General features: G+C 36.7%; 1 protein-coding gene across 1 annotated transcript; it reads right to left on the bottom strand.

Annotated features, from left to right (window-relative positions):
- Positions 1 to 306: 306 nt before the first annotated feature.
- CSRP2 (cysteine and glycine rich protein 2) lies at positions 307 to 19,729 on the bottom strand. The gene is made up of 6 exons (XM_081310644.1): positions 19,492 to 19,729; positions 7,202 to 7,314; positions 5,238 to 5,406; positions 2,614 to 2,743; positions 1,081 to 1,174; positions 307 to 622 (listed from the first exon to the last, which is right to left on the bottom strand). Exons 2-6 carry the CDS (start codon positions 7,311 to 7,313, stop codon positions 546 to 548), a joined length of 582 nt encoding a protein of 193 aa, XP_081166770.1. The 5' UTR covers position 7,314; positions 19,492 to 19,729; the 3' UTR covers positions 307 to 545.
- Positions 19,730 to 72,089: the final 52,360 nt, after the last annotated feature.

Here is a 72,089-nt window from a genome sequence, read left to right on the forward strand (position 1 = left end):
AAGCTACACTTGGGGAAATTGCTCCAAAAGAGAAGTTCTAGGCTCTGATGAGGCACAAAGAAAAGATCTGTACTCCTCAATGCCAGCTCTGAGGAGCTGAAATGGTGAAACCACCTGCCTGACAACACTCCTAAGGCACATCCCCCAGATTAAAAGAAATGCTTTTCAACACCTGTGTCTCAAACATGAGCCTAGTGAGTCAGCTAGATAGGTTGTCTTTAACAAAATAGATGTAGGGTCCCAAATGATTTAAAATTAACAGAAATCAAAACAGCTCCTCCAAAAGATTAATTAGAAGACAAGGAACACATATGAAACTGAAGTTTTATTTAAAATATAAAATAATTGGTTCCTGAAAATGCAGGTGAATTAAAGTAAAATGATATAGTGCTCTCTTCCTACAAGTTAGCCAGCCTATACAAGTACAGGGTAATACACAGCACTTCATGCTGGCAGAATTTCACAGTAGTGTAGTGTTACAAGATTATATGTGTAGATTATGAAGAGATTCTCAGTGTGTGATGCTTAGTTCTGGGTTAACACTTTTACTGAGCATGAACAAGGGCTCCTGCTCCTTGGCCATAGCCAAATCCTTTGGGGCCAAAGTTTTTGGCATAACATCCTACAAAAGAAAATGGAGAATTAGTGCCAAGTCCATTGTGTTTTGCTAGCATTACTTAAGAAACTCCCATAAGTTAAAAAAACCAAACTGTTGACTATACCAAAATCAATTTATTTCAGATGCAAAATGTGCCTTGTAGTAATTATCTTCAAGCTGTGAAGTTATATCCAACATTCTGGTTCCTTTGAGTTCAGCTCATGTTGACTTAACAAGCATGGCAGTCAGATCAGCTAAGTTGTCTGTTACCCTCATACTTGCACACTTTGAACAGGAACTTAATATTGTGATTCTCTCGTCATCTGTAAGCATCTCTGGATGTTGTATTTTCAGATAGCTAGCAACACTGCTTTTCTGTTTTCAGAGTACTTTGGCTTTTTTAGTACTGGTGATACTTCATGAAATAATAGCTATGGAATACTGGAATACTCATATTGATAACAGTAGGACATTAGTTTTACCTTTGCAATAGATTTCACCTTCTTTCTCGGTCAGAGTTGTGGATTCAAGACTCTTCCCACATTTGGCACATCGGAAACAGTTTTTGTGCCAGGGCTAGAAGAGACAGATGTGTTAGCATGTTTGAGAGCCATGGTTCCTGCAATATAATTTAGATGTGGCAAGAAGTGTCTCAGGAAGATAAACCCAAAGCAAGCCCCTGGCTGCTGTGGCTCAGCTCAACTAGAAGGCTACATTGGCCCTCCTCTGTATCTGCATTCTTGGCCACCCACAAGAGGGCTGTCTTCAAACTTCATTCAGAGGAGACTGGGAGCTATATTATGGAAGGCTATTTTAAGGGCAATCTTAGGTCTTGCTACAAACCTAGTGTGCTCTTTTTGCTACCTTTTGGTTAAGAACTGGGCATCTTAATGAGGCTAAAATGATAACTTTTAAATCTACACACCTAATTAGCATCCGATGTCCTGACCCTGATTACATGGACTAACCCGAAGATCCCAGGTTGTTTGACAGTCTTGCCCTTTTCATTCATGACCTTTGGGAGTATTCCCTATGAAAACAAATTTTAAACATAGAAGTGACATGTCAAGCTGTAACTCACCTTGATGTTGGGTTTCCAGACCTTGCTGGTGTCCCTCAGTTATGCAAACAACAATAAGTGTTGGTGAGGATGTGGGGAAAAAGGTACACTCATACACTGCTGGTAGGACTGCAAATTGGTACAGCCAATATAGAAAGCAGTATGGAGATTTCTTGGAAAATTGGGAATGGAACCACCATTTGAACCAGCTATCCCTCTCCTCAGTCTATACCCAAAGGATTAAAAACAGCGTACTACAGGGACACTGCCACATTAATGTTTATAGCAGCACAATTCACAATAGCTAAATTGTGGATCCAACCTAGATGCCCTTCAATAGATGAATGGATAAAAAAAGGAGCATATATACACAATGAAATATTACTCAGAAATAAAAGAATAAAATCATGGCGTCTGCAGATAAATGGACAGAGTTAGAGAAGATAATGCTAAGTGTTAAGTTAGCCAATCCAAAAAAAAAAAAAAAAAACAAATGCCGAATGTTTTCTTTGATATAAGGAGGCTGATTCATAGTGGGATAGGGAGCGGGAGCATGGGAGAAATAGATGAACTCTACAGATAGGGCAGAGGGATGGAAGGGAGGGGGCATGGGGTAATTAAAGATGGTGGAATGTGATGATCATTACTATCCAAAGTACATGTATGAAGACATGAATTGGTGTGAATATACTATGTATACAATCAGAGATATGAAAAATTGTGCTCTATATGTGTAATAAGAATTGTAATGCATTCCACTGTCATATATAAATTTTAAAAATTTACATAAAAAAGAAGTGATATGTCAAAAAATTGATTCTGATGGAAATTTGGTTTAGAAAAAGTTTACTTCAAAGCAGAAGACACAGCACTTAACTGAGACATGAAGAGGTTTGGGGCATCAAGGGAGCGGAGAGGAGTCATTTATTGTTATTAATTCAAATTGGCACTTTACCTTTCCAGCTCCAATTATCTTTTCGGCAGCATATACAGAATCCCCACATCTGGAACACTTCTCAGCACCTCCATATTTCTGAGCAAATTTTGAAGTGTTTGGATTTGTTGTAGGCCTGTGAGGTTGAACACTTGTAGAAGAAGGGAAAAAAATGAGGCAAGGTTTCAAAAAAGGCCCTTATAAGTCCAGAAGGCAGGAACTATGGAACTGTGGAACTTAATTGCTATCCTGTCTCAAGGCTGGAGCCTTTGCAGCCAGTATAGGGGAAAGAATAAAGAAATTACTCTCAGGTGCTGGCTGGAGTTGTTTAACCTGTTTTATAGACTCATTACTACAAAAAGACAGCCAAACTCCCATACTCAAATATCTTGTTCCTGAGTCTAAACAATTCATAATCCCCTGTGCTAGCCTCTTCACTAAGTAATTATTTTTATCCCATGTTCACAGTATCAAAATCACTGGAATCATATCTAATTTTGTTCTTCATATGAGACTGAAAAATCAATGTTAAACAATTCTTCAGTTAAATTCTGCAAACTAGCTGGTCTCCGATAAGCAGCTCAAGAAGCTGAGGCAGGAGAATCACTAGTTCAAAACCAGCCTCAGCAATTTAGTGAGGCCCTAAGCAACTCAGTGAGACCCTGACTCTAAATAAAATATTTTAAAAGGTCTAGAGATATGGCTTAATGATTAAGTGCCCCTGGGTTCAATCCCCAATACCAAAAAAATTATTTTTTACAAACTGATCAACTGACTTAAGTAGTTACTAATAAAGTTAAGCATGTTTTACAGATCAGTTTCCCAGTACATCTTGAGCAAGGTAAAGTATGACTAAACTATTTTCTTCATAGGAAAATATTTTAGAAAATTTGGCTATTTCAGTTTAGCTTTATTTTTTTTCTCTAGACAGAATAGTATTTTGTCACTATTTCCAGGTCACCAGGGTAGAACACATCTCAGCAGAAATTGTTTTTCATTGAGTTAAGTAGATATACTAACACGTGCAGAATAGCATCTGGGCTTTGAGGCCCTCCTTGTAGAACCTCGTATGTTAAGCAGATAAAATAGATGACACCACTGAATAAGCAGCGGCTTAAGTGTCAATACTTTCTACTTGGAAAAAAAAATGTTTTCTGGGTTATCTTATTAAGTTATATACATGAAAAAATCAAAATCTTAATTTAGAATATTGCTTTTTAATAAAACAATTTATTCAAATACTTCCTGTGCATCTTCAGTATCTTCATCTTCACTATCTCCATTTTTGGGAATTGTTCATACACTTCTACCCAAGTTGTTTAATATACAACATACTTTGTGGGTGGCCAACGGAAATATTCTAAGCAACAAATACCAATTCAAAGTACTAATTCACTGTATTGGTTTCTCCAGTTGACCCTAATGTAGGTGTATTTTTAAAAAATCTCCATAATCTACTTTTTAGAGTATTCTTTAAAAACTTGTTAACAATGATATCCATCACTTGTAGTTATGAGAGTCCCAAGAAAAATTTCCAAATCTGTCAATTGTGTCAACTTCAGATGGAGTCTTCCATCTGCCTTTTAACAACTTCATAGTGTATGGAATTATTAACTGTATTACAGATGAAGAACTTGGGGCTCAGATATTAAATAACTTAGTGAAGGTCTACAGAATTAGTAAGTTGTGAGCCTGAACTGAAAATGCAGGTTGACCTCCATGAACGTGTTCTTCCCACTTGATGCTGCCCCTAGAGACCAACTCTGTGAAGATGTTCAATCTCCGCAAGTATTCCAATTACCATATGACACAAGGATTTCAGAGTCATTAAGAAGGCTTAGGAACCTTGAGTGTGGAAAGAAAGTATTCTGAAAAAAACAGAGGTGAGACATAATGTAGTACACATTATTATTTAGCCTGAATATAAAATATTAAGTGAATGTTAACAGATTTAGCACCCTGATACTATGGTACTATAACCTTCAAAGTTTCACATTTGTCTCAAAGGATTAAAAACAGAAAATTATTTCATTTTTTTTTAAGTTAGAGAAAAGTAATTTCTTGATGAGAACATTATGACATGGAAGGAGTGACTGAGGGATTTGCACTGACTGCTTAATTGCATGTAAGGAAAACCTGTCATGGTTAAGTACCATGTTTCTCTGATTTCACTTCATGATATATGGTCTCTAAAGTGCTATGAAATCACTTGCTTTTTAGAACACCATGACCCTTTTATACACCATGAAATGCTATAAAACCAATATTAGCAATCACTGGAGGAGTGGGGTTGTGGCTCAGTGGCAGAGCACTTGCCTGGCATGTGTGAGGAACTGGGTTCGATTCTCAGCACTCCATATCAAATAAATAAAGGTCCATTGACAACAATAATAAATAAATAAATATATATTATTGTTTATATATATATATATATAAAATCACGGGAATAGTAAGAACTTCGTTAGGTACAAAACACAATATTTTGAAATTAAAGAATAGTTAGTAATTTACATTAGAAAATCTGAGTCACATTTTGTTCACTTAAAATTAAAGTAAAAATCCAGAAACTTCCAGATTCCTGACCATTAAGCAATGTTAACTGTTGTAACTCACTTCTGAAGATAACAAACATCCTCCTATCTTACCTCTCTGGCTTGATGCCCAGCCTCTCGCCGCGGTCCATGTTGAGCGTGCCCGCGCCCTGGCCATAACCATAGCCTTTTGGCCCATACTTTTTTCCATAGCAGGATTTGCAATAGATCTCCTCATCATGAATTGCCACTGTTGTGCTGTCTAAATTTTTCCTGCAAACCACTAAGGGGGAAAAAGTTATGATTTTAAACATGTTCCAACAAATACCCTTTTCCTTAGAACCATGAGGTCCACAAATGGTAATGGCAGAGGCTCTCATTCATAACCTCTCCTGTGGTTCCCAAAGTCACAAGACAGCAACTAGACTGGTAAAGTTACAGATGAAAATTATTGGCCTTCCTCCATGATATGCTTTAGAAAGTATTGGAATTTTAACGTGCAGAAGCTTCAAACTTTGACGATCTGCCTTTCTGACAGGAGGGAAACAAGTTTCAGAGATGGCTCCGATCACATGCACAAAAGGAATAAAACTAACAATGCCTAAAATCTTAAAACCTTTGCTACCAACTTTTAAGACTTAACCCTTCTTGGCTTTTTCATACCAAGTGTTGGCACATCACAATCTGACAAAAAGGGTAGTGAGTGCCTTATGGGGCTGCCTTTGTAGGTCTCTCCTCTATAAAAACACCCTCAGGGATAAAAAGTTTTAAATCCACAATTCTAGCTGTGTTCCCTAGAACAGGAGAAAGTGCCCTCCTTTCTTCCTTACTCCTAGCTTCTCCAGCAATGAATGTGTGTCTGAAAACTAGCAAGTGGTTTAAAGCCTGAATTTGTTTTCTCTTGTGTCTCAAAGGAGAATACATTCTTTCTTGATGGATTTCTTGCCACAAAACATTTCCACATATCCCACTTCATAAAATTGCCACATGTCATCATGTTTTACCCAGACATTATTTCACTTTCTGAAACTTCAATTAAGCTTGAGAAAAAGTATATTGTGAGAGAACTCACTGATAGCACAATTGGGCAGCTGGAAATCAAACAGTGCAGCAGAAAAGGGGAAGGAGGACAAAAGTAAGGACAGGAGGAAAGATGACTAAGCTGGCTGGTTGAAAGTTATATTGTGAAGTTTCTATTATTTTACACTGAAGACTTTCTAGTGGAATAAAGTGACATCTATTCTGGCAACAAACTACCAAGAACTTGATGTTTTCTCAATGCTGACTTTATTATGTGTAGACATTATGGCTTAACCTTAGATGAAATTGTGAACAATTTCTAAAGTATTTGCATTTCTCTTTGTCTCTATACTTTCTTGCTTACAAATTTGATGAAAACTTGATTACTTAAAAGAAACAAGAAAGTCACTAACTTCCTCCCCAAAATGGTTAAACCAAATCTTCTGAGAAACTGTAGCTATTATACAGATGTACACAGCAAACACTGATCTGGAAAACTTTTTTTTTAATAACCGCAACTCTTTTTTATTTCTCGTCATCTGCAAAGCACTCTCACTATAAAGAAGTCCAGGTACCTTGAATGTTGCTTTCTATGGAAATCGGACAATTCAAATTTCAAATATATTTTTCCTGAAGATTATTTCTTATAGTAAGCAAATTTATTTTCAACAAATGGTTTCTTACCGTAAGTTTCACTATATAATATATAAGGCAAATATCTATATAGGTGGGATCCTTAGATGTGATAAATCCATCATTGAAGAAAATTTATTTGACTCACATGATCAATGAATGGCTTTCTTAAACTGATATTCAACTATTTTAAAATTGAAGACAGTTGTCATTAGAGGGGATTTGTGTGTGGGGTTCTCTTTAGTTCTATTTCTTTCATTATCAAGTATTTGCTATCTCACAATGTCTTTGACAACAGGCAGATAAAACCCACCAGTGCTTCTAAAATCATCTTCCTTAGCAAAACCAATTTTCTTCTTAAGAAGATAAATGGAAGCATTTTGCATGTAAACTTTGTCAAAGGTGGGGCATAGGGGGATACTTACTACACAGAAAGCAGCAGCGGTGGAAGCTCCTCCCATCACACTGCACCTCTTCAGCATGGTACACCGTCCTCCCGCAGGCCCCACACTTGTTTCCACCTCCCCAGACAGGCATTCTGTAGGAACAAAGGATTCATCAGAATGTCCCCTGTGCTTGTCTTACATGCTCCCTAGAGGGCTGTTTAAACCCAGGAGACAGCTGCAGATCTTGTTGCTTTATGAACCACTCAAACCACATCTTTGAAAGGCCTGCGTTCCTCCAAAATAACCTCATCTCTTCTCCCAAATTGCAGCTCTTTCATTAGGAAACTCTGGCTTGTCATGCAATTTTTTTTTTTCCTACAAGACAAAGGACCTGTATTCAATAGAATGGTACAAGTCACCAGGCACAAAACAAACTATGCACTAGAATCCACAGGAGTTAAGAAAGAAGCTGGGGAGTGGAAATGCAAACATTGCCCTGAGAGAACACCCCAGTCTTTAAAGAGCTTTAAAAAAAAACCCAGCTGAACAGCTAACACTTGGGTGGAGGTTTTTACTACATGTTTAATTCACTGTAACTGTACTAAATTCTTAATATTCAACATATATAAGCCATAAACAATTCCTAGGGAGGAAGAAAGTGTGCTGCTTTGCAAGAAAAACTTTTATATTTGTCTGCTAAAGTTAGGCACAATTATAGCACAAATAGCTGTGTTTGTGACCAGTACAACTGTGTGCGTGCAGCCCTGCTGTAACCACAACAAACACCCACCCAGATGGCTGTGATTTCAGTTTCTATGCACAACTACACCCAACATCCACTAATCCAGCCAACAGTTGGTTTTCCGTGACAGATCTGTCAGACCATACAGAAAAAGCTACGAACTTCTCTTCCCAGAAACATGAACTGTTTGTGTGTCAGAATAACCTCTGAACAATGTGGACTAATGTGATGTAGAGCTGGAAGGTTAAATCCTAGGCTAGCTTACTAGGACATGGAATCAAAAATCCTCTCAATTCCCTCTCAAATTGGTCTAATGGGACAGAGTTTTAAATGCCTGGTTCTGAATGACCAGCATCCTCAACTGCCTTAGCCAGAAATAAAGTCATTCTGCTAGAAGACACATTTTGTCTGCAGGTTCCTGAATGGTATCTAAAAACACAGTAATTACCTACCCCCCCGCCCCCACCATCCTCGTCAGACTTCCCTTCTGTAATGACACTATTAGCCCTTGCCTGTTCCATCTCTTTGGGGGAGCAGTTTGCCTCCGCAGAAAATTGGCTAGGTTAAAAAAGCTGAGACTTCCTTACTAATGCAAACCTGGTGAAACATAAGGGGAAAGGAGTGCTGCTAAGCAGGAAAGACTGAAGAACTGTCAATCCTTAACATGAAAAAGGGGGTGGTGAACTCCCATCCTCACCCATTACGGTGGTCCAGAACCCAACAATTTCCTGAACATTAGATGAGGTCTTTCTTGATACATAGAATTAATTGATGTGAGCATTTTATCCCTCTTCTCGGTAATACTTTCCCCAGATTTTCTTCCAGGGAGGCAACTATCTTGTGGTTTGAAATACTTATTAAAATATTGTCTCCTGGTGATGGTCCACTATGCTTATTACCAATCTGAGCCAAAATTCAGATAAGCACTTTGAAACTTGCTATGGTTTGAATATGGACTGTCCCCACCCAAACTCATGTGGAACTTAATTCCTCAGTGTAGCAATGTGTGGCGGTGGGGGCTACTGCAAGGTATTTGGCTCATGGGAGCTTCAACCTCATGACGGGATTCATATAGTTGTTTCAAGAGTGGGTTATCAGGGCTGGGGATGTGGCTCAAGCGGTAGCATGCTCGCCTGGTATGCGTGTGGCCCGGGTTCGATCCTCAGCACCACATACAAACAAAAATAAACATTAGAAATTCTCTCTTTCTTAAAAAAAAAAAAATGGGTTATCACACTAGAGAGTTGTGATAAGGTCTTCTCTCATCCTGTCTTTGGATGCACCTGCTTGCCCTTCCACTTTTCCACCATGCATGCAATAGCACATGGCCTTACCAGAAGCCAGGGAGATAGATGCTGGTGCCCAATCTTGGACTTCCCAGCCTCCTGAACTATAAGCCAAATAAGTAGTAACAGAATACCTGAGACTGGATTATATATAATCCTGTTACTACAAAAGGAAAGGAACTAACAAAAATTTTTATGTATTATGCCACAATGACCAAGAGCATGATGGATGGACTTATACTTGGAAATTTTAAAAACATATAATCTTTTTTTTTTTTTTTTTTGAAAAATCTGTTCCTGTTCTATGAGAAACAGTCACCAAAGGTGGAAGGGGTCAAAAGACCAAAGAAGAGGCACACAGGTCCAGGACTGTACAAAGCGTAATTTGTAGGGAGACTTACTGATAGAAGCCTGTCTTGGGCAGCAGAAAGGAGGATCCCCATACCTCAAAGAAGGTAGTAAGGATTTATATGCTACACTGAGACAAAGGTGGACTATGGCCAACTGGAATGTACCTGGCCTTTCTCAAAATTGATTAACATGTTCAATGTTTGTTAAGAAACATTCCAGGCATCAACAGCTGGCTCAGCTAACTATCTTAATGACTTGGTCCTATAGGGCTTTGGGTGTATGCCAGGGCCATCTGGTAGACAAAAGTGAGGTCATGTCCAGCATGGCTATAGTTAAGTCAAGATGGATTCCTACACAGTCCTTTACCACAAATAGTTTGGTTTAGATAATATTGACTCTATCCCGGTCTCAGCCTGTTTAGTGCTACCATAAAAGAATACTTGGAAACTGGGTAATTTATAAAGAACAGATATTTATTTCTCAGTTTTGGGGGCAGGGAACTCTAATATCAAGGCACCAGGTTTTGTGTCTGGGCAAGCCCTGGTCTCCATTTCCAAGATGGCACCTCCAGAGGAGAAAGGCTTTGTCCTCATGTAACAGAAGCGCAAAGAACCCCACCCACCCAGCCCCATAAGCCTTTTTTATAGTGGTATTAATCCTTTCATTCCTAAATTCCTTTTTTTAGGCCCTACCTCTGGATCCTGTTATTAGAGATTAAATTTCAACAAGTTCTGGAAGGGACAAAACCACTCAAACCATAGCAACCTCAAACTCCAGGGCTGGGTATGTGACTCAGTCATTGCCAGTCAGATCAATGCACTCCCCCTTCTTGTTGTAGTTACTAGTTTAGGAATGGGTACATAACCAATTCCAATTTACTGAAAGTTAAACCCAGAGCTTTGTGAGTAAGAGGTAAAGGTGCTTGCAGCAGCCTAGCCACTATAGAAGTACTGATGAATGAATCTAGCATAGAGGAAACAGGAGCCCTTAGAGCCCTTCAGTCCCTAATTCAGCTGTGCCTCATCTTACCCTGCACTCAGTTATGTGAGCCAATAAATTCCCTTTTAGGCACTTTGGAATTAGAACTCCTGCTCCTAGAAACAAACAACATCTACACACAGCTCCCCCCACACACACACACACTCACACACAATTGATAAAATAAAATCACTGAACTGTCAAAATCAGTTTGCAGATAGGAACAAGGAATTCTAAGGATCCACAGTGTTACCATCCTTACTCTGAAGGTATCCACATAGGATCAATATGTTGCCACAACACAGCATACTTGCAAGCTTTCCTTTGTGTAGCTGCATAAATCTTTTATTCTATTTCCTGATGAAAGGTGCTTAAACCCAGAATGAAACTTGAGCCTGACTGCCAAACCTAAGACACAGAGCTTTGGCCCCACCAGCCTCTGCTGGCTTCAGTTGAGAGTGCAATCAGTGACACTGACTTGGCACCTTGACTCCTAAGTTTTTTGTGTTCTATAATACTCATGGACACAACAGACACCCAACAGGTTCCCTCATGAGTCCTAAGACTACAAAAGATGGAGTCTGGGCTGTACATGAAGACACTACAATTATTTGAATTGGATCCCAGGATCTTAAAATACTTTGCTGTTGTTGAGGCATTTCTGCTATTGAGGCATTTCTTTTATTAGAAGGTGAAGAAGTGTTTAATATCTGGTACCTTTCATTTTCACACACACTTACTTTGCAGCAATCACCACTAAGGAGTCAGATTTCTATTAGGATCAAGGTTAAAATAAGATAGTCTTTGAATAACATTAGAAAATAAAATTTTAAAAACTCAACTAATCACTTTATGTTCTTCTCTTGCTAGTGAAGAGCCGCCTAGATTTTTTTTTAAAGGAGGAAACAGCATTCCTTTTTCTTATGTAACTCAGAATTACTGTAAATTTCCTTGTTGTAAGTTGTCTTTAATTTCTACTATACGTGCCACACTAGGCAAATGTGGAAGTGTCAGCTTTCAGGAAATGCCTACCATGTTTCACAGCATTCAATGTACCATGTTAGAAACTTCTGTCCATTGAGGTGAGGACCACATCTCTGTATTTCCCACACCACCTACCAGACAATTGGCATATATCAAAACACTGTTCCATCCAGTTTAAGGGCTTTCCTAAGTTCTAAAATAACCTTTTCTGGCACACAGACAAATAATGTACTAGAGCATTTTCAGAAAGCCTCAGCTGAATTGATGTTTTCTTTTTTAGGATGGATAGTGGGTAGTTACCTTTGGGTTTTCTTTTAAATTATTCTCTATTTTGTATATCTGAAATATTTCATAATGGAAAGAAGGAAGAATAGGTAGGCTGATTGGTTTAGACAGACTTGGGTTAGCTCAACTACTATAATATTGTTCAACTTGAGGTTAGTTTTCTTATCTTATATATGGGGAAACAGAGTATTGTGAAGATAAAAATCAGTACTCCAATAGGAAAACCCACTGAACCACACCTAAAGAACACAGTTGCAGAGCTGCAAAGAGGGTAGGGAAAAATCAGCAGGCTAATCACTCAAACCTTTTTTTCTGGGACATTAAAATACACTGAAGAATAATAACAACAGCTCCACCTACAGTGGTGACTAAGAAATTAAGTTCAAATTTACACTTTTAGGCTGAACCCCTAAGGACGTTTCCTGAATTTGGCAGGAGGATGTGTGATGATCTTCCAATTCTGTCACTCTTGGCATTGCTGTACATATTGAAAAAAATGTGAGGCCTCATTTTTCTTGTAAGCCTTTGGCGGCAGTACTCCACAACAGCTGCCATTAATCACAGCAAACTGGATCTGCACTGAGCTATGTGGACTGCATGCTTTTCCCAAATCTTATGTATTAATTTCTAGAATGGCAAGAGCAGAAATAAAATCCCACTTTACACATATCTCAGAAAATAGGCCAAACATAGGTTTAAATAAATGATTTGTCTAGTAACAATATTTAGTCTTGTTCTTTGGTTTTCAGGGTCTGACAGAGTTCCAGCGCTAGGATTTACCCACTGCATCACAGTAAAACACTTGATTTACAATTGAACACCTAAGTGCAATCACTCCTTCCTGCCTCTCCCCAGTCTAAGGCACCACCCAAAATTCCCAAGACTTACCCTTCAAGGAAATTACTATCATCTAAATCTGACTCACCTTGCGGTAAAGTTAACTATTCTCTAGGTAACCAACTGAGTGCCACAAAATGACCATACGACTCATTCTTATACTATAGGGCTGCATTTACTTTAATCTGAGTGACCTGCCTGAATTCATACATTTCAAGTCTATTTGTGACTACTTAGTTTGTTACTTGATCTGGTACTGAAGGTCTGGAGTGAGTCTCTCCATAAACCCAGATTTTAAATGCTTCCAGAAGCTCTGACACTGTGTTACTACATAGAAGCTTTTGTTATTACACTAGAACCTGGCTATGATTCAATTCCTCAAAAGTGAAAATTTTTATAAATCAGTTTTATCATGAGCCAAGAAAAAGTGTCATGTAAAGAACATAAATTTGTAGCAGTGTCCCTAATTACAATGATTTTTAAAAGGCTAGTATTTGAGAGCTGCAGTTAATTAGAAAATAAGCTTTACTTGATGCCTGTCCTAAAACGTTTTTATTCTGCTACCCAAACTCCCTACTCAGTCTACTTCCTTTAGCTAGGGAACATGCTGAGCCAAGGACGGCCTCGCCATGTCTTGGTGATCCACTACATGGTCCATGTCTCTTCTCCTACTGAAGCCAAATCCTTAACCTGGCTTTTAAGACAGTTCTGCCTAAAAGCAAATTAAGAGCATGAGTTCTGCAGCCAACATAGTGTCATTTCCCTTTTATGTAAAATGAAGATAAGTTACAAGAATTTACTGAGACAGGCACTCAATAAATGATTAGTCTATTACCAATATTTCACAATGTTCAACATTCATTATCAATACTCACTTCCCCTCCCCATCCCATACAGTACATATCTAGTCTCTCATTATGCCCCAACCCCTTCCCATCAAGGCAACTGCCTTCCTTCCCTCCCTCATCCAGCTAACTTCTGACTTCATTTCTGTATCTCAAGTAACTGTTCTATGTTAGGGGCAGCCTATAAACACTGCACAGTGCTTTACTGTTTGGGAAGCTCTCCTATAAATGTAATACAGCATTTTAAAAGCCATACACTGGGACTGGAGATGTTCCTCAATGATAGAGTGCTTCCCTAATGTGCAAAGCCCTGGGTTCAATCCCCAGTACCACATACAAAAAAAAAAAAAGTGTCATGAGCCATATACTGAGATAGAAGCTGAGGATAAAATGGTTATGAGAAAGGATGTCTGTTTCTCAGGGTGTTTACACTGGTGGGAAAAACATGTAAATAAATGATGGCAATACAACATAGCCAATGACAGAGAGGCACATAGAAAAGGCCTTTAGAAGTCTACATGGTTTCCATACATGTTAGATAACCTCTCCTGGGCTCAAGCTACAGTGCTTATGGCTGTGGAGTCATTATTGCTAATGAACAAACAACACAGTCCATCTAGAAAAAGGAAAGGGAAATTCACCAATTTCTATGTGAGGCTTCTTCAGAAAATGCTAAAATAACATCTATGCATGAAGATATGGAAAGGCAGCTGATTGTGTGGAGTCATGAAATGATGACCAAATTAAAAGGCATAGAGCACAGCATGGTTATAAGACTTTTTAGAGCCAAAGAAATTTCCAGGCACATTATGTAGGGCCAAGAAAATGTTAAGCCTTTCTTAGGTAAGGTTATTATAAAGAAATACTGTGTTAAATTAATTATTTGCAAGAAAATGTACGTTAAAACAAATTATATTGTCATATTGTGTATTTTGTGAATGGACGAATATGTAACAACAAATTCCATCAGTATGTACAATAATGTACCAATCCAAAAATGTGGAGAAAAAAATAAAAATATTTTAAAAAGTTTTCTTTAAACAGAAACACACATAAAAATAAGGGTATTTATTGATAAGTTGTTGAAAATGTGACCAGAGGCCCACAGTAACCTACCCCTTTGTTTCTCCTAAGAGCAATGGCTCAGTATTTGTAAATTCAATGTTCATTACAACCTTATAGAACATAACTACCCTGAATTATTACAGTATATTTCTAACTGGTCATATTCTTAATACCATTATGAGACTGCTGTTTCTTCACTCTCAACTGAATGTTATTTCAAGCCTTTCAATATATGAAAACTAATACTTGAAAAATGATATCTAGTGATTATAATTTATTTTTATTTATTATGAGTAGTGTAGAACATATTTTCATGTTTTAGAGTTATTCATTATATCCTTTTTGTTTTTTCTTTGGATATTTATCTTTTTCTTATTGATTTGGGGTAGATCTTTTAGTACTCAAAAGAATTAGCCCTATGTGCTACGAATTGCCAATATTTCCCTAGATTTGTCATTCATCTCTTGACTTTTCTTCCATATGGTAAAATGCTATATATACATATGTATTTTAAAAATGTAATTAAATTTATTGATCTTTTTTAAAAAAAAAGAAGTCTGCATGGTTTTCATTTTGTAGGAATGGCAAAACAGTTTCATCTTGCAGATCCTCTGACAGTGGATTCCTGTGACTATGCTGAAGACGACTGTGAAGTTCAGTCATTGACCTGCATTAAAAATTACTGTGATTAGTAATGTCTGCCATGGAAACCACAGCAAGAAAGAATGTGGAACTCAAGAATTAGGCAGACTTAAGTATGAAAGTCAGTTAGCAGCTGGCCAAGTTCTTTAAACTCTGAGCCTCAACTTGTTTAGCTGAAATGTGAAAATGAATGAGAAGTATCTCACAGGTGGTTGTAAAGATCTAATGAGATAGCATTTGCAAAGTACCTGGAAAAATGCCAGTATGTCACACGTGTTGGCTTCCTTTTCCTTCAGAAGCACTCCTTGACCTGAATATGGCTACCAGATTCCATTGTTAGGTGACTTGCTGAGGTCACTGATCTCCAAAGTAACTTCCAAAGCATCAAATCAGGCTCATGTTTTGTCTCCAGAATTACAAGCTGTTCCCAAACTCCTACATCTGATTTTCTGCAAAGAACAGTGAGTACTGAGGCCATCTGAATCACTGTGAATTATAAGTACTTGATTTACCAAACAACAAACAGAGGAATGTACCTCTCTCCATTCAATCTTCATTCACCCAGCTAAGTGGCTAGTGGCTTCTGCATGTCAATCTCACACCCAAACTACTTCTACCAAAAAGCTATTAACCTCACCAAGAGGAAAACCTTCCTTCTACCTAATAAACTCTTCTGTTTACTTCAGCTTTACCATTCTAACTAATTCTATATGCTATTAATCACTTATGTCTTCAACTTGGAGTACAGCAAAATTCTTGACACAAATCTGGATTACTACAGTATGCCAAATCACATACTGTAATTAAAATGCAACTATGCTATAAACTTGGTAATCCTGACCCCCGGCATCTGCCATAGCAATCCACAATCTGTGCAAACTACAAGATATTTAACTATGCCAATAATTTATCATTTACATGATTTTCACATGGAGCTAGACCTAGAATTAAGTGCTAAGACCTCTATCTATTTGCCAAATAATCATAAGTTGGTTATTTGATCTGCTACTTCCCTTTTTTTAAAAATGGAAACAATACTTATTTATATCGTAAGGCAATTCTGTGAATAAGCAATATATGTAGAACACTTAGAATAGTGTCTGCCATGTGACAGGTAATAATAATTAAAAGTACTTTATAAAGTTTACTGTATCCTTTAATCATGTTAAATAGTTTGCTTATTAATTTAATCCTAGGCATTAATTACCATTATTCCCACTTTATATAGAGCAAACCTGAGACAGAGAGATATTTAGTGATTCATAACTATGAATCCAAAAAAAATTACTAATTAACTTAAAAACAAATACCAATAAAATCCCAATTCCAAATTACCAGTTTTATTTATTTATTTATTTATTTGTAGTTGTAGATGGACAGATGCCTCTATTTTATTTGTTTATTTTTATGTGGTACTGAGGATCAAACCTAGTACCTCACACATGCTAGGCAAGCGCTCTGCCACTGAGCTACAGCCCCAGCCCTAGCCTCAGCCCCAAATTAATAGTGTTTGTTAAAACTAAGCCACTGCTAGCAATAGAAATATAGTAATACTGTCCTCCTTCTATGGCACAGGTTCTTTTTAAGCTGGGTATTTCCTGCACTTCTATGTACTAAATAAGGTCTCAATTTTCTATTTTTCTCCTTTGTGAAGCCACCATGAAAGTTTCTTTACTAAAGTGAACTTTGAAGTCCTTCAGGGTGTCTTTTTTTCATTAATCAAAGACAATTAGCAGTGTTGGCACAATGAGATCATAAACAAAAATGCAAGGAATCTGATATCATTTGCAAGTGATTCATAATATAGGTCTACTGGTTGGTTCTTCCTCTGTGATTTAACAATAAAATTTTTACAAATTGAAGAGGGCTTCTCTCAAATTCAGACTGATAAACACTCCCCTAAATCTGGACTCTTAACCGAGTCCACAGATTCCTTTAAAGTCGGGGTTGGCATCAGTAAATTCAGTACCATGTACTTTATCTTAAGAACTTAAAAGAATTTTGAGAAGGGATCCAGAGGCTTCACAGGGCTGTCAAGAGGTCTGTGACTCAGAAACAGTTAGAAATCCACACCTAGATAATTGAGGCCCCAAGGGAGTATGAAGATCCCAGTCCAAAAGAACTCAAGAGACAGCTGTAAAATATCAGCCCAGGAAATAATATGGTGCCTTGAGGAAAACCTGTGAATATTCACAAAGGGAGAAAAGCTGGCCCCTTGGCAAGGCTTAGGAGATACTGAGACAAGTCTGAGTCAGCTTTCTCCCAGAAGACACTTTCACTGCTATCCATTTCCCACGTATATTTAGAAAAGTGCAGAATGTTATCTAATCCCAAGAAATTTCTCCCATGCTGGAAATTTGTTCACACATTTATATTCTTTACAACAACCCTTTAAGGTATGTGCCCATCTTACAGGACAAGTAATCAAGACCAGAGAATAAAGTTAACTTGCTTGAGGGCACAATGGGTGCTGCTGCTGGAATGTGAATTCTGGCCAGAGTGGTTCATTTCTGCCCTTCCTGCCTTGTCATGCCTCCTTTCCCTTAGAGGGCTCTCTCTCACCATCTCATTTGATGCATGTCATTTTTAACATAGACAAAAAAACTAGATACCCAGATCTCCATAGCTGTTTAGGAACAGGGTTGCATCTAGACCCAGATTTTGAAAGCTCCTCATTTCTTAATTTTTTTTTCTATATTAACATTCTGTTTTAGGATAAAATACAATTCCACCCAAATCTGGGTGACTCTGCAATTTCACCAGGAGAGGCCTCCAATCAGTATTGCTTTCAACATAGTACTCAGCATAGAATGGTACTGATCAAAATTCACTGAATACATTGGAAAGAATCCATTAAAAATTCATGATAAAAACTTTATATCAAATCTAAAATATCTATTGCTGAGTCAAATTAAATCTTTGCTCCCAACAATTGAACCTTATTCTCTCCTTCCTTCACTTAACCAGTAGAGGTTCTAATCCAACCAAGGCACACAAGCAAACACAGTTTCACAGATTCATGATGTAGATTCTGCCTCTGCAGTGCTCTAAACCGAATGCTGAGGATGAAGGACCCTGAGAACTAGTGATAAAAGAGTCAGTGACAATCAAGAATAGTGAAGACCGGGTAGTACTTCATAAAATCACTAATACTTTGCTATGTAGTTTTGAAGTTATGTGAGATTTCCCCCTTTTAAAAATCTATCACCAATTCTTTCCTGAAAATTTTGGGTCAAAGTATAGCCAATTTCATGGTTGTCCTATTTGAATGACGTCTTGGATTTTGTTTTGTTTTAAATAGAGCTTTAAAACAGGTCCATTAGGAAGGTCAATAACTAAAGAGATTTTTCACAGTCCAAGTTTTAAAACTGCCACCTCAAAAAGATTTTCTTTATAATGATAAAATGTGTTCCAACTGCAAATAAAATAGGCTAAAATTTCCAGTAACCATTTAAACCACTATCTTTCAACCACATCCCAGCTTCCAAGGGGGAGGGGAAACCACTGGTTTAGAGGGCCTTCCCCTCCCCCGGAGGGTGGGGGGTGCCTACGTGGAGCTCTTGAATCCAGCTTGGAACCCAGTAGGGGACTTTCAGGACCTGTTGCAGAATTTCACAACCAAACGTTCTGGCATCTTAATTTATACCTGACTGGTAGAAAGTTCTGGAAAAATATGAGAGATCGAATGACATTTCCTGACTGTTCGTTAAACATTTAAGGTTTGGTACTTGGTGGGCAGAGATAACCAAACAATGGGGATGTCAGGAGCTCTTGTTCGGAATAAGGGGACAAATGAGGGCCCGAGGGAACTGCAGAAGCCCCCACCTAACTCGACCAGCCCCTTGAAGGTCGGGCTCGGCTTGCACCCTCGAGACCCAGGAGACCCAGAGATCAGACCCCTTTCCCAACGGCGGAGACAGGACCCGCTCCAGGTGGGGGGGGTGGGGGGGGCCCAGGCTGCTAAAAGGTGGATTAAACAGCGACGCTAAATTCCCGACGCCGCCTCTCCTCTAGAGGTACCAGTATTGAAAAATTAAAGGTCACTCAGGGCTATTTACCTGCCCCGCGGGCTGGGATCCAAAGGCAGGGCCTGGGCGGCCGCGGGGAATACAGCAGGTGTGTTGGGGGTCGGGGGGGGGGGGGTGGCTGGGAGAAACTGAGGCGCAAGGTAGGAGGACGCGTGGGAGCGCAAACGCGGGCCAGGCTGGGGACCTGAGACTACCGGAAGGGTGGCCGCAGGACCCAGGTGGCAGTGGGAGCCCCCTCCCCCAGGGTGGGCTGCTGGGAGGAGACGCCCCCACCGCCCCTACTCACTCGAGTCAGAGGCGGGCGCACGCACTGCGGGCGGAGCTAGAGAGGCCGGACCGGAGAGAGCGCGCAGGGAGCCACGAGCCGCGGCTGGCGCGCGCGGACCGCCTTTTAAAGAAGCCCCCCGGAGGGCGTGGCTTCTCTCTGGCCCGCCCCGCCGCGCCCGGCGGATTCCCGGACCCGCTCCCGCGGGCTGGGGCGTCTGGCGGGAGGGCTTCTCGTGGCTGACTCCGGGCTGAGAACCAGGAGACAAAAGGCAGGAGTCCCGCCTCTTCCTGCCGCTTCCCGCCTGCCCAGCATCTTCCCACGTCCCGGGACCGCTCCCGCCGACCTCGCCCCCCCTTCCTCCCAACGGGAACGGCGGTTTCCAGAAGCCATAAGGACTTGGAAAAGGGGACTTCCTTACTTACTGGGGAGGCCCGGCGACCGGACGGCCCCCAGGGGAAGCCGCCCCCGCCGCCTTGCGCGGACCTTCCTACTGGGGACGCCCATTCCCCTTCCTCGGGAGGGAGCAGTTCAAGGTTCGGCAAGCTCCAGCCATAAAAAGCCGGCCAAACGGGGCTTTCCGCCACCTCTCTCCCTCGCGGTACCCTTATAAATAAACTCAACACTCTTTACGTCTTTGGTGGATGTTCTCTGGGCCGGTTTCCAGCTCCTGGGAATCCGCCACTTTCCTGTAGTTAAAGAGCAAAATTCCTCACCTAGACTAAATAAATGACGTCACGAAAAGGCTTCATTCCTGAAGTGTTTTCCCTTTCCCACCACGCATTGCTACAGGGGAAGAAACCAACACCCTGGTAGAAACCCCAGCGCCAAAGGACCCTGGGTTTTCAGTTGATGTCAGAAAAGGCCAAAGTTGCTCATTCGGATGAGAACCAAAGGAACCTGAAACCTGAGCTTCAGGATGATTCATTGTTTTAGATAAAAAGGAAAATGATTCTTTTTTTTAAGTTCACCTTCTAGTCCTTTTGGTGACCTACTTCTCTGCCACCAGTAATGATTCCTGAGAATTGATATTTGGGGAGCCTCCAAGCAGCAATGACGAAACCTACCCCTTGTGCCACAAATTAGTGGCCTTCTCTGGTTCAAGGCTGGATAATTGTTTGGGGAGGAGGGCGTTGGGAATGGGATTTCCTGTGTATTGTAGGATGCCTCTATACAGTAGATGCCAGTAGCACCCCTCCCTCACGTTTTGACAATCAAAAATGTCTCCAGACATTGCCAAATGCCCTTTTGAGGGGAGAACAGGTTGAGAACCTGTTGGGGTTGAGAACCCACGCTCTGGTACATATCTGCATGACAAAGCACAGAATTGGCTTATAATATCACTATTGTTTTATTTTATATTCTGGGGCCAATCCAGGGTAAACTCATTATAATAGCAGCCTTATTCTCTGTCCACCAAGTACTGTGTAAAAACACATAGTGGTGACTGACATCTCCTGATATTGTGTCAGGAGTCTGGAAGTATTCCTGCCTGCTGTGAGCTTTTCTAAATATGGGCAATCCTTATTTTAATGATTTCAGTGAAGCTAGATGACTTGAATCCTGGGGCCAATGTGTCCCTCAGATTCTACATTTGCTTTGGCTCAGCTGCTAGCAGTATTTATTTTTTCTTGCATAGGTCTATGTAGTGTTTCTACTGACTGAAACTGTTTACTTCACTGCAACGCTGTTTTTCAACAAACCATGGTCCTTTCTTTCCTATGCTTGAGGAGTTCCCAGCATCTTTATGTGGAAGGGACCTCCACCTGACCTTTTTGCTTTCTGTCAGGCTCAGGTTGTCCCTAGATTCCACAGCAGCATCCTGTTATTTGAGAATGGGTTTGTTTCTGACCAAAAAGGTACTTTTACTGTCTCTGTACATTTTTGTCTCAATATCTTTCACAGTGAGTCTGGGAACAATAGATAACATAATAAATCTGTATTTGTATTAAATTATCAAAGTTTTAAAACATTTTATTTCCCTTTAATTTAAACATGGAAACCAGAGTCAGTTATAAAGATTAACAAACTTTTCTAAATTTTTTAAGACAGAGTAGTGTTAAGAAAGAGTGTGGCTTTGGAATAAAACATGGTTATAACATGCAGTTTTGCAGCTGCCATCACTTGGGTCTGGAATGTCACCTAGATGCCCATGTATTAAAGGCTTGGTCCCTAGCCCTTAGCACAGTTGGGAGGTGGTGGAGTCTTTAAGAGGTGGGGCTTCATGAAAGGTCTCAGGTCATTGGGGGAATGTCCTCAATGGGGATTGTAAGAACCTGGTCTCCTCTTTTTTTGCTTCCCAGCCTCTCTGAGGTGAATGAGCTTTCTGTGCCACATGCTTCTGCCATGATATACTCTGCTGCCTCACCAAAGACCCAAAGCAGTAGGACCAACCTGTCATGGACCAAAACCTCCAACACTGTGAGTCAAAATAAATCTTTCCTCTTTAAAAGTAGTAGTCTCAGATATTCCATTACAATAAGGGAAGCCAACTAACAGTCACCTACCACCTCTATGGGCTTGGGCTAAGTACTTAACCTCTTTGCACCTGTTTCTTTATCAGTAAAAGGACGATACTACACCTTCTAGGGTTGTTATAGAATCAAAACAAATGATATGTGTAAAACTGCGGTAAAACTCTCTGGCAAGAGAGTACATACTCAAGAATTATGGTTGTTATGTTAGGCAAGTCTATCCCTGTGTCCTTTTCTGCCTCTTAAGAAAGAAATAGAAATTGTACTTTGCTAAGCACTCATCTTATGTTGCCCTCCTCAAGACTTTGGTAGCAAGGAGATATGAGTGTTTTCCAAAACAATTGAGTCTTTAGTAGAAAGCAATTCATGTGCCTGGGAAAGGGCTAATAGGAGAAAGTTGCCTTCTTGGAGAATAAGCCCTTCTTAATCTCACATGGTTTTGACCCCTTCAACATCATAAAGGCAAAATGGAAGGTTAAATAAGTCTTGGCAGGATGTTTCCCTTTCCCACTCAAAATGCACATTATACTTGTAACAACTCCTTCTTTCTCTGGAACCTATCAACCAATTTTGAATCAAAGGCTTCTGTTAAGGTCACTGTCCTAAGGCAAATTGAAGCAAGGATTTTTTTTTTTTTCATGACCTTGTGCTTCAAGCTTAGATTCTTCAAATATTTTCATATTTTTATTTCATGCCCCTTTTTCTTAACAAAACTCTGAAACAGATGAGTGTGAATATAAACACAAGACCTCTTTATTTTATTTTAGGTCAAGGATTTCTTCCTAGAGTCCAGCTAGGCTATGGTAGAGAGGAATTTTTTAGTATATATTAAATAAAGGGGAAAAATCTCACTTTTCTAATCTACAACACAAAAAGAAACAGCTGTTCTACTTTCTTTGTCAAGATTTAGCAGCAGTGGTGGCAATTAAGAATTGCTCCTATTTGATCCTGATACTCTGATGCATTTTCTGACAGAGAAAACAATTTTACATTTTGAGAGATAAAGTACTTTGTTTTTGATATTTGTCATATATTTTTTTCTTTTTTAATCTGCCATAGACTCCTACTTGCTTCATTTACTAATCCTTTTCTCACAGTAGGTACTGTTTTCCTTCAGTACAATTATCTTCTATTACAGTGTTATTTATGTTTTCTTTTGCCCAGAGCTTTCTAGCTTTTCTACCTCTGATTATGTTTTTTATTGTAGAAGAGTTTTTTTCTAGCTCTACCATATGAAAATCACCATTAATGTCAATCTCTAGGACAGCTTATTGCATCCTTGTCATCTTAACCCCTAATTTTCAGTTGGTGACATCACCTTCTCCTTCATTCACATTCACAACCACCAGGCAAAATTTCCTTAGTCTTTCTCTACTTTGCCACCAAAAGTCCATGTTTTCTTCCACATTGATACTTGCTGACCATGATCTAAGAGGGGCACGTGCTACTCCCACTTCTTACCCACGATATCCACTCTGCCTGAATTTTGTTCCATTTCTTTGTCTTTTTTCTTCTTTCTTTATATTCCCACCGCTTGCAACAGATTCTTGGTATATTATCCAAGCTGGTCTGGAACTCCTGGGCTGAATAGATCCTCCTGCTTAAGTCTCCCAAGTGTTGGGACTACAGGTGCATGTCACCATATCTGGCTTACTTTGACATCCTTTACTGTCTTGATTTTCAATTTCTGTATCTACTGCTTCTTTTTCTTTCAGATGATAAAATGCTGTCTGTCCCATATTCTGAAAAGCTGACAGAAACTTCCCTGACTCTTCTACTAGGTGTTTGTGCTTGCCTCTCAATCATTTATTCCTCTTTTTCCCAGGGGCCTGAGTTTCTCTTTGGGGGTCCTTCTGGTCCTAGGGAAGTGATTCCTCGGTCCCGGTCCTGGTTAAGGGGTGGAACATTGGAACCACTGGCTTGGATGGAGATTGGTGAACATGTGACCTAAGTCCAACCAATCAGAGTGAATCTTAGAGCTCTGCTGACATGCTGAGATGCTCACCTGTTCTGGAAGGTGCTATGTGTATATATGAGGTTAGAGTTGTTACTAGTAAGAAGTGGACCTGGGGATGAGGAGGTCCTAAGTGATGAGGAGAGAGAAATGGAGCAAGACTTCTGAACCTGCTGCTCTTAAAGTTTTCCTACCTGCAGGACCTTCTTATTAAGGGAACAAATGAACTCCCATTGTTTAATCCATTTTGAGGTGGATTTTCTGATACTTAACATTTAGGACTCCCCAGTAATTGTGGTGGTTTAAAACTATTTTCACAATTGTTTTTAATATTCCTCCTTTCAATATGTGGTATTTAATTCATTCCTCTACCCTTGTGACTTTCTTCTAGAAAGTAAAGTGTTTGGTTCTAAGTTAGAAAAGGCTTTGGACTGGAGATGACGTGGCTCAGTGAAAGAATACTTGCCTAGCTTACTTGAGGCTCTAGGTTCTATCCCCAGTGTGGGAGAAAAACAAAAGGCTATGACTTCTGATTCTTTCCCCTACCTTCTTCTCCACTCTCCTCCCCATATCCTTTCTCTTCCTATACACACTTGCCACTTTCTCTAGGGGGAAGATAGTTGCCATGTCAGGAGGACTCTTGAGCAGCCTATAGAGGGTTCAAATGTGAGAAAAAGAACCCTCTGGATAACAGGCACAGAGAAGTTGAAGCATATTTCCAAAAACATAAAAGTGAGCTTGAAAGGAAACTTTCTGGCCCAGTCAAACCATGAAATAATTCTAACCCCAGCTGAAGCTTGAATGCAGTCTGGTAAGAAACCCTGAAACACCTACTGTGGTCATCAAAAGGTTCCTAATTGCCAAACCAATTGCCATTTTTTAGTCTTTACCCTTCCTTACTTTCTGGTTATTGGACAACATTGAATATTTACATGATTTTATGTACATGCACATAATAAATTCTTCTAAGAGGTCACACTTACGAAGTTTTGTACAAATGTTAACTTTCATATTTAAATACTGTTCTAATGAGAAATGGGAATGAATTCTAAAAGCCACAAACAATAGAAAACATTTCTTTCCATAAAAATAATTCTAAGGTGAGGAACAGAGGATACTGGGGATGCATTAAATAATGTTTTATTATCTTAGTTATGATTAGAAACACCAAATATTTCAAGAAAATAGTCTCTGTGTATTTAATTTCTAACTTTTAGATAATATTTTTAATTCTTGCTAAAGACGATATAAAAATAAATTGTATTTATTCACCAAATTTCCAAGAAAGTTTTTAGAATTTGCAATAGAGCTTATCAAAATATTTTGGTTTTTCCCACATTCAGGAAAATACTGTGCAGAAAATCACTCTAATTTAGGATTTAAAAATTAACATTTAGGTTTATATTTCATTTTAAATGTCGTTAATGAGATTTCCATATGTGTCTTGTTCACTGCAGCAAAGCTCCAGAGAAAACCTCATAAAAATTTCCACTTAAAACAGTGTATGAATGTGTATGTGTGTATTTTTCTGGGAAATTATGTAAGGAAAGTTAACTAGATTTTGGAAACAATACACGATGCTGTAATTGATAGGCATTTAATTGTTTATGGCATATGCCTGCAAGGATTTTTGTATAATCCTCATACAAGAGATTAAAAGTCATTTGTAAAATGAACCCTTTCTTGTAAAAGAAAATAAAACCTGTCATGTTCCTGTAGCTCTCACCTCATAAGAAAAGTGTTGAGTTTTGGATAAAAGGTCAATATTTTTTTAGAAAAGCTTCTATAAATTCTGTAATCATGCTTATAATGAGGGCAGGCTTAGATTTTAGTTTAAACATTACTGACCTACACTGTTCCAAAAAGTTTGTGGGAATATCTAATATCCATTCCAGTTCTTAAATAATGTCATGTGTTAAAAGGCTTATGTTTTTCATTTACTTGTCTCTATGTTCACTTTAGTTACGTGGCTTGGAGTTCTGTAGCAGAACCAAACTCTACTGAACTTTTAAGGGGTGGACCTATGTATGTATGTTAGGTATGCATTATATATACATACATTGCCTTTGTCCATTTGTGCTGCTATGCCAGAATATCTGAGAATGGGTAATTTATAAAGAACACAGACTTATTTCTTATAGTTCTGGAGGCTGACAGGTCCAAGGTCAAGGGGGCTATGTTGCAAGGGCCTTCTTGCTGTGTCACTCATGACAGAAAGACAAAAGAACACTTATGGGAGACGGAAGGGTTGGGGCCTAATTGACTTGTCTTTTTATAAGGAACCCAATACTACAATAACTAACCCACTCCTGAGATATTGGCATTAATTCATTCATGAGGGCAGAACCCTTGTGACCTAATTAGCTTTAACAGTCCCACCTCTTAACACTTCATTGAGAAGTAAGTGTCCAACACAAGAACTTTGGGGGATACATTCAAATCATAGCAAAATTGACTTGCAAAGCCATCTGGGTCCTCTATGAAAGGGCTCTGGGGATATCTTGGAGTCATCTTCTAACCAAATTCAGCTGTAAAATCATAAGTGAGGAAGAGCCAAAGTATATACCATTTATGTTTTAGCCAAATAACAATATTTATTGAATGTTCTTTTTATGTGAAACAGTATAGGGATATTTTTTTCTGTTCCACACAACAACCTTTACATTTATTAACTTTCTTTCCATTTTACATGTGAGAAAAATTAGAATCATGGAAATTGAACAACTTGACCATAGCTAGTAAGTGGCAGAACAAGGATTTGTATATATCATGTAAACATCATATTCTTTCAACTACTAAATGAGGACTTTCAACAATGATTCTTTCCTGTCATACTAGAAGAGTAAAAAACCTTTGCTTGAGGACTCTAAAGACTGTTAGCTTCATGGGAGCAAATGCTTGGGAAACCCAAATATAAAACTTTGTAATGCAAGGAGACCTCCACATCATGGGCTGATGGTAATGGAGGCTAAGATAAGTAGTGGTACCAAATAATAGCCTATCTGGTCTTCAGATAGGGGAGCGGGTCTAGAAATAGAGTCTCTGCTGGGGAGGTGGAGGTGGAGGATGGGTGGAAGAAAACTCATCTAAAAAGCATCACACTGTGACTATCCTCTTTGAGCTAAAGCCTGCCAATGATGGATGAGTATGTTATGTTAACATACTCTCTGGGGCAGTGAATAGTGTCTTATGAATACATCCAATGCCAGTAAATGGTGCTGAATTCTTCTCACCTAGAAAATGTTAAAATATATCCGATCTGTTACTTAAACTTGAAGCTTCATTTTGAACTTGGGTTTATGAACTTTCTATATCAACATATAATTACAATTCACAAAACCTTGCTTAAATAATATGATTTCTTTAATGCCACAGAGAATGCAGTGAACTATTTATTTGGATTTTGGATTTCTGTAGTGTCTTAAAAATTCTCAATTTGATGAAATCTAATTTTTTTAGGTACCTCCTATATACAAAGAACATTGTTAGGCTTTGTGAGACATAGCCATTAAAGGTGTCTGTTCTCAAAGAGAAGCTAGAGGGATGTTAAAGTCTTAGTACTTCCACTGTGTCTTACAGTTAAGACATCAATATATACAGGAAGGGAAAAGCCAATCCAAATACAGAGAATTGTTGGGGCAATTATCTAGAAGACGTAGAGTTCAGGATACTTTAGATAACTAACATAATTGTTATAACTCTGTCTTGTTTGTTTTTCCCACTTACTATTATTTAATTCTTAATTTTACTGCTTCCTAGTAATTCATTGTGTCAACTCAATCTGTGTGTAGCAATTGCCCTGTATTTAGACATCTAGGTTGTTTTCAGACTTATTATACAGAATGTTCATTAATCAATATGTATGCATTTCACAAATACAGAGGTGAGCAAAACAGATCATATTTCTTGCCCTGTGGTGTAGACATTTAACTGGGGACACTGTTGAAATACAGCTATGGCAGACCAGTCAGGTTGTAGCAGTTCAGTGTTCTCCCTTGGGAGAGTAGGTAGGTGAATAATGTGGCTGACTGTGAGCTTCTTGAGGGCAGGGCACTGGCTCCTTTACACTTAAAACCTCTACATCATCTGGCACATAGTAAGATGCTATATAAAATTAATTATGGGGGAAACTCCTTAAGTAGAATGTGAAAGGGGTAATAGGAGAACTTGAATTGGTCCTTGTATAAGAATCATTATGATTCACAGCACTTTCTCTATACCTTTAATATACCTTTCTGCATGTCCTGAGACATGAAATTTAATTCTCATACATATGTATGTGTGTGTGTATGTATGTGTATATATACACATACATAGTTGAGTAGTTTAATCCCTTTTCATAAATATATATATGTGTGTGTGTATTTAAATGTTATCTATTACATAAATATTATATACATATATATTTAAATGTTATCTATCTATTTATTTATTTATTATTTTATTTGTATCAGGGATTGAACTCATGGGTGCTTAACCACTGAGCCACATTCCCAGTCATTTTGTATTTTATTTAGAGACACGATCTCACCATGTCGCTTGGGGCCTCACTAAATGGCTGAGGCTGGCTTTGAACTTGTGATCCTCCTGCCTCAGCTTTCAGAGCCACTGAGATTACAGTTGTACACTACCATGCCTAGTTATTTCTCAGATATTTTCTTTTGTGAAGCATTAAATTCAGGAGGAAATGTTTCCTTGGAATGTGGTCAGCTAATACCACACTTCTGCTGTTATTATCAGAATATGTAGAGTAAGCTCTTTAAATTCTAAAAGCAAACATTATTTACTGCATGAGTGTCTTCAACACCTTCCCAGGCTTCTGGATTTCGCCTGATTATATTTCAGTCAGCAGTTGCATATATAATGTTTTATCTTGTTAAGCTTTATTGCAACAGTTCATGAATCATTTTATATGGTTTTCCTGTGAGCTACGGTATGAGCTTGTTCACATATATATTCAAATTCCTGCCAAATTTGCAAGGCTTTAAAATTTATCTTCAAACTTGTATTTTCTTTCTGCCAGCATCCACTTTTTAAGATCTCCTCCTCCTCCTCTTCCTCTTCCTCTTCCTCCTCCTTAGTTTTTCTTTCTCTTCTTCTTTCTCCCTCTTTTCCCTTTTCATAACAAAATCAATAGCTGGCATTTTTGGGGTCATTTTTACAAATCAAATATTTTTATTATTTATATGGTAACCAACTAGAAAGTCACATTGAGATATGTCATTGGCTACAGACCGAGTTCATTCTTCATCAGCTGAATGACTCACGCTCCAACCATGATACCTTGTTCAGCAGAATTACAAATTGCTACAGCAGTGGAGCATCTTCTGATAAATAGTTAATGCTGAAAATGGTAAGCTTGCTAATGCCCAGTGTCTGCTCTGGAATTTCTCAAACTGCCTGCAGAAGGGCATTAGAGTCCCTCGAATTGCTAACAGGTGATTTGCACAATAAAATTATTTTATTATTAAATAAGTTTGGGAAACACTTCATATCCTTGTTGCCTTTTAGAAAGTTCATAAAATAGATTAGCATATTGTGGCTTCCTAACCCTATTGGACTATGCAAACCTTTCACAAAACAGGTATTTTCATAGTAGTAAAAGCAGTAGGCACTTTGTTAAAGTACTTGTTAACAACTCACAGAGTGCTAATGTTCTAAAGAATATCATTTGAAAACGTTGATCTACAAACTTTCTAGAGTTGATTTCCTGGGATTTATCAGATAAGAGTGCATTGGCAGCTTGTTCTATGTGTTGGTCAATGAATTAGAAAAACACTATATAAGTACTTATGATTTTTTCTACCACTGACAAGTTTTGTCTTGATCACCAGTGTTCAGACTATTGCTAATTCGTAGATGAATATCATCTTAGTTGAGTAGTTTAACACAGTGGTGTTCAAAGTATGATCCTGGACCAGAGGCTTCTGAATCACCTGAGAACTTGTTAGAAATATAAATTTTCAGGCCAACACTTACCTAATTAGAAAACAGAGGTTGGGGGAATACTCTGTGTTTTAACAAACCTGCCAGTTAATTCTGATACATGCTAAAATTTGAGAACCACCAGTTCAACATAGTCAAGACTTCTGCTTTCTGCTCAGAAGGGATAACAGACAGGCAAGAGCTGCAGAGAAGGAAAAAAGTGCAGAATTGCAGAGGGTTCCTCTCAAGTTTTTAGTTGAGTACTGATTAGTGCATTAATATAAGGAAACTAGCTAAGGCTGGGAAAAGATCTACACAAATGGAGCAGAGGAGGGGGAAATCCCTCATAAAGGACAGGGAATAGTTTCTATTCCCACCAGCTAGAGAGGATGCTCTTCTAGTACTTGGAGCAAAAGTAGTCTTTAGGTAGAGTGCTCAGAAGGAATTGCCATAGTAGTGGGGCTGTTAGCTCTTGAATAAATGCTTTTCTGATCCTAATAAAAATCCCAAATAAATCCCAAAGGATCAAACCATTTCCAAATAGTATAGCTGCATCCCAGAACAAAACTCAAGAATATTGATAGGAAAAATCACAATTATTAGTATCAAATAAAAATTTACCAGGCATGCAAAGAAACAAGAAAATATAGTCTATAGTGAGGTGAAAAATCAATAAATAGAAACATATCCAGAAATGATACAGATGATAGAATTAGCAAATGAGGACATTAAAACAGTTATAACTATATTCCACAAGTTCATATGATAAAGAAAGTACAGAAATACTTAACCATGTTAGATAGACATATGGGAAATATTAAAAAAGCATAACAAAAAAAGAAGTACAAAAAATTGACTTCCTGAGATGAGAATACAATGTCTAAGATGAAAAACACAATCTATTAATACCTGCAGGATAAAAGATTAAATAAAGATAATAACAAGTGAAATTATCCAAAAGGAAACACAGAGAAAAAAGAAAAAAGAATAGAGCATTAGTGAGCTGTGGGACAATTTTAAATGACCTAATACACATACTTAGAATCCTCAGAAAAGGGGAGCAGAAAGAAAATTTGGAGAAATAATGACTAGAAATTTTCCAAATGGCAGTGAAAACCATGAATCAATGAACACCAAAAACCAAAAGAGGTTGGGAGTGTAGCTCAGTGGTACAGCATTTGCCTAGCATGTGCAAAGCCCTGACTTCAATCCCTAGCATGACATATAGAAAACAAAAACAAACCAAACAAGAAACATGAAAACTACACCAGGGCATTTCATAATCAAATTGTTTAAAACTAGTGAAAACAAAAAATTCTTCAAAGCAGCAGAGGGAAAAACACCACAATATATACAAAGGGAGGAAAAAATGACAGACTTCTTGTTGGAAACAATGTAAGCTACCAGAGAGTGGAGCAATATCTTTATAAAGAACTGAGAGAAGAAAATTTGTCAGCTTAGAATTTTTTAAAAACAGCAAAAAATACCTCATAAAAATGAAGGTGAAATAAAGTTTCATACATATGAAGGCTGAAAGACTTTATCATGGCAGACTTGAACTAATGGGAATGTTAAAAATAAGTCTTTCAGCAAAAGGAAAATGATACTAAAAGGAAATGTGTGTCTACAAAAGGACTGAAGAGCGCTATTCATAGTCAAAAGGCAGAAAAGACGATTTTTTTATTTTAAAAATCTAAAAGATATTTGACTAACAAGAAAACATTAGCAATGTACATGATATAGATTTTATAATGCATGTGGATGCAGGACACCAATGACACAAAGGCTTGGGAGTGGAAAAAGAACACTGTTGTGTTATATATTATATGTTATGTTATATTATATATGGAGTGGTATATTATCACTTGAAGGTAGATTATAATAAGTTAGGGATGTGTATGACAAAGCCTAAAGCAACCACTAAAATAAAACAAATTGTTATAGCAAAAATAAAAACCATCAAAAGAAGTAAATGTGATCATAAAAATACTCAATTAATCCCAAAGAGGGCAGAAAATATGAAAAAGGGAACAAAGAACAGATGGGTCAAATGAGAAGCAGATAGCAGGATGGGGGATTTAAACCCAACCATACCGATGAACACTTAGCCTAAACTCTGAGGCAAGTAAACAAGTTAACTTTGATCTCCTGTCTGCATTAAATTTCCCTTGCAAAGTTGTACAGTGGAAGATTAGAAACTTGAACTAATCATAGTTACGACAGCAAAGTGATCTTGGCAGTGATTCCTTTTCTGACTTAAGCACATCACAGATATCTAATGAGTTCAGCCAAGAGACACTGTGCTGAAGGCACTTTTCATTTTCTTTGCAAAGCACTTACATAATTCAGATTGCTGTAGCATAACAATCTAGGCACAGTGTTCAAAAGAGATTTGTGCAATAACTGTTCTGTGTCTCACAAGGCTGAGGCTTAGGAGCAGTATTAAGAGGACTTCCCTTTGACCTTTGGACATTTGAAAAGTTCTGGAGAACTTGTGGGCCAAACTCTCTTGTTTGGCTGGATTGTGTGTGCAATTTTGCAGTCTACTGCATGAGGATTACTTAGCCTTGTCTCATCTGTGTCATGCTCCCCTCACTGAACACACTTGCATTTCTTCAGTTCCCATTTTCTTCCAGGCTCGGGGTTCTTCTCTAAGGAGAATGCTTTCTTACCTTCCAATCCTGCTCACTTAGTTAATTCCTGTTAATCCTTTCATTCGAATTCAAACGTCTGTCACTGCCTACCTCCCACTTTCACCCTCACCCTTGATTCAAACTATGTTTTGCAATTATGTACTGTGGAATAATATGATTGGATGGCAAGGAAAGAATCAAAGACATTCTAAATGCATTTATCATCTTCTCAGATTAAAATAGTCCAATCTTCTGCCACTAAGTCCTTCTCACTATCACCTTCTAAGGGCATTTCTGAACTTTATTATGCAAGTTGGGGAAATCGGTGAAGGGAAATCTGAGACATAGGTAAGACTGGAAAAATGAGAAAGAAAAGTTTTAAAAGTGAGGAAAGTGAACCTATGCAAAGGGATTTGAGGCACAATGAATGAAGGCTGGGCAGCAGGGATGTGAACTACAGTTGAATTTTGGTAGGACTCAGATAATAGGATGTTCAGGAAGGCAATGGGACACAATGGGATATGAGGGACATTGAGGGTGAGAAGGAGAAGATAATATTTAAATGTAATTCTGTAGGTCGTAAATTGGATCCTCTCTGGCAATCTTCGACAGGCACAAGGAAGGATAGAAATTTCATTAATGAAATTTTGGTTGCAGTGTTTTTCTCCAGGAATAGGTGGGCTCAGAGAGGCTATTCCACAGGGGCACGATAGCAGGCAGTACTAGTGTGTTTGGCTGCCAATGTCCATTCCCTCCTTTTGTAAGGCATCCTGATTTCTTCTAGTGATCCTCTTGCCCAAGCCTCTCCTGGAATTGGCTCACCTGCTCCCAGCCTTTCTAAGGAAGAACTTGTGACTTAGGCCTGGCCAATCTGAGCACCACGTTCCTAGATCAGAAATACAGAAATGAATATGTGATTTCTTTCAGATTAATCAGGGTTTTGCCCAGAATATTTTCTGGGAAGAGAGAAATACTGCATATTCATCACTGGATTTGAATATAGGAACGAATCCCAAATATAGGCAAGCCAGGCTCAACAAAGAAGAGGCACCAGATCCTGGTGACATTGTGTCCCTCACCAATCCATGCTGCAGTTAGCCCTCAGTTTTTTAACTGAGTTTTTTAAAATACAGGAGTCAATAAACAAACACCTTGTGTTTTGGTGTATGCCAGTGAGGTGGGTGTTGGCCACTTGGAACTGGAAGGTTCTAAATGGTACACCATTCAACTTACATCTGTGTCACACATGATGAAAACTGTTTTGTGATGAAACTTCATGAGAACAGGGACTGTGCCTTTTTTTGTTCTGTCCTGGATCTCTACCATCACGTACAGCATTGGATAAGTGGTTAATTGCAGCCTTTATAAACACATTGTGTTTATCTGTTTTGTTAACCTATTATGCTTTCTGCTCCCTGAGGCCGGAGTTTTTTCTCACTTGAGTATAGACTATAGTATAAGGTTTAGAATATACTAAGTACTTTATAAATGTTGGTAGAATGAATGAACAAATACAGGGAAAACAGGATTTCAAACCAGAGTAAGGGATTACAATATTCATCATGAAAAGGCCAATTAACTTGGTTTTTATAAATTAATTTCCCAAGTATATATATTTAATGCTTATACAGTAAAACATTGGTTTTTATAACAGATGTGGAAAATTAGAAATGAACCAGACATTTTTAGCTACTTTTGTTTTCCACTATTTTATATCAATCTACTGGATTCTTATGCTTCTTTGATCTAAGAAGGCCTAAAACTAGGTGTATAAGACTTAACAACAACAACAAAAAGAGTAGTGGTTAACATATCATTTTACATGCAGTATCTGAAGAAAAACAATTGAAATGCCATGATATTTACAATGTCAAAAGTTGAAGCAGAAATCAAGCTACATTTCTAATTTTGACATTAAAATTTTGACATTAAAAACATAAAAATAAGGACCCCAATGCACCCACAGGCCATTCTGATCCCCATTGTGACCTATGCATGCAGTGAGACTATTTTGAGAACGGGAAAAGGAAACTTTTTATCATCATTTTCTCTCCCTGTTCAAATATTGTATATGATTCAGTAAAAGAAGGTAGAATTTTCTGGAAAAGCCTTGAATGATGTGAGTTCCCTAAACCATCTTTAGTGGTTAGAGAGAAAAAGCTGTAACTAGAGAAAAATGTGATCTTTCCAGACCATTTTTTTTCTGTCAGGACAGCTTGACACAAGATAAAGGCTTCCTCTTCAACAAGATCAGTCAAAAGCTGAGGAAAAAAAGCAAATGGGGACAAAATAAGACTTCCTCTTGCCAGTGTGTGATGGCCCCCCTCCTAGTTTTTCAAGTGAATTGATCCATTGAATTTCCAAAGATGAGTATGTCATGCATAGCTATCTCAGATTTCTTAGGCTGATTTTATCAATTAATTAATGTATGACGTTGCTGGAAACTGTGGCAGTCAATTCCCATTATAATGAGCTCTAGAGAATATAAAAAAAAATAGAACAAGAGATTTCTTTTTAATGGACTTGTGATTAGAAACAGGCCTTAAAGAAATAATTAGCATTTATTCCTTTTGTAGTGAATCAACAGGGAGAAAGGATTGAACTAAGAAACAAGAAAATGCTTTCTTTTTTCTATTACTGAGGATTTGAGAATTTATACAACATTGAAAGAAGTGAGCATTTCTTTGACATCAGAAAAGGAATATAAGGCTTTCAGTTACCATCCAGTTTAACTTTCCCCAATTACAAGAAATGCTTATGAACCTGTAGAGTAATTCTGTCTTTTTTTTTCCCTTTAATTCCTTAAGTAGGCTTTTGTGGTTTACAGTTAGTCACAGCATTCTCTGTTTTGGGGGACAAGGTTTTCTTTTGTTCACATAGCAACAAACTGTCAAGAGAGAAGTCAGATTGGACTGATAGGTAGCAATTGAGATCATTTTCTTAGTTCAGCAAGACTACTGGGAAGACTATAGAAGGCTGACAGAATTAGGGGTATACTTCAAAAACTAGGACATGGAAAAAGCCAACTACAAACTATATACTAGGTGTGGTATCATATTTGATTTTTAAATGTCTTTTTTTTATAAATAATTGAACTCATTGTGGGCATATGTTTTTGTCTGTTTTATTCATGTTGTACCCTTGAAAGCCTAGGATAGTGGCTGGCACAGTTTCTCAATAAAAATATGCTGAATGGATAAATTTTTAACACATCCAGCAAAAAAAGCACCAAAATTTATTTCTGGCAGGTAGGATTATGTTTTTTCTTCTTTTTTTCTCTTGATTTCTGTACTATGAACATGGATTACTTGTGTAAAATACTTGTAAGTCCATAGTGTTTTATTTTAGAATAAATAACAAAAGCTTTAAAATATCTACATGTACATATCTGTCCAAGTCTCTTCTAAACAGAATATCCTCCTAGAAACAAAAGGTGCATGATAATAGGTCTCAAAAGAAGACTTGATGTTGTGTGGAATGGGCTAGTGGTAAATGCAGATTTTCTTGGCTACCATGTGATTTCTCTACAATGCACCATGGGAACACAGATTTCTGTTAAGGGTTGAATTAATGATTTTACTTATCTTACAGTCATACAATGATCTCTTAATTGAGCCCACTTAGGATTCCTTTTGTCTGCTGATTTTAAAACATCAGATCATCATCTTATTTTAGAAAAGGGTCCAAGAAAATCTCTTACCACTGCAATTGTTCACATTTAGGAAGGAAAATAGATTTCTGTTTGCATGCCTGTTCTGATTGACTGTATTTTAAGGATATGGTTATGCCTTGTTGATTAGCAATATCTGCTATGGATCAGGTATGGAGGAAAGGAGGTATAATTGCCTTGTGAGTGCATGATGTGGTCCATTAATATCTTATATTTAGACTCAACCTATTGATCATAATTAGCTTTTTAGGGTGAGTTCAAAATATGATATGCAGAATAATGAGAAACTTTTAAAATCTCAATTTATGTCTACACTCTATGTCATTTTAATCCAAATTTTTGGAGTAGTTTAGACACTGTCATTTTTTAAAGCTCCTAAATTGATTCCAAGTTTGAAATTCCAAGTTTGAAATTCCATGTTTGATCTACAACAAGGACTGTTTGGTGGATATCTCCCTAGCATTTAACTGGTTCATTACTTGGTAATATATTTAGTTACATTAGTGTATGTATGTGTGTGTATACATATATATGTATATATGTGTGTATGTGTGTGTATATATATATATATATATATATAGACATATACATACATACACATTTAGTTACATAAGTGTATTGTGTATACATATATATGTATATGTGTGTATAAATATATATATATAAATATAAATATATATACATATATATATATATCCCTTATTTTGAGAGTTCTCAAGAGAGTTAGTTCCTAAAGTTTAGAAGTTTAATGACTTTCAGGTTTTCTTAAACCATAGATTAATTTTTAATGGGTTCTGAATTTTTTGAATCTGCTGGCAATATTTCCTTTTCTTTTTAATTTGTATATGCTTTTAAAATAATAATTGTTCTAATGCCCACAAACTCTTTATTTATAGCACTAATATATATTTAAAGAATGCCTATCTTTCTAGTTTGTTACTGTTAAGTTGGTCATATTATATTGACACTAAGACAAAAACTCAGAAGCCGGAAAACCTTTTAAACTGCACTGTAAATAAAGGAAATACAAACAAAGACATTTCCAGTCTTGTGATGTGAGTTCTTATGAAGGGATAGAAAACTAAGATCCCAAGGGACCAAGCAGGAAATCTAAATAAATGAAATGGACCAGTTTGTTTAAGGAGAGAATGAAAGGGGGAAAGAGAGAGAGAATGGGAATACACAGTGTCCATTATTGTCAGATCTTCTAATTTTTAAAGAAAGCCAATTGAACATTATCAATGTCTGCCCTCTTAATTTTTTTAAAAACATCATGTCATTCCAATAAAACATATCCATGTTTGGGATGTCATCCATTGACTTATTACAACATTTTAAGCACAAACAATGGTGTGTATACAAGGGTGAGCATCCTTCAGTGAGCCTCCTTGGAATATAGCTATGATTAGAATGACAGCAGATGATGTAATTCTGATTTATTTTTTTACTTAAGAGATAAGGTCATTGGTTCCTTGACATCAGTAATAAAATAAGTACTGTTTTATTGGTTATTTATCATGCACTATTTACATTAAAACATAATTAGAGTACATTTTCTGAAACATAACATTTATTTTGTAACTAGGAATATTTTCATATGACTGAACAATTCTGCTGTAATTAATGCATTTGTCTCAAGTACTGTTTTTGTACGTTCTGCATGGTTAATATTCATTTTTTAAACAATAACCATAAGTATAAAATTAAAGGATTAAGTCTAGTTGATGGTGATCTCATGAAATCGTGATAACAGTGGCTTTTGAGATAGAACAATTGCTGAGAGAAGGGTTTAAGAGTAAACAGAAGGATAGGCTTACAAACCCAGGAAAACCAAGATCATGTCTATTTATGGGAAACTAGTGAAAATATTTACTTCAAAGAGGTTTTGACCTGCATGGAGAAAGTCAGAATTCCATTTTAATGAATACTTTTATCTCTTGCTTTATTCTAGTCATTATTTATCAAACTCAAAACAGGCATTTCTTTTTTTGTTGTTGTTTGTTGCCTCATTTGCAGAACACATGTAGAACAAATTCATTGTTTCACTGATATTTTTCCCCCTACCATCTTTTGGCTTTCATTTCCTTTGTGCTAGATGCTTTGAATGGCATGTGATAACACACACTGGCTATAGTTGATTGGTTCTGAAGTTCTAAGCAGTGTTAAGATGAGTCACCTATAACCCCAAGTGGCTAGAAACATAAAGAATCTTTTTTAAACCTGCATACCCACTGAGTTGTAAAATGCTATTTCTTAATGAACTTACTGCTACTTTCCTTTCAATTCCACCTTATAGTTCCCTGAAATTTATGCAAACTCTTAATTCCACTAAATACAATAATGTTCAAAAACACTAGCTTTACCCCCTTTTATTATAGACATGGTAGTAGTTACCAAAGATGAAAATGAAATGATGATAATAATTTCTCCTTTTCTGACATCTTAGAATTTGATAGCTGGCAGGGATTAAAAATTCATCTGGAGGAGCTCTTCTCGTCACAGTGTTCGATTTGGCCAAGGCCACACAGCTGGAGGTGCTCTTGTCCACATGTCTTGACTTTTACCTCACTGTGAAGCTCCTAACAGTTTTCAAGGCATTTCCGTATTTGGTCCTTTAACAGCGCCATATCCTAGGAAGGGTGGGAATTATTATCCCATTGCAGAAATTATTAAACTAGGTTTTTAAGAAAGTTATTCAAGATTAAATAGCTAGAAGCCAGTGTTCTCCCTGAAGTTTAGGACCCCTTAGAGATTGAGAAAACCCAAGCCAATTCTACTTCTTAAAAAGATCACATTTATTTTAAATTTTTACATTTAAAATTTGCTGTAGGGGCTGGGGTTGTGGCTCAGTGGTACAGTGCTTGCCTACTATGTGAGAGGCATTGGGTTCAATTCTCAACACCACATATAAATAAATAAAAGTTCATCAACAACTAAAAAAATAAAATAAAATAAAATAAAAAACCTGCTCTAATTTGGATCTTGAATGTCCCCCAAACCATGTGTTGAAAGCTTTGTCAACAGCCTGTGGTACTATTGGGAGGTGGCAGAAGATTTAGGAAACGGGGCTACTGTTAGTTCATGGGGTATGTCCTTGAAGGGGATATTGAGATCCCTCGCTCGTTTCTGTTTCTCTCTCTTTGATTCCCAGTTTCTTTTTTTTTCTTTTTATTTTTTAAAATATTTTTAGTTGTAGATGGACACAATATACTTATTTATTTATTTTTTTAATGTGGTGGTGAGGATTGAACCCAGTGCTTACATGTGCTAGGCAAGTGCTCTACCACTGAGCCACAACCCTAGCCCCTGATTCCCAGTTTCTTGGTCTTTATAATTTCTGTACAGAAGAGGCAACAGTGTCTGGAATCTGTGGCTTGAAGCTGGAGTTATATAGTTCTTTAAGATTGAGGACATTTATCACAAAATGTAGGTGTAACCGGTAGAAATTATGGAGTGTGGGTGGAGGGGTGTGATACAATGAGATATAGACATTTGGTAGTTGTCACTGGTTCCTGGCACACAGCTCCAAAAACCCTTTGAATCTCTGGAATGTTAAGGGTATTTTTGTTTACTAGTGAGGTGGCTGGGGAGCTCCTAGACAGCTTCAGGATGGGTTGTTATCAGAGAGACCAAGGCATGAATTTGGGGAGGTGAGAGGTTTGGGATTGAATTCAGTTATTAGTGACCAATGATTTAATTGATCATTCTGCATAATGAAACCTCCATAAATATTCCAAAACAACAGGGACCAAGAGTCTCTCCCATAACTTGTCTTATTCATTTCTCTTACTTTACTGCTTCTGAGTTTTATAATAATAAATATAAGCTAACTACTTTCCTGACTTATGTGAGCTGTTCTAGCAGGTTATTGAACATGAGGAGGGGATGATAGGAACCCCTGATTGTTAGCCCATCAATCATCTGGCACCTGAAGTGGGAGTAGTTTTGTGGGACTGAGCCTTAATCTACTGGGGTCTGCCAAGGTATTGGGTAGTTAGTGTCAGAATTGAATAGTATTGAATCATGAGACACTCAGTTGGTGTCTGGTGAGTTGGAGAATGTGTGGATATTATGTTTTAGAAGTGTTGTGAATGAAAACAGTTCATGGTGAGAAGGAGCATCTAAATAACTCTGAAATCCCTCCCCTGTTTTGGATTCAGATAGACTCAACCACCAGCCGATTTCTTTTACAGAGAAGGGAGTAATACCTAAGCCCAGACGTGGAACCCTTCTTTCCTTCTTCCTTCCTCCCTTTTCCCCTCCTTTCCTTTTAAAAATATTTATCAAGCACTTACATTTCTAGGCCTTGGACTATGGAATTGAACAGGACTCACAAGGTCCTATTCATATAGGGCTTGGAGTCTAGTAGGGAGGAAAAGAAAACAAATAAACAAGATAATATGAGATAAGTAATGAGTGTGTAATGAAAACAAAAGCAGGGTAATGAGATAAGGGAACACTAGGATTGCCTAATTCTCCCTCCCCCTACACACACATTTCCTAGTTTCCTGGGGTACTTCTCTTACCCTTTCTATTCTACTGAAGCATTTGTCAGAGACAATCAAATTTTTATGGGCCACTCCAGGTAAGCAGTGCATGCCATGATACACACACACACACACACACACACACACACACACACACACACACCTGAGCACATAAACTCAAATGCATGGAACAAACTGGAGCCCATTTAGAGATAGTCTCTTCAAGGCAGTTAACTTTGGCTTTTATACAAATATTACCTTGAAGCTATCATTGCAAACAGTTTAAAAATTCTCTTTCCTAATTGCCCATAATTGAGAAATTGTGGCACTTTCTTTTGATTAAAGACACTTTTTTTAAAAAAAAGATTGAGATTAAGATAGATTTGAATTTTGGCAACAACCTGTCAGATTTCCATTACTATTACTATAACGAATACCTAAAGCAATCAACTTAGAAAAGGTTTATTTTGGCTCTCAGTTTTAGAGGTTTTTGTCCATGGTCAGTTGACCCCTTTGTTTGGGCCTGTGTGGGGCATTATGGTGAGTGCATGTGTAGAGCAAAACCATTCACCTCACATTGGCAGGAAAGTGGAGAAAAAGAAGGTGGTACTGGGGTCCCACAATCCTCTTGGAAGTCATGCCTCCAATGACCTGAAAACTTTCCTCTGGTTCCACCTCCATATCACCTTCCCATAGGGCCCTGGGCTAGGAACCAAGCCTTTAACACATGGACCTTGGGGAACATTCCAGATCTGAATGATAGCAGTGGATTTCTGAATATCATCTTTTTTGGCTTAAAAAGTGTGAGATAAATTCAAAAGTGTTTTAAATAAGGAGGAGGAGAGGATAGGGTGGTAGTTGGAAAGAATGTATCTATTTTGAAGACAAATGTAATAATTTTGAGGGAGGCAACATTCTATTTGAATAAATAAATTCAGATATTTGTTATAAATCTGTTTCACTTATGCAAAGTAATACTTCTTCATTTTTGGTTAGACAGGTGTATATTTATTAGAGAACAGAAGTTATTTGCTTAGAGATCACCAGTTTACTATTTTTGGTTCATTTTTGTCTTATATCCAGCAAAGTCCATTAAAGGAATTTTACTTTTTTATTGGTTGTGCCCTTATGTAAAGAATTGTTTAAATTCCTTCCTGCTTACCATCCCTGGCTCTTTCCAGACCACGCTGCTGATCCTAGGAACATGGTGAAATTCATAGAAATATGTATCTCACTGTATATATTATCAGCATTTTTGAGGCATTTTTCAGGTTTGATCATTTTAGTATATGTGCTGCCGAAGCGAGCACAGGTTTGATCATTTTAAAGTACCATGTAATAGGTAGGGCAGAAATTATTGTCCCATTTACAGATGATCAAACTGGATCTCTGAAGGTACAGAAATAAATGCAAGGTTATGTAACTATGACCATTTCCATTTATAGACGCACTAGAAGGATATGCTAAAGGCTCAGAAAACTTAGGAAAACTCATGTCTGATTTTCAAATTCAGGATATTTTTATCATGTTTATCACCAGTTATCCAAAGAACTTCCAGAGTTTTGTTTGTTTGTGTTTTAGTCTTTACGAAATCATGCAACTATTTTTAAATAGCTCAATATTTATTTTGGACTCTATACAGATTTTGTTCACTTCTGCAGTTTTCCATTGGTGTGCTGCTTCCACCACGTTGTTAACTGTTTATCATGATTATGATCACTTTATGAGAGATTTGAGGAAGACTGCTCAATAATTATTGGTGTTTTGGCCATTTATGGTTTGATAGTTGATTCTTCAGAAATACTTAAGGAGTTACAGCTTGCTACTGATGAATCCTCCACCAAAATTATCATCTTTCTTAAATCAAAGGAAAACTATTCTTTTTGATAGGAAACAGTTCTTCTAAATGCTGAAATGTATAATTTCAGGCTCAGACTACTACTTTTTATTTATTTTTTTAGACAACTTTCCTATGTTACCTCTGACAATTCCTATGAGTGGGAAGATGATGTAAATTCCTCTAGTTTTCAGATTGGGAAACAACAAGACTGTTTACCTAGTATTATATGAATAATTAGTAGACATCTTAGTCTGTTTTGTGTTGCTATAACAGAATACCCAGAGACTGGGAAATTTATGAAGTCCAGAAATTTATTGCCTTGATTCTGAAGGCTAGGAGATCTAAGATCCAGGGACCACATCTGGTGAGGGCCTTCATACTGCAATCTAACTGGCAGAAAGCATCATATGGGTTAGAGAAAGAAAGTGCCCAGCTTATTTTTATAATAAAACCACTCTTGCTAAATAAAGCAAACCAGCCCCTGTGATAGAGATGTTAATCATTCCTGAGGGCAGAGCGCTATGACCTAATCAGCTCTTAAATATTCCACCTCTCAATACAGTTGCATTGGGGATTAAGTTTCCAACACTAAAATTTTTGGTGATACCAAACCATAGCAGTGGTAGAACAAGAACCTTAACTCCATTTTGCCTTTTTATCATGCTTTCTGCATGTTGATATAACACAAGAGCAATGACTGAGACCAACCAGCTAGCTTTTTGGCAGGTGGGGAGTAGTGGGGATTTAGCCCAAGGGTGCCCAATATCTGAGCTACATCCCCAGTTCTTTTTTTTTATTTTGAGACAGCGTCTCAATAAGTTGCTTCACTAAGTTGCTGAGGCTGGTCTTAAACTTGGAATCTTCTTGCCTCAGCCTCCTGAGTTGCTGGGATTACAGGTGTATGCCACCACACCCGGCTTAGTTTTTTAATATTTGAGAAAAATGACAGATGTATCCCTTCTTTCTGTGCCAGGCCAGTTACCAGCTCCTTTCTATCTTTATCCACATTAAAAAGAAATCTCTTAATCTTAAGTCTTATTAACTCATTTTTAAAAAGTAAATATTTAATATGTACAACATGATGTTTTAATATACTTATGGAGAGATGGTTACTATAGTCAATCAAATTAACATATTCATCGTCTCATGTAGTTACTTTTTTCTTTGTAATAATGCCACCTAAAATCTAAACTCTTAGCAATTATTCTAAGTACAATATAATATCATTAACTGTGGTACTTGTGTGACACTACACTCTAGAGTTGTTCATCCTATACTTATGAGCTCCTTTTGATTTAAAACATTAGCAACTCACTTGTGAGAGTCCTCATTATCAGTAATATGTCTTCTGTCACTTGGTTATTATTTAACTCTCCGATATCCTATTTAATCTGATTTAGAATTTTTCATGTTTTGAACCCTAGTCTTGCCAATATAATGGAGTTTCTATAGATAGGGGCGGAACAAATTTTTCTATGTTGAATTCCAACTATTTAAATTTTCCCTCCAGGTTTATTGATTTTTGGCTTTTTTAAAATCTATATCGAAAGCAAGATTTTCTCCTTCTTATTTCTTATCAATTAGTAATCTTCTCCCAAAGTAAAGACAATCAGAAAGGACCACTCTGAGGTGCTGATTTCTTTTTACACCTCCCATTTTTTTGTTTCCTTCCTGGTCAAATTGAAGTTCAAACTCCAATGGTGAAATTTCAAATGGGAGGGCCAGCTTCCTAATTTGTGGGGCCCAGTGTAAAGTGAAAATGTAGAGCCCTTTGTTCAAAAAAGAGGGGAACAGTGACACTATAGTTACTAGGATATGAGACTTTCTTATTTTATTTTTTATTGTTTATAAAACATAATAAGGGTAACAGTGACACATGAGTAACAACATAAACTTACAAATTTAAAAAAGGAGAATAATTTTGGTATAATTTTCATTTCTAAGCCTGTAGATATTTGCTTTGCTATACTTGCAGCAGTTTTCAAGTCCAGAGATTCTAAACTCTTGAGAATTCTCATAATTCCTTTCTGTACTCTTAAGTCCACATTTTTACTTTGTGAAAATTTACCGACAACGTTTAGTACCTGTGTGCCAGTAACGATAGTCCCAGTGCTCTCATCAGAGGGAGGGTTACAGTTTGAATGTGAGGTGTGCCCCAAAAGCTCACGTGTGAGACAATGTGAGAGAGTTTACAGGAGAAATGATTGGGTAACAAGACCCTTAACTCAATTGGTGAATCAATCACCTGATGGAATTGCGTGGTACCTGGAGGTAGGTGGCGTGTGGCTGGATGAGGTGGGAATTGGGGGCGTGGCTTTGGGGTATATATTTGTATCTGGTGAGTGGAGTACTTCTCGCTTTGCTTTCTGATCATCATGTGAGCTGTTTCCCTCCACCACACTGTTCTGCCATGTTGTTCTGCTTCACCTTGAGCCCCACAGAATGGACGTACTGCCTATGGATTGAGATCTCTGAAACTGTGTGCCCCCATATAAACTTTTCCTCCTCTACAGTTGTTCTGGTCAGGTCTTTCAGTCACAGCAGCAAAAAAGCCAACTAAAACAGAGGGTTAATGTTAGTGCAGACATAGCAAGGACAGGTTCTGGGGACAGACAGGAAAGCTGGCCTTTTGCTGCAAGTCTTGGTGCTGCTGCCTTACAAAACCCTCTTTCCCCAGTGTCTATTGCCATAGCTACTGCTGTTGCTACTTCTTCTGCTGTCACTGTTCCTATTGCCATCTAGGTCCAGTTTCCAGTCCAGCTGTCCCCAAGGGCCCTATGGCATCCTGTATTCCAAGATTGCTTGCTGCGCATGCCCATTGCCAGTCATAACTGGATTTGAGCCCTCAGTGCATGGGCTGCTGCTAGGCCACAGTCTCTTGTATCCTTTGCCTCATGTCATCTCTATTTTCACACTTATGCCCCATTGTGACATTAGACTCCACTATAAAACAAAAGTTCAAAGAAAAAATATCAAGAATTTTAAGACAAAGCAGAGTGTTAAACCAAGTGCAAGCCCTGAGCCAATGCAGATTACATTCCCATGAAACCAGCCCTGATTATTTTGCCTTTCTGAGTATGTGTTCCACTCAGAAATGTAAGGTGACACAACAAAGTTAGAACTTGTCAGTCTTCATCACTCTTTCTGGCTTTGTGACACTATCCAACATCAACACCACCTACTTTCTTCTGACCTGCCCCACAAGGTTCATTGTCCTTCCTGGATGCCCACCCTTGCTTATCTACTAATACTGTTTAAGGGTATTGTAACCCTTTGTCCTTTGTCCTGCGTCCCTTTATCAGTTAGTCTTGCTTATTGACTTTCTTCCCTGGTCTATATCACTCTTGTTTATTTCACTTCTGTTTGTCCTTCATTCCTGATGCTTGGGTACTGTCCATGTCCTCCACGGGCGATAGAATGGGGTTCCCCTCCAGTGGAATGGGCTGGCTAAGCAGTAGAAGCTAGGAAAACTACAACAGCGAAATAACCACAGAACACAGAAAGTAGTTTCAAAACAAGGGCAGGAAGGGCAAGCTGTCCAGACAGGTCCGGCTTCTAGCAAAGAAAGGAGCCCACATTTGCTTTATTTATATTGGAAAACATCAAAGACCTTGGATAGAAAGGTCTTCACCAAAATAGAATAAAGGTGAGGGCAGGTAGGCTGCTCAGTTCCTAATGGGTTACGCCCATCTTCAGTATTGCTGCACAGGACCTTTCTAGCAGAGTGGAGGGGAAGGCCACATGCATTGGGCAGTCTGTCTCAGTGGGAGTGCTACGGGCCATTCTCAGTGCCAGACCTATCCTTTTCCTTGGCTGTAATGCCGAAAAAAGGTCCACACACATTTCACATTTCACGGATGGCTTCCCTCACTTGGGGTCACTTTGTAATAAAATACCTGCATGCAGGATCTGCTTTCAGGAGAACTCAAATTCTAACAGTCATTACAGTGCTTTGAGATGTGATTTCATAGGGCACTAATGTTACCCACAAACATTCAACTCAGCATTTACTCTGTGCTAGGCACAAGATAGTAGAAAACAGAACCCCTCCCCCCCCAAAAAAAATCCCTGATTTTGCAGTGCTCACATCATTAAGTGATACTGAGAGAAAGTAGGGAAGGAGAGTGATGAAGACTGACAAGTTCTTACTTGTCAGGAACAGCCTCCCTGAATTAGATTGAAGTAGGGGAGGTACCATATATAATAGCCTCAAAGAAGAGAGTTCCAATCAAGACAAATGCTGAGGGCTTGGTATGATAGAGCAATTGGCTATACTCTAGAAACAGCATGAAGTCAGGTTAAGGCTGGATGGCTGTGATTGAGGGCAGAACTGTATTCCAAAGAAGCAAAGCCTAGTGGAGAAGGACCTTGAAGGATACTATCAGGAAAACATCTACAGATTTTGTGCAAAAAGGGGACATGATCTTCTTTACAATTCAGGGGCTGCAGAATATTTGCATATGGAAAGCCATCCCAACTGAGTACCACAAACTCAACTGCTTTCCAACTTCTTTTTTGTGGCTTTCAAAGAAAAATTTCAAGCAGACCTCTCTAAATTTTTTCCTCTGGTCAGATGTTCAAATTTTACTTCTGATGTTGGTGTGACATTCTTTGATTTCTTAATTAAAAATAATTTTAGAAACATGTTTATATGTCTTCAATAAGAAGTATAAATTATATGTACTTTTGTCTCCATTCTAAAATGATCTTTTGTTTACTGTTAGAAATACTTTACATCAATCACTGCCTGAATTCTTTGAAGGCTAGCTTATGATGTTGTACATATAATTATTCTCTTTGTTTGAAATGCATAGTTTCCACCCATTTGGATTCGCATTTTTATGTTCTTTTTTTTTTTTTTTTGTTTTGCAATCAAACATCATTTTCTTGTTAGCCAAGTATGTAAGAGAAATCTAAACTGAACTATTTTAGTTAGGAGGTATGACATGAATATAACATGGAATTTTATATAGAGTCAATTATTCTTTGCCATAATTAAGTCATGATGGCATAAAATTAGTTTTCTGGATCTTTAGTAAACAGACTTTTTTTTTGTTCTAAGTTTTGAATATCATTTGAAATACACTGGCATCTTTCCCAGAACTCTAGATGACAGCTGACAGTGAGCATAGATGAATGCTTATTAATGCCCCACAAGGCACAATTTAACCTGTGTCACCTACTGCCTTATTTTTTTTTCTATCTAGTGTTCCCTAACTGTCTGTGCCCCTTTTTATGCTTCTGGTCCGTGTTCTTTCTTTATACTCTGTTCTCTTTCTCCCAGCCACCCACCCTTCAAAATCCACCAAACTGAAGTTGGGAGGGGACTGGGGTCTAGATTACAGGCAGGACAAATTGTTCCAGTTCCACTTGTTCTTCCCCAAAAGCTGTCTAAATGCTAAAGACATTTCCCATTGACCAGAGAACTTTCCCACAAGAACAAAATGTTCTACTTGCTTAGCTAGATTAATGATCTGTGAAATCTGTAGTGCAAAATGCTTTAAAAAGGGTGTAGAAGTAACCCATGCACTTGGAAGGCTGAGAATTTATTTTACTCTGAGTTTCACTACTGTCAACTCCTTGAGGGCGGGGGTCAGGGTCTTTGTTATTTGATTTTGTATGCTCAGCAGTAAATTAAATGCCTGAAATAGTCAGCATTCAATGAATATTTCTTGAATAAATGAACAAAGATCAAACTTTGTGTAGAGACTATAATTTTTTTTAAAAAAATATTTATTTTTTACTTGTAGTTGGACACAATACCTTCATTTTATTTATTTATTTTTATGTGGTGCTGAGGATAGAACCCAGGGCCTCACACATGGTAGGTGAGCGCTTTACTGCTGAGCCACACCCCAGCCCCTATTATGCTATTTTTAAGCAAAATATTTTTTCTATTAAAGTCATACCTGAAAAGAGAAAAGTGATTTATAAATTGGCATTGAGAAGTTGTTCAATAGGTTAGCAAATACTTATTTAAAGAAAAAAAAAACAGTACCAAATTTAACTAACCCCCAACTCATCACTTCTGGCAAATAGCTTGTCATATTTAGGTATACTAGATAGTATTGAATCACTACATGCAGCAGACCAAATTTATTTTGTTATGTAGGATGACATTTGGAAATTAATTCATCTTGGTGAGCTTATAGAGTTGAAACTCTATTTAAAATAAGACATTTGACTCAGGTGGCAATGAAATACATTTAAGTCATTTTTGCCCTAGAGCAGCCATTCATTGTTCTCTAAGTGTACCTTGATTTTGGTTAATGTGCTACCAAAAGTGTTATCTCTGTTTGCTGCTCTAGCAGAGATATGTGATTGCAGCTCAACCAATCAGAGCGTCACAGTCAGTGAGTGTGGATGGGCTCATGAGCCAATCAGAACCCAAAACCCAGACAATACTATGGAGACAATGGGAAGGCAATGCTTTCCTTTTGCCCCAAGTTGTAGGTATGAAGATACTGGCCTTAGCTGTGTTTCCCTGTGAAGGAACAGTTTGTTTGATATCAGGAGAATAGACTTGGGAGATTGAGAGAAATAGGATCAAATTCAGATTATGGTAATACAATTTAAACTTTTGATCATTCTATGCCTAAAGCCATGCTACTCTCTAGACTTTTCTGTAATGTACACCACTAAATTCAGAATATATTTAAACCAATTTTTTATCCTTTATGACCAAAGTCTATCAATTTCCTTTCTTTCTTCTTAGTAAGATATATATATATATATATATATATATATATATATATATATATATATATATATATATAGTTTTGTTTGTTGTTCCCTTAACTTGTCAGGATTTTTCTTTTTCTTTTTTTTTCCCTGTCTTATTAGCTTTACATAAATCATCAGTTTTGGTTCTTATGATCCTCTAGTGTTTCTCAATAATTTCTGTTCTATATTATTTTCTTCCTTTTTTTCTTTCTTATTTTCTTCTTCTGGTTATACCATTTTGTGAAGTTTTTCACTTCCTGTGTTGAAATTTTTAGCCATTTATCTTTTTAAAGCTTTGTGTTTAGAGTTATGATAGCTAAGTCCCTACTTCAGCTGTATTCAATAGGTTTTAATATATAATTTTTATGTTGTTTGGCTTTAAAATATTTTTAACTTTCCAGTTTGATTTATTCCTTGATCCCCAAATTTCTTATATTTATATTTTTAAATTTCCAAATATGGGCATCTGAGGAAATAATCTTTTTGTTAATTTATTCTATCTTAATAAATTGTGAATAGGCAATGTGGTATTATGTTGATTTTGAGTAGTGCTAAGATTTGCTTTATGGCTTAGGATAAGGTCAGGTATTATAAATATTTCCTGTATTTGAAAAATTGTTGTGCTTGGGATTCATAGAGTACAGTTAGCACTCTGTGTCCTTGGGTTCTTCATCTGTGATTCAACCAACTGCAGTTAGAAAATATTTTTTAAAAGTTGATCTGTACTAATCATAGACTATTTTTATTGTCCCTGTTCTCAAAACAATATTGGATAACAATTGTTTACACAGCATTTACATTGCATTAAGTATTATAAGTAATCTAGAGAAGATTTAAATTATTTGGGAGCATGTTCATGGGTTATATGCAAATATTATACTGTTATTGAAGGAACTTAAACATTCACAGATTGTGGTGTCCTTGGGGATCCTAGAACCAGTCCCTACAGATATTGAAGGATGACTTCTTATATTTCCATGAAATAAAGATTTATCATTTTGGGGGGGGGGGCTATTTTTATAGCTTTATTGAGTTAAAATTGAAGTACCATAAAATGCAAATATTTGAAGTACTCAAATAGATCAGTTTTGACATGTATGTAACCAATACATTTAATATAAGAAGCATTTCCATTACTTTTTTAAAAAAATTAAAATCATGCAGACTGTTTCCTGCATGATTTATTACATTAGAAATCAATTACCTTTAGATATATAAAACCCACCCCCATGTCACCTATTTCAAAGTTAAATGGCACATGTATCTCTGAGGTCAAGGAAGAAAGCACAAGAAAAGTTAAAAAAAGTGCTTTGACTAAGTAGTAATAAAAACTTAAAATAGCAGGATGTCTGGGATAAAACAGTACTCAAATGAACATTTATAACTTAAAGTGCTTGTATCAGAAAGAAGCTAGAATAACAAGCAAATAATTTTTAAATTAAGTAGTAGGAAGAAAAATAAGAGTAGGAATATTTGAAATAGAGATGAAATAATACAGCAAAAATTTGATAAAAATAAAACAAGTCTAATCAAGAAAAAAGGAAAAACAAAAATTAATATCAATGCAAAGGGAGCTATCAAATAACCCTACAGATGCTAAAAATATATTAAGGTAATATTATAATTATGTGCCAACATATGTGATAGCTTATATAACATGGTCTATATTAGAGAAGGATCCATGTGATGCTTGAGGAAAAAGTGTATTCAGTCATTGATGGATGAGATATTCTTCTCTCTCTCTCTCTCTCTCTCTCTCTCTCTCTCTCTCTATATATATATATATATATATATATATATATATATATATATATAGAATCTGTTAAGTCTAAATTATTGATTATATTATTTAGTTCTATATTTCTTTGTTTAGTTTTTGTTTTGAAAGATCTATCCAGTAGTGAGAGAGGTATATTAAAGTCACTCAATAGTATTGTGTTGTGGTCTGATTCTTGTCAAGCTTCATCATTATTTTGTTTAAAAACATAATATTCTTACTATTTGATGTTTGCTTTATCTCTAATTATTGAAAGATTCATATTAAAATCATCCATTTTGATTATTGGATTTATAAATTTCTTATCATAAGTTTGCTAATTTTAATTTTACATTTTAGCCTTGTAGTTAAGTAACTATATACAGTTTTTATACTTTTAGACAAATTGTTTCTTCATCATTATGTAATACTTTTGTTTTAAATTACATTTATATGATATTAATATAGTACAGAAGCTTTATTTTGGTTAATATGTATTTATTATGTGTTTTCCCATCCGTTTTTTTTTCTGAAATTTCCTATACCATTATATGTAAATAATTTCTGGTCAATAACATGTATTTTAAAACAATTTTTAAATTTTACTAATAGGAAAATCACTGAAAGAAAGATGATACAATATATTACTAAAAAGCCATTGGAGGAGGAAAATAGAATAATAAAATGATTGATTAATCCAAGAGAATAAATTAATTGAGGAATAAAGGAAAAATAACAATAATAAACAGGGTAAATAGCAGTGTGAAGAGAGATTTGAACTCAACATTATCAACAATTTTGATAAATATAAATAGAATTCACATTCCAGCTAAAAGACAAAGATTATCATATTGAATTTTTAAAAAATATAACTATATCCTTCTGATTCCTTTTCTTTATCAAGTGAGATCACCAGAAAGTTCACATTGGACTGTTATTCTGATGTTTAAAATGCTTGCTTTGAGCTGTGCTATAATATTATGTTGTCTGCTTGTAGTGTTGGTTGATATAAGAAATTGCCATATATGGAATACTTCTGTATTATCTTTAGACCTCTGATTAAAGACCTGATGCACTATGTGGTTCAGTGTCTCATATGAGGTTTCATATGATAAATCCCTCCTAGAGTTAGTGCTAGGGAAAAGTCTGGGCTTTTGACAAACCAAAAGCTTTCTTTTATTACAGCTATAAATATAAAATGATATTTTCATTTTCTTTCTTATATGCAATAAGCTTATGGGTAAATTATGTAATTATTTTTAATGATTATCATGTCTTGGTTTTTATTAGAACTATTTAATCGTCCCAGTTTGCATACACAAATCCAGCCTATTGGGGAGATTAGGGAAACAAAGGATGCAAAGATACAAAAAAAAAAAGTAAAGACAGATGTATAAACAATGATGACATTGTAGTAAGGCAAGTGCTGTGATAGAAGTATGTACATAAAGTTCTCTGAGGACATGAATAGAAATGATTGATTAATTTTACCTTGGGTAGGGGAGCCAAAAAGTTTTCACAGAGGAGATGACATCTCAAACAGGGATTTAAAGGCAAGTCAGATTTTATCAGGCGAAAAACAGATTATAGCACTGTTGTGTGATAGAAATATAATGTGATCTACACAGGAATTTTGTAATAATTTTGTAGTAAAAAGAAAACAGATGAAATCAATTTTAATATTTTTAACCCACAAATCCATGACATTATCATTGTAATATGCAGTATTTTTAAATAAAATATCACAATGAGATATTTGACATTAACATTTGGTACAAAGTATTTGAAATCCAGAGTCCAGTTCTTATTTATATTACATTGCAATTTGGACTAGCCATGTTTCAAGTGCTTAATAGCCACATATGGTTAGTGGCTACCATATAGGACAGTGCAGGATGAAAGCATTTTCAAAGAAAGAAACAAAATAATATATCTGGGAAACCACAAATAAACCTATGTGATTAGAGCATGGGGAAGTGTGTGTGTGTGTGTGTGTGTGTGTGTGTGTGTGTGTGTATTTGGGGGAGAGTGTACTAAGTGGAAGTAAAAGGGACCAAAATTGTAGATGGAGCAGAAATATGAACGATGTTTCAACTTTATCATGTTGGAACTATTGAAGATTATCAGCAGAGGAATGACAGTTTCACATTTGTATTTTCAAACTCAAATTCTGGAAGCAAAAAATTGAGATCCATTAAGGGATGTAAATGATAGTGTGTTCAAGAGATGTTAACATGGTTCTGCAGTTCTGAAAGGGTGAGGAAATAATCTAATAAGATTTTTTTTCTGTTAATATTAGCAGAAATTGGCAACAATTTGGATGTTGCCCAATGGGAGTGACAAAAAGTAATTTAAAATGACAGTAGGTTTTGAGCATTGGCAACTATGAATACAAGTAAGTGTGAGGTAATTAAAAAGTAAACACAGATTTTGAAAGGGCAATAATCAGTTTGATCTGTTTTGTGCATTGAGTTGAAGTTTGCAATAGGTTTTCAAAAATAGTTATCAGTCACATGTTTAATAAGGGAAATACCTAAAAATGATAATCTGTACCAAACTGACATCTAAATTTAGTATAGCATTAACCATTATTTCAGTTTGTTTTAGCTGCTCAAGGTACTTTAATTAAAAAGATCATATACTATGATCAAGTTGGTTTTATTCCAGAGATACAAGGATGGTTCAACATAGCAATAAATGTAATACAGCAAATAAATAGAGTCAAAGGTAAAAAATCACATGATTATCTCAGTAGATGCAGAAAAAAACCTTTCAATAAAATTCAGCATCGCTTCATGATACAAGCCTTGCTGGAGGACATACCTCAACATAATAAATGCTATATATGACAAACCTAGGAAAGGAAGAAGTTTAATTATCCCTGTTTGAAGATGATATGATTCTATAGATAGAAAATTCCCAAGACTCTACCAAAAGACTCTTAAAGCAGATAAAAAAAATCAGTAAAAGAGCAGGATACAAAATCAAGCTCTAAAAAGCAGTTACTGTTTTATAGATCAATAAAGAACTGAGAAAGAAATCAGGAAACACACATGTACACACACACACACACACACACACACACACACACACACACTCTTAGGCATAGACCTAAGAATGTGAAAGACCTTTATAATGAAAATTACAAAACACTGAAGAAAGAAATTGAAGAATACTCTAGAGTGTGGAAAGACCTCTCATGTGCCTGGATTGAGAGAATTAATATTTTTTAAATGATCATACTATCCAAAGCAATGTACGGATTCAATGCAATAACTGTCAAAATACTAATGATATCCTTCACAAAACTAGGGGGAAATACTAAAATTCATGTGGAAGCACAAAGGAGTCCAAATAGCCAAAGCAATCCTTATCAAAAAGAGCAAATAGCATCACAATACCTGATTTCAAAACATACTGTAAGCCATGGTAACAAAAACAGCACTATATTTGCATAACAACAGGCTTATTGAACAATGAAATAGAACAGAGGACCAGAAATAAATTCATGCATCTTCAGCCAGCTGATTCTCAATAAAGCTGCCACAAATACACACTGAAGAAAGGACAGCTTCTTCAACAAATGGTGCTTGAAAAACTGGATATCCACATGTAGAAAATTGAAACTAGATCCTCTCTGACCCATACAAAAAACAAATAAAAATGCATCAAAGCTCTTCATGTAAGATATGAAACTTTGAAACTCCTAGAAGAAAACACAGGAGATACTTCAAGATATTAGTACAGGCAATAACTTTCTGGGTAGAACTCAAGCAGCCCAGGAAACAAAAGTAAGTATTGACAAATGAGATTACATCAAATTAGAAAGTTTCTTCATAGCAAAGAAAATAACCAATTGACAAAGCAATCCTGAGGAGACAATCTGCAAAATGGAAGAAAAATCTTTGCCAGTTATTCAATTGACAGAGGATTAATATCTAGACTATATAAAGAATGGCAAAAAGAAACCTTAACAAACAAACCCTCAAGTAATCCAATCAATAAATAGGCTAGTAAGTTGAACAGAGGCCTCTCAAAAGTACAAATGGTCAATAAATGTAAGAAAAATTCTCAATAATTTTAGCCATAAGGGAAATACAAAAAAAACTACATTGAAATTCTATCTCAACCCAGTCATAATGGCCTCTATCAAAAAAAACCAAAATAAACAAAAAAATGTTGGTTAGGATATAGATAAAAAGGAACCTCTTCTACCCTGTTGGTGGGAATTTAAATTTGTGCAGTCACTATGGAAAACATAGTGTGAAGGTTCCTCAAAAAACTAAAAATAAAATTACCACATGATCCAGCTGTACAATTCCTGGGTATATATCTGAAAGGAATGAAGTCAGCATACAAAAGACATACATGAACACCCATGTTTATTGCAGTACTATTCACAATGAGGATATGGAATTGGCCCATGTTATAGAGGTATGGAATTAGCCATTAGCAGATGAACAGACAAAAATTATGGTATATATACATTATGGAGTATTATCCATAAAGAATGAAATCATATCATTTGTAGAAAACAGAATGAAACTAGAAGACAACATGCTAAGCAAATAAGCCAGGCACAAAAGACAAATATTACATGTATTCTCTCACATGTGGAAACCTTAAAAAAATAATAAAAAAGATCTGAATGTTGAAGGACTATTAGGAGCTGGGAAGTAGGAGAGTGGGGAGGGGAACCATAAGCAAAACATGCATTATGGAAGTACTACAGTGAAACCCGTTAATATGTCCAATGAACATATGTCAAGACTTATAATAGAAAATTGGTTATGTATTAAAATATATTTAAACTGCCATAATCACTGTTTTAGTCAGCTTTTTTTGTTGTTATAACCCAAAGACTTGACAAGAACAACATAGAGAAAGAAAAATTTATTTTGGCTCATGTTTCAGAGGTTCAGTCCACGGTCAGCCAACTCCATGGCTCTAGGATTGAGGTGAGGCAGAACATCATGGTGGAAAGCATGGCACAAGAAAGCAGCTCAGGAAATGGCAGCCAGGAAGAAGAGATCTCTGCTCGTCAGGGACAAAACATAAACTCAAAGTCACACCGCTAATAATCTATTTCTTCCTTCCTGCCTACAGTTACCACCCAGTTAATCCATATCAGTGGATTAATCTACTGATAAGGTTAAGGCTCTCATAGCCCAGTCATTCATCTCAACTTTCTTGCAGTATCACATCTGGGGGATACCTCATATCTAAACCATGTCAATCACATTGTATCAAATGTATAAGAGAAAAGATGATCTTAAAAGGTACATTCAAATGAGACTTAATATTTATAGGATTAATTGTGTAGTTGTAGGTAGGGTTAAGGGAACCAACAGGGAGGGTTGAGGAACTTCAGTTACGAAGGAAGGAAGGAGTTTCCTGACTATTGATTTTCTGCTTATACCTTCAGCTGGCCAAAGCCAAGTTTAAGCAAGCAGGCCTGAGCTTTAAACATCCTGGGGTCAGCTCCCTGGGATCCAAGGCTGGGTAGAAAAATGCGTCTGAGAGCAAAGTAAGGCTAATGTGCATACATGGAAAGTTAATATACAACAGTTAAAATTTCAGTTCACTGGGCTAGTGGAAGTCTTTGAAAAACTGGCACTAGCTATACACTTGGAAGAAAATCGTTGAATCACATACCTTAAAAAATCAAATCTGGAGAAATTAAAAATCTAAATGTTAAAAATATATTTATAATTTTTGCTTGAAAAAAGACTTTTCAAACAAGAAAGAAATTAAAAATAAAAATATGGAATGATTTATCTATATGGAATTTTTAAAAACTTCCAAATGACAGAAATTATTATTAGCAATATAAAAAGAAAAATAATGGACTAGGAAACATATTTGCAATATATTTTATAGATAAGGGTTAATAGTTCTTATATGCAAAGAGCTATAAAAAGCTAATAATGAAATAACTCAATTTTTAAAAGCAGGCAAAGGATGTGAGTTGGCATTTTCAAATTGAAGGAATACAAATGATCATGAAACACATGAAAAAAGTATTCAATATAATTTTTAGTTAGGAAACTGTAAAGCTAAAAAATGAATATGATTTTCATTCATCAGATTGGCAAAATTTATCTGTTATTGAAGAAAAGACCACATCCATAAAAGACAAATGCTAGCCAAGGGCAGATAATTAAGCTAGTCCTTTCCTTATCCTAAATCACCAGTCCCCCAGAGTCATCTCCAGGTCAGCCACAAGAAAGAGTTTACAATGTGTTTTTCTAGAAATGGGCTCTGCATATCAATTGTACCTTTAAAAAATGTATATAATAAAAAATTATTAACAGGAACATGCTGTACCTGTAGTTTTGGACTTGTTTTTTTTTAATTACTTATTAGTCTACATCATTAAATTTTAGAGCTGTGGGCTGGGGCTGGGGCTGGGGCTCAGTGGTAGAGTACTTGCCTCACATGTGTGAGGCACTGGGTTGGGTCCTCAGCACCACATAAAAATAAATTTAAAAAATAAAGATATGGTGTCCATCTACAACTAAAAAAATATTTAAAAAATAATTTTAGAGTATATAGTATTCTATACTTAATAGGCACCATAATTTAAATCAGACTTTTAGGGTGTTCCTAAACTGTTGCTACTATAAACAGTACTAGGAGGATACCTTGTGTGTTCATTTATACTATGGATCAAAGAGTTAGTTCAGTTCAGATTTTATGGCTATTACCTATTGCTTTCCAAAGTGGCTATACCAGTTTCACTGCCAGTATCTGTAGGTGTTGAAGGACATGCCTCAGTGCATTGAACGGTTAACACCCATTACCTTTTGGGGGGGGGTGGCATGGATGAAAGGCTGACTTTAACTTTTTCTGATTTGTTGCACTTGTATTGGCGCGCATGAATTACTTTCTAACTATAATATTTTAAAAATAGAGTTTGGAGTTCAGGGGACGTAAATTAGAAAAAGTCACAAACTAGGTAGCTAGGCTTGTGAAAATAGTTTATTTAATTGTATTTTTTTTAGTAAAGCTTTTTGAGAGTAGGAGTCCTTAAAAATGGATGTTAAGTATGAAGTACATCAACGCCTGGCTGAAATGGAAACTCCAGAGTTATCTTGGCTTAGATGAATCCCAAGGGAGGTAAAGCCCATTATCTCTATCATTTACCTGTCTAATTTTTCTGTCCTTTTTTTTTCCCCCTGCATACTACTGAAAGATTGAAAAATGTTAGTGCTTCTTTCTAACATGCACACATGGAAAAAAAATGTATGTGAACTCCTTTCCAAGGTGATTTATCTGGGCCATTAACATCAGTGCACCTCTGACTCCTTCTCATTAAATGCAAATCATTTTAAAGATTTTTTCAAATGTTTGCCTGCACTTTCAAAACTGCCAGTAGCCCCTTTTCTTTATAGTGCCACAGGCTTTTTGAGGACTAAGGCCCTGAAAGGGTACAGCACAGAAAAAGGTTTATCAGTGATTTGTCCACAGATGTTGTGCATTCCTGTTCCTGAGGACGAGTGCTCTGAGCTAGGCCCCAAACAGGAAGCTATAAGACAAAAAATTCATTCTAAAATGCAAATTTATATTCATGTAGATTTTAAAGTCCATAATAATTCATTGAATACTCTTTTAATGTTTCAAAAGTAAACCTATTATGTGATACTTTTCCGAAATCTTGCATTTCAATCTTTATTATTTCTCTTCTCTTCTGAGCCCCACTCAGTTTTATCATTAGCTCCTACCATCTTCTCTCAAAAACTCCAAGTACTGCTGCTTTCTCCCTCCCAAGAAATTAATAGGGGCCTCCCTGTTTTCCTTAGAGTCAGAGCTGCAGGATGAGGCTTACCTGAGGCAGTGACAGAGGAATGGAGAGGAGAAAACAAATTTAAGAGGTCCCTCCCCGCCACACCCAGATAGGCAGAGGCTTCGAAACTTGGTGATTGCTGACTTGGGGAGGGGTGGAGAATGAGAGTTAATGGGATTTCATGTGCCATCTGCTACCAGGTCTCCATATTTACCCTGTTGCTTTAATGAGGCCAAACCAGTTATGGTTCTCCTAGGACCTCACTTCCCCACAGGCCTTCAATGCTGTGGTTTTGCTTCATTTATCCATAGGACTCTCCTTCTTCCTCTAGTACACCCCTAACCATCCTACAAGATGCTGGTCAAAGGTCACCTCTTCTTCGAATTCTTTACTATCTATTGTGTATGCCCTCAATTAGCATAAATTTCATCTATTTGTATAGCAAGGTCTCCATCCATCTGTACTCTGAGAGTCAGACACAGGTTTGATAATCCTACAGGGCAGGAAGATCTTCCAGAAATGTGTTTGTATAGGTGGTTAAGGATCATTCTGGGAGAAAACTTAACTTGAGGAAAGAAAAATCAAAATTAACAAGTATGTATTATAACAAAACAAGACAATTTGAGGACCACGTTATGTCCACATGGCAGCTATTAAGCTCTTATCCCTCAACTCCAAAATGATACTCTGTAGTCTTTGTGCTGCTGACACTGAGATTCTGCTCTATAGTAGAGGGAGAGGAAGGTAATTGAAGAGAGAAGGGACTTGTTCCTTCCTGTTCACTCTGATTTGTTCCTAAGTGATAGCACTTCACCCAGTGGTTACCAGTCCTCCTCAGAAGTCCACTGGCAGCTGGCTGGCACTCCTCGCCAGAGGTTGAATCCCTGCTTTGTAGATCTCCTACTCCAAGTTCCTAGGCTCCCTTTGTTCCTCAGCCCTCTGGACAGTGGTTTCACTCTGCTGTTACCATTTCTGTGTACTTTGGGTGTCCTTTTTGCTTTTTTGTCCCTTCGATTCCTGCTATCTCAATACTGACTATCTCATTCATCCACACAGATGTGTATGTGTAAGTGTGTGTGTGTGTGTGTGTGTGTGTGTGTGTGTGTGTATACAGCATATATATGGTATATGTAGGAAATATACCAATTCCCTTTATTAAATTCTTTCCATTGAAAATAACAAGTATGGCTTCTATTTCCTGACTGGACCCTGACTGACATACTTCTCCTCAGTTTTCCATGGACTTATATTTGAATCCTATGAAATGTAAAGGGAAAATGTAAAAAATTTGAGAAAATTTTTCTGCAAATCCAGTACTGTTTTGTACCTTTCCTACAAAGCATGGCATAAAAATGAACACAGTTTCTCTTTTTGACTATAGAATGTTTTAAATATTCTTCAGCAGAAAAATTCCCCTGTGGGACTCACTAGAATCACTGGGAGTTTATAGTACTCAATATATGGTAACCAATTAAGAAGGTCGGAGTTGGAGAGGAAATTTTGGCTGATACCAGGCAGGTAAAGCAAATGAGTAAAGTAGATTAAATCAGAGAAACAGGTGAGTCATGGGTACACTGGTTACCATGTGCCTTGTGTACAAGGGACACCCACTAATTATTCCAACCTATTACTGCCAAGTGGGAATGTGGGTTCAGAATCTACTATGTTTTTAAGGAATCTCAAAATCTAAGTTAGCAACTAATTTCAATTTTAAAAATATTACTGTACAAGTCCAAAGCATGCGAGTCAAACAGTATCTTTTAATATTATAGCATAACCACTGTTTCTTAAATCTACAAACTTGTGGGAACCTCATAGGATACTTGATGATTCAGGTGATGTCTTTTTCAGTGTGCTTTGCTCCTGAAATTATAGCTGTTGTAAGAACCAGCAACACAAGGTTTACATTTATTTATATGTCTTCTCCTTTGTTAAACTCTGAGCTCCCTGGGGGCAAAGATAATGTCGTATATTTTTGTCCCTCAAGTCCTTGACCTAATGCCTGGAATATAGTAGGTGTTAAATAAACTTTAATGAGTGATTGAGTGGGTGAGTAGTTAATTTAGAAAATGTGATAGGTAAAACAACAGCTTGCAAATTGACTTGCATCCTAGTCCTGCCTTTGACAGAAGCTGTGTGACTTTGAGGAACTGCTTACCTTATCTGAAATTAATTTTCTAATCAGTAAAACAGAGATACTAAAACCTGCCCTCCAAGGTTTTTGTTTTTATTGTGTAGTAAAAGCCTAACACAAGGTTTTAATTTTGTTATTTACTCTCGGCTTATTAATATAATAAATGTGAAAGTATCTTTGGGGGGATTTAGCTAATAATGGGTTTTAGAGAGGTCTGCACATTATTTTGTCCTTCAGTAACTTGCTCTGTATCTCAGAACTAGGACTAAATCCTGGATCCAAAGTACCTTGGTCCAGTGGCATTTGGCCTGCACATGCTGACAGTCAGAAGGCAAGGGCACTGAATTGCGTTTCCTTCAGAATAACTCTACATTCAACACTGATCGACCATTCAATGAGAAAACCCTTTCCTGTTCTCTGCATTTGTGTGGCTCAAATCTTGTAAAGTGTTTTAAAAGGGTGTGTCTTTGATTAGTTTTCCATTTCTGCAATATCTAAGGTTATGACTTGAGCAAATAGAACCTCTTTTGAAATGTACTTCTTGGATTTCATCCCAGAAGTCACTTTTCCTATTTTCGAGATATTTGAAGTTACAAAGCTCACGCTTTCATGTACAGCCAGTACTTAAAGTGCTTGAGGTGTTTATGTGATGTGATCTGGATGCCACCAGAGAGAAAATTCCTCCTCACTCCTGTTGCCTCTAAAGCATCTCCATTGAATGCTGCAGCCTGAGGTCCCTCTCTTTTATTTCTCCATTGTTCCTCTCCTTGGCTGTCACTCTTTAGCCAAATGTGTTTGGTAAGTGAGTAAGGGAGCAAACACTAATTTACTTCATGTGTGTTGAAGACAAATTGCCTAGAGTAAGACTGATGAGAAATACATGTCTTTGTTATCCCAATACTTCATTTTGACCTGAGTTTGTGAAGGCATTCAGCTTTTGGAGATGGCTCCTATTTTACTACTAAGCCGCCTTCTTTTCTTCTACCTTCTATTCCTACTCTTATATCTAAACTGGAATTCTAGAATATTTGCTCTCTTAATTGTTCTAGTTATAGGGAAGGAGACCTTGATAACGTCCTATGTATTATAATACTGGTTTAACATGAAAAGTTCTTGTAGCCACCTAGCATCTCTTATGGACTAGAAACATTTTCTGGGAAATTTTGCTTCATGTGTCTCAATAGTTCATTCTCTTCACTCAGCTGAGAAAATTAATTTATAAGTCTAGAGAAATTTTCTCCTGGCCCCAAGGTTTTCCTAGTCTAGCTTGTTTGATTGAAGTTCAACAAACATTTGTTGTATAGATTTGGCCAGAGTCTGTGCTAGGTACTTGGTGAGACGGAGTTCATTCACAGACTTGTCATCAGACAGTAGCTCAGTAGGGTGACAACCAAGAATATGGGTTTTAACAATTCAGTGTAGAAGATGCTAAAAAAAAGGATAATTATTCCTGTTTAGGGCAGAAAAAATGGAAGTTGTGGAACTTTTTTAAAATACTCAACTTTGAAGGATGAGTGTTACATAGCAGAAGGAAGGAAGGTAGGGAAGGTAGCATTTTTTCCCCTTAAAATCTAACATAATTATCAAAATTATACAAAAATACACAGGATCTAGAAGCACCAATATTATTAGGAATAGTAAGAACCAAAATAGATAATTTATATTATCTAATTTTAAGAATCATTTCATAGCTACAGAAATCAGGATAGTGACTATTGTCATAAAAGTAAAAGCATAGTCAAAGAGTCCAGGAATAGCCTATACATTATAGCAAATTCACTTTTGGCAAGGGCATAAAGGGAAATCAGGAGAGCTAAAGGTAGTATTTTAAAACAAATAGTACCGAAAACTGGTTATCTACATAAAATCAAATACATTTAAGCACTTTTCTTTCAAAATATGTTGCCTGGAATTATCTTGAAGATTTAAATTTAAAAGCCAAAAGTATAACACTTTTAGAAGACAAAGGAGAAAATCTTATGATGTTGGGATAGGGAAAGATGTATTGGGATACATGAAGTCCAAACCCATGCTGATTAATTTTAGGTGTTTGATTGACTAGGCCGTGGTATCCATGTATTCAGTCACAGATTACTCTGGATGTTCCTGTGAATGTGTTTTATTTATATTTATTTTAAAATGAGATTACATCAGTGGACTTCAAATTAACTTAGGATGGTAGGTAGGCCTCATCCAATCAAGTCAAGGACAGAATAGAACAAAAGACTGGCAAGGGGGATGTCTGTCACCACAGACTTGAATTGCAACTCTTCCTTGAATCTTCAGCCTTCTGTCAAATATTGGACTCATCAAGCCTCCACAATCATGTGAATCAGTTCTTCAGTACTTCTTTCTCTACCTACCTACCACATGCACTCACATGTATGCATACACACACACACATCCTGGTGGTTTTATTTTTCTAGAGAACACTGACTCATACAAAACCATAAGAGAAAAATGTATAAACTAAATTTCATCAGAATTAAAACTTTTACTCCTGGAGGAAATAAAGGTATATCACAAACTCAAAAGAAATTATTGGATATGTGTGTATGTGTCTATATTTAGATACACATACGTATACATATAGACTCATTAAGAAGGACTTGTATTCAGAAAACATGAAGAATTTTACAATTCTACAAGACAATAATAACAAAGGGTCAAGATCAAAACGGGCACTTCACAAAAGATATGTGGATATCATATAAACACAAAAAAAGTCAACTTGTGCAGAGATGACTGGACATTTTCTAGAGTGAAAGAATAGGAAGGGGGGACAGTGGGGGTTTGAGCAGAACCAAGGAAATGGAAGTTTACACAAAGCAGGAAGAGGGTAGGATAGTTAGTGTGACCAAGCCAACTGGTTTGTTAATTGGGGTCTATCCAGAAGAGATAAATTCATTGCATCTTTAAAATAGGAGGCAGCGATTTAAGTTAGAGCAAGGTGTCCCTCAAAATTAAGCCCTCCTCCTCCCACAGGGACTAAGAGAAAAAAAACCAAAAGTTATTTCTAGGAATGTTATTTCTAGAATGCATTTCAGAGATGGCCCTCAGTCCTTGAAAAAATAGTTTTGGGTGATGATTTACATCTCAAAGGTCAGAGAAAGGATTTATAACTGCATGGTGATGAAGGATCTTATTTGCTTACCACTAGGTTTTGGCTGGAACCAGTAGTAAGAACTGAGCTTTCTCAGGCAAGCACTTTTGGGAGGCTGGGTTATCCTAGGGTTGTGTCTTTGAGCTGTTGGAAGCTATACTAGTGTTTGTTCAAGTCTTTCAGTGTGGGGAGCTGAACGAAATCATTCTTGATGACAGTCTGTAATTTGTATAGGCCAACCTTGAGATCTTGTCAAGAAGAAGCTTGTCAAAAGACCTTGTCAAAAGAGCTTGACTAGAGTTGGGTTAGGGAAAGAATCTTCATCACTGATCATAAGGAAAATGTAAATTAGCACTACAATAAAATGTCATTACTCATGCAGAATTACAAAAAGAATGATAGTAATGAGGGTTAACCATGTAGAGATGTGGAACAAGGATTGCTGAAGGAATGTGAAGTGGTAGAAACCTTTTGGAGAATAGTTTGGTGGTTTCCTTAAAAAAATGGTTACTATATTACTGAGAAATTTTGTATCTGTGTATGTACACAAGAAAATTGTCCATCAAAAGTGAATGGCAAACTGGGCTGGGATTGTGGCTCAGTGGTAGAGTGCTCTCCCCTAGCACGAGTGGGACCCGGATTTGATTCTCAGCACCACATAAAAATAAAGGCATTGTGTTGTGTCCATCTACACCTAAAAATAAATAAATAAATATTTTAAAAAAGTGAATGGGAAATCCATATGCAGCAAAATGAAACTAAACCTCTATCTCTCACCATGCACAAAACTCAACTCAAAGTGGATCAAGGACCTAGGAATTAGTCCAGAGACCCTATGCCTAATAGAAGAAAAAGTAGGCCCTAATCCTCATCATGTCGGATTAGGCCCTGGCTTCCTTAACAAGACCCTAAAGCAAAAGAAATAAAATCAAGATTCAATAAATGGGATGAATTTAAACTAAAAGCTTCTTTTCAGCAAAAGAAACAATCAATGAGGTAAACAGAGAGCCTACAAATTTTTGCCACATGCACATCAATTAGAGCACTATCTTCAAGATATACAAATACTCAAAAAACTTAACACCAAAAAAATTAGCAATCCAATCAATAAATGGGCGAAGGAGCTTAATAGACACTTCTCAGAAGAAGATATACAATTGATCAAAAAATATATGAAAAAATGTTCAACATCTCTAGTAATTAGAGAAATGCAAATCAAAACTACTCTATGATTTCATTTCACTCCAATCAGAATGGCAGTTATCAAGAATACGAACAGTCCGGCTGGGCATGTGGCTCAAACGGTAGCGCAAGATGAAAACTAAAAAATAAATATTAAAAAATTCTCTCTCTCTCTCTCTCTCTCTCTCTCTCTCTCTCTCTCAAAAAAAAAAAAAAAGAATACAAACAGAAGTGTTGGTAAGGATGTGGGGGAAAAGGCACACTCATATATTGCTGGTGAGACTGCAAATTGGTGCAACAAATCTGGAAAGCAGTATGGAGATTCTTTTGCAAACTTGGAATGGAACCACCAAATTAATCCAGCTATCCCACTCCTTGGTCTATACTCAAAGGACTTAAAAACAGCATACTATAGTGACACAGCCACATCAGTGTTTGTGTAGCAGTACAATTCACAATAGCCAAACCTGTGGAACCAACCTAGATGCCCTTCAATAGATGAATGGATAAAGAAACTGTGGTATATATACACAATGGAATATTACTCAGCACTAAAAGAGAATTAAATCATGGCATTTGCAGGTAAATGGATGGAGTTGGAGAATATCATGCTAAGCGAAGTAAGCCAATCCCAAAAAACAAAAGGTCAAATGTTTTCTCTGATGCTAATCTATAATGGTGGGGGGGGAATAGGATGAGTGGAGGAACTTTGGATGGGGCAAAGCTGGAGGGGAAGGGGACATAGGGGGAGGAAAGATGGTAGAATCATTACCCTAGGTGCATGTATAATTGCATGAATGGTGTGACCCTACTTTGGGTATAACCAGAGAAATGAAAAATTCTGCTTCATTTGTGTACAATGAATTGAAGAGTATTCTGCTATCATGTATAACTGATTAGAATTAATTAATTTAATTTATTAATTTAAAAAAGTGAATGGCTCATTAAGCACAGTCTGGTACATCTATATTGTGTAATTCTATTCTGCAATAAAATGGAAGGAAACTATAAATACATGCCATACATAGATGGATCTTAAAATCATGCTGGGAGGAAGAAGCCAGACAAAAAAGTATATATACTATGATTTCATTCATATAAAATTCTATAGGATGCAAACAAATATATGATTGCAGAAAGCAGATCAATAGTTGAGGACAAGGGTGAAGTGAGGGATAGATTTCAAAAAAGCATAAAGAAACTTTTGGATGTAGTAGAAATATTCAGTGTCTTTACTGAGATTATAGCTGCATGGGAAAACTCACTAAATCTTGTACTTTAAATATATCCAATAAATGGCACATAAATAAAGTAGTAAAGATTAAAATTTCAAGTCACCATTAATACAAGCATTTATTTAACACCTTTATCTAAATCGAGGAAGTAGGAAACCCATTCTGAAATTGACCTTGATTTTGCTTACAGTTGTGGTATCTAGATTAGGAACTGCAAACCTTTTTTGTAAAGAGCAAGATAGTATATATTTTAGTCAGGTCAAATGCAATTGCTGTCACATTTTATTCTTTCTTTAAAAATGCCTCTGGAAAAAGACTATTCATAGCTTATGGGTCATCCAAACCAGGTTATGGGCCAGATTTATATCAATCTAAGAGGACAGCTCAATCATTACTATTAATAATCCATTTGATTTTTACACTGCTTTTTCATAATGGACCCACCTCAGCAATCTCATTTGATGAGTGACACTACATTTTTCAGGTTGGTAGGGCAGATGGTTCTTCATCCCACTCTGAAGCAGGACTGACTACCAGGGAGTATAAGTGGATTGCAACACAGTTAGGACCACAAAATGGAACAATCTATGTTTAGAAGGATCTAATAATATGAGAAGGAAATTAAAAAAATAGGACCACAACGTAGTCTTGGTATGCTTAAAAATTCAATTTTTACTCTAAACTTATTCATATCTTTAAATAATCTAAGCTTTCCTTATCTATGAAATACATTTTAATAATTGGATGAATTTATAGTTAAGAAAAAATTTATAGACTTTTTTCATATTGAATCCAGATTATATTTGAACTATAGGAAGCAGTATTATAGCACACAGCTTTACAACATCTGTGTCACCACAACAATGTTTTCAATATGAAATTCCATAGCACACAAATAGCATAAGCAATGTGCTTCATTGGCATGGTATAAAACTTTTGTGTTGGCATGTATCAATTTTTTTTTATAAAAGAGAAAAGCAAATCATTTGAAATATGTGTAATTTCTCCTGCAAGAATTTAGGTATCATCTTTAATATGTTTTAAAACAATTTTTTAGGTGATAGATATCTCTGTTACCTTGATTGTAGTGATGCACATGTCCAAACTCATCAAATTTATGCATTAACTATGTAGCTTTGGGCATTGATTATACCTCAATAAAATTGTTTTAAAATAAAGAATAGATCTTTTCAAAATCAGAAAGAAGGAGATATACATTTATATGGTAGAGTTCTATTTAGTATAAAATATGAAGAAAATAAACTCAACTAAAGGTTTTTAATAATCCATAAGGCAATAAAATTAGTAATAGTATCAAGTATTTTAAAAATGTATATAGTGATATATATAATATATATTGTATTTATATGATATAATATATAATGAATATGTGTGTGTATATATATATTTTTATATAGATACCAAGTATTTATATCTCACACATCACAAGGTAATAATGTTTTAAACTTTCCCTTAGAAATAAGAATACAAAACAAAAAATTGCTAAAAATTCTCCAGTTCTTTACAATTAGTAAACAGTAGAATCAGACTTCATCTTCTTATTTAGAATATTAAGAAAAATCTTTGAGTAAAAGGCTATTTTTCTCCCTGGAAAATTTTATTCATAAACAATCAAGAATATGTTTGGAAAGTTATATGAGAACCTACATATTTTCAATAAGATGACTTATTAGATATCTTTGCATGAAAACCCAGTGTAATTTTCTAAATAATTCTTGTTGATTATCTCCCTTAGGTTAAAATATAAACATTAAAACCACATGTTTGAAGAGCAATGAGTTACATTATTTTCTTTGTTGCTTTGTTGGTGTAATTTACTTGGGTATGTACATAAATGGGATAATTTATCTAGTTTATAAAGAATAGTAATTTCCCATGTAATTTCATCCAGTTTCTGCAGGAACTTATTTTGGGCTAACTGCTGTGGTTAATAAATCATTTGAATGAATTCACTTTAAGATATATGTAATTAATAATCAATTCTTCCAGATCCATTCCTTAAAATCCTTCTGTATTAGACAAATTACTTACGTTTCTAAAGGCAGCCAATAGGCACCTTATTTTTTTTGCAGGATGTATAAATTTCATTAAAGAGAAACATCTTGGAAACATAATGTTATTTTTACATTTTTTTTTGCATTTTTCTCTACATATTGGGTAATTTACTGTAGAAATTGTGTTTAAAAAGATCGTGGACTTTTGAGGCAATTTAATTCTCAAAAGAACAAAATGAGAGAAATGGCAAATCCTGGGGAAATGTGAAAGAAGTTTCCGAGTTTCAATCTACTGGGGAAAGACAAAAAGGGAAAATGCATTGTAGAATATTTGAGGCTGTGTTGAAGAATCTCATGTTTAATAATTCTTTCTTTTAAAACATAATTTTTAGGGTCTCCTCAGGGAACTGGTCCTTCAAAGTGCATTAAAGAAATCAGTGGAGAGCTTGCAAGGTGTCCCTTTCTTGGAAATAATTAATTTATGCTTCTTTCAGACCTTGATTAGTCCGAGAAAATTTTATAACAAATACATTCTGGTGGTAATTCTGATACCTCTTGTGTTGGATCACACAAGACCAATCTGCTAGTAAAATCATAGTTCTAAGTGTGCAGACCACATTGTATGAATGAACACATGTCTGAAGACATCTTCCTAGCACATGGAAAACCACTGCAGATGCCTGGTATTCCAGGTCTCTGAACAGACTCAGTCCCAGCTCAGGTTGCCATTGCTTCACTAGGGAGCTGCAGCCTCTGGTGGCAGCCAGATGAGTTTAGAGACCTCACAGTAGGGTACATGAAGTGGCTGGTCTGTGCTGCTGGATTTTCTTTCTGAAGCAAAGGCTACCAAGATTGCTAGGGTAGTCCTTGGCACAAAGGGAAGCCGTCCCTCCTGCTGGCAAGGTCTGACATCACCATGGCTTGGTGACTCTGGGAAAGAGATTTATGAGGAAACCTGTGTTAGTGGTTATTTTTCAAAATACTTAACTGTCCACATATCTTAGTAGAGTACACCACATGTGCACACTGACACACATTCTCTCACACATACACATTAACACACACACACACCCTCACAGCCCTGTAAGCACACATTCACACACTCATATGCAAACTCATAACCACATGCACACACACACACACACATACACTCCCTCACATGCTAATATCCGCACATATATTCTCTCATACCACACACACACACACACACATACACACACACACAGAGAGAGAGAGAGAGAGAGAGAGAGAGAGAGAGAGAGAAATCTTATTATTTTCTAATGACAGGAACTTATTGGATACTAAACAAATATTAAACTATGAAAGCAGACTATTCATCATAGTTTTAATTAGCAGAGAAATAGCTGTTGATTCAATTTTTATGAGTGTGTGTGTGTGTGTGTATATGTGTATGTATGTGTGTGTGTGTGTTGTTGGGGATTGAATCCAGGGTCTCTTGCATGCCAGGCAAGTGCTCTACCACTCAATTATATCCCCAGTCCTGATTCAGATTTGAATACAAGCATTATGTGTACAAGTGTTAAAAACAAAGATAAGAACATAGAATTTTGAACCTCATATCTCCATGCTCAATTGACAAATAAATAATATGAAAACTAATTTCAGTGAATGTACTCATAATTCAGGATCCTAAGTCAGCACATCAATTCTGACATCACAATTTTTCTTGTGCAGGAAGGCATCCCGCAGACAGTTTACCTGAATAGCAGACAGCAGGAAGCTTATGGCCTTGGCATTCAAGCTCATCAGGCTGGTCAGAAGGGAGGGTGGCACTGACATACTTATCCTTTTGACTCAACTATTTTATTTCATTACTTTAGATTTAAAATATTGCTATGGTATTTCATATTCTTCCACAGAAATGTCAAGGCTTCTGAATTATTTCTAAAATAATGCTCCAAAAAAAAAAAAGAATAATGATATAAAACAAATTGTAAGAGGGCCTTGATTAAAGCAGGGAACAAATTCCTCTTCTGCACACTTTCCAATGCCAGACTTGTGTGTGTGTGTGTGTGTGTGTGTGTGTGTGTGTGTGTTTTAAATAACACAGAACAATCAAGACATTGACAATTTGATAAATATCTTTAAAGGCTACTATGTAGTCAATATGATCTGAACTGATTTTGTTCCATACTTCTGATAAGAAATCTGTAGAGGTTTATTTCTTTCTTTACCTTATACCCATTAGTTCTCCATCTTTCTATGCACCAACTGTTGTCCCATAATTCTATTCAAGTCTGACCCTCATTGCCTGGGGTTAGTATAGACTCCACCGTTAAAAGCTAGGTCCATCCCCTCTACTATAAATCGTTTCTTCCACTTAGAAAGGCAATTTGTAAATCAATGGAAATGTAACTGATGTGACACAGCAATCTGTATACGGGGTAAAAATGGGAGTTCATAACCCACTTGAATCAATCTGTGAAATATGGTATAATAAGAACTATGTAATGTTTTGAACAACCAACAATAAAATAATTTAAAAAAAAAAAAAGCTAGGTCCATGGAAACTTTCCCATTTTATGAAAATCTTAAGTCCTCAGTCTCCCATACAAATTGTGGTTTCCCATAACCCCCCATCATGGGCTCAATAATTTGCTAGAATGACCCACAGAACTGAGAAAAACAGTTCACTTGCTATTGTCATTTTATTATAAAGACTACAACCCAGGAACAGCCAAAGGGAAGAGATTCCCAGTGCAAGTTATAGGAACACGGCAAAGCTCTTCCATGTTTTTTTTTTTTTTTTTTTGGCATAGCACCTTCTCAGCGCCTCAATGTGTCCACCCATCCAGAAGCTTCCAGAACCCCACTGTTGAGTTTTTATGCAGGTTTCATTTCATAGACATGATTGACTAAAGCATTGGCTTTTGAAGATTAACTCTATCTGCAGCCCTCCCTGAGGTCGTGAGTGGGCTGAAGGTTTGACCTGTAAGTACTCAATTGATTCCTTTGGTGAGCCATCTCCTTCTGAAGCTATCTTAGGCCCAGTAGATCACCTCATCAACATAAACTCAGATGAGATTGAAAGAGTTTTATTATGGACAAGAAGACACGCTCCTCTCACCACATCAGGAAACTCCAAGGGTTTAGGAGCTCTGTGTCAGTGATGCCGCACAAAGACAGAATGTGTATTTCTTATTACACACTATCTATGTGCCATCTGTTGGAGATGTCAGCTTCAATAAATTGCTGCCACCACCCAAGATAAAATCATATGGGAGTGTTCACTAAGGATCTCCATCTTGACTTTATTTTTTTTCTTAAAACCAGGAATATTTCTTTGTCTTTATCTACTCATCCAATTCAAAGTACAATTCAGCTTTCCTATAGGATAGGAGGCATTTAATATGTATAATTATATACAGTTAAACTAAGTCCCATTACACTGAGTATAAAATTCAAAACATTAAAGTGTCTCTAATAAGTTTTAGAAGGAAACCTCAACTTCAGCCTGGCTTCCGAGGGTCCCCATGGCCCATTCTTCTCTATAGCAGTATGGTATGGGCTTGCTTTCTGTCCACAGAAATCAAGAAGCTTGTCCTCACCTCAGGCCTTTTGTTTGTGCTGTTTCCTCTTTGCCCTCATCTTTATGTGACTGGCTTCTTTTTCATCATTCACTTCCCAGCTCAAAATTTACTATCCAGGGACACCTTCCTGGCCACCATCGTTGGAGTAGTT

The sequence above is a fragment of the Spermophilus citellus genome (genome assembly GCF_964194105.1).
Source record: "Spermophilus citellus genome assembly, chromosome: 10".
Taxonomy (NCBI): domain Eukaryota; kingdom Metazoa; phylum Chordata; class Mammalia; order Rodentia; family Sciuridae; genus Spermophilus; species Spermophilus citellus.

Excerpts from the sequence above, each read along its gene's own strand:
- CSRP2 (XM_081310644.1), bottom strand. The coding sequence starts at position 7,313 with ATGCCTGTCTGGGGAGGTGGAAACAAGTGTGGGGCCTGCGGGAGGACG. Across the intron at positions 5,407-7,201 it reads CCGCTGCTGCTTTCTGTGTA|TGGTTTGCAGGAAAAATTTA; the intron begins GTAAGTATCCCC and ends TTTCCCCCTTAG. Across the intron at positions 623-1,080 it reads AGGTGAAATCTATTGCAAAG|GATGTTATGCCAAAAACTTT; the intron begins GTAAAACTAATG and ends TTTCTTTTGTAG.